General features: G+C 50.6%; 1 protein-coding gene across 1 annotated transcript; it reads right to left on the bottom strand.

The window, feature by feature from the left end:
- Window positions 1-15,654: 15,654 nt before the first annotated feature.
- Window positions 15,655-45,615, bottom strand: fgfr3 (fibroblast growth factor receptor 3). Its single transcript, XM_084673655.1, has 17 exons — window positions 45,479-45,615; window positions 37,180-37,455; window positions 34,856-34,909; window positions 32,474-32,643; window positions 28,782-28,905; window positions 28,378-28,568; window positions 25,408-25,552; window positions 24,034-24,215; window positions 22,783-22,931; window positions 22,440-22,561; window positions 22,184-22,294; window positions 21,797-21,993; window positions 21,530-21,652; window positions 21,281-21,351; window positions 19,467-19,604; window positions 18,973-19,078; window positions 15,655-18,759 (listed from the first exon to the last, which is right to left on the bottom strand). Exons 1-17 carry the CDS (start codon window positions 45,612-45,614, stop codon window positions 18,592-18,594), a joined length of 2,463 nt encoding a protein of 820 aa, XP_084529781.1. The 5' UTR covers window position 45,615; the 3' UTR covers window positions 15,655-18,591.
- Window positions 45,616-55,580: the final 9,965 nt, after the last annotated feature.

Here is a 55,580-nt window from a genome sequence, read left to right as displayed (position 1 = left end):
ATAATATCAAAATAATACGTTAGGACTTTGAGATGACGTATTTGAGATGACCCCCCCCCCCCCCCCCCGTGGGTAGACATGGAGCTGTTTCCGTTGCAACAGCTGCTTTTGTTTGAGTCAGGAGTTGTCAGAGGCGTAAGAAAGTGGACGCCACCGGGAGATCAGCACTGAACCCAGCGCTGCCGAGGGCTCCCTCTGTCTCGCTCAGACCAGTGTTCTCTGCGGTCGTGACCATGACACCATACTTTGGTGAGAAGCTTGTATTGTAGAAGTGTCGAGTTGCAAGACACGTTGCTGTCAAATTGATTTGCTCAGAATGTATACGTGTTCTCAGGACCCTGCAGCTAATGCCAGATATATATAATAGTAGAATGTATTTTCTGTTATTTATGCTTTTGAACTGAATGGAGCAGTATTGCAAAGACGAGCTTCAAGTAATATGAGATATGGACATTAAGTAACTGAATCAATATGTTTATTTTGCTGACTTGACTTGAAATCTGCACAGACAAAAGTATATTGGACATAAATCAAGCATTTATGTAACTAATTAACCTTTACCAAAAATAGCACACCAGTGTTTTTAATTAAATGTTTTTGATCTCTGAATGTTTGCGTTGCATTTTTGTTTTAGTTTTTGATGTTTTCATGCTGCATGTCTCGATCCTCCTGCCATCCATCATCCCTCCCCACGCTGTCACACCCCTAGCTCACCCCCTCCCCACGCCGTCACACCCCTCTCCCCCCCCCGGCCCCTCGCTCACCCCCCTCCCCACGCCGTCACACCCCTCGCTCACCCCCTCCCCATGCGTCTCATCCCCCTCCCCACGCTGTCACACCCCTCGCTCACCCCCTCCCCATGCGTCTCACCCCCCTCCCCACGCCGTCACACCCCTCGCTCACCCCCTCCCCATGCGTCTCATCCCCCTCCCCACGCTGTCACACCCCTCGCTCACCCCCTCCCCATGCTCTCACCCCCCCTCCCCACGCTGTCACACCCCTCGCTCACCCCCTCCCCATGCTCTCACCCCCCCTCCCCACGCCGTCACACCCCTCGCTCACCCCCTCCCCATGCGTCTCACCCCCTCCCCACGCCGTCACACCCCTCGCTCACCCCCTCCCCATGCGTCTCACCCCCTCCCCGCGCCGTCACGCCCCTCGCTCACCCCCTCCCCATGCGTCTCACCCCCTCCCCGCGCCGTCACGCCCCTCGCTCACCCCCTCCCCACGCCGTCACACCCCTCGCTCACCCCATCCCCACGCAGTCACACCCCTCGCTCACCCCCTCCCCGCACCGTCACACCCCTCGCTCACCCCCCTCCCCGCTCCACACGGCCACACCTGCACAGTGGTTCTGGGGATTCAAACCCGGGTCAGAGCTACACAGGATGGCTGGCTCTGTCCCAGCACAGACCCAGAGAAACCAAGTCACAGTGTAGTAGAGAGATCGCCGTACTCTGATCTCAGACCAGCCCGTAGCGAGGGCTTGTCTAGCCTTGGAACGCAGAAGCACTTTGTACGTTAGAGGTTTGCCTAACATGTTTTCAGGAAGGTACAGTTTGTCACTGCACTATTGAGGTGTTTAAAAAGCCTTGGGAGTTTTTTAGAGTTTTCGACTTTATTGAGGGTGTGTAGATATTTATAACGTGCGTGTGTGTGGGGGGGAGTATCAAATAGGTTGAGGTCTATTGGATTTCAGTTGTTGGTTGATTTGAATAGTCAAATCTATAAAAAGTGTCTTAAACTCAATTGAAGATAAGTAGACCTGAAATATGGATGTGTGCTGTGTATGTGGAGTTAATAAGCTGAGGTGATGGTACACCGGCATGAATGCGAGGGGGCTGCAGGAATGTTCCAGAAGGCCTTAGTGAGTGCACAGGACATAGAGCACAGCATCTGATCTGGTCATGTGTAGAGCACTTGTACACAAAATACCCCAGACGGCTTCACAGGGCCACAGATCTGCCACTGTGACCCACCTGAACCCCCACCTGAACCCCCACCTGAACCCCCACCTGAACTCCCCACCTGAACCCCCACCTGAACCCCCACCTGAACCCCCACCTGAACTCCCCACCTGAACTCCCCACCTGAACCCCCACCTGAACCCCCACCTGAACTCCCCCCTGAACCCCCACCTGAACCCCCACCTGAACCCCCACCTGAACCCCCACCTGAACCCCCACCTGAACCCCCACCTGAACTCCCCACCTGAACCCCCACCTGAACCCCCAGAGAAGATGGGGAACTCCCAAAGACGAAACACAATGGAAGGTCTTATGAGAAATGTCAGTGAGGGATCGCTGCCTCCAGAGAAGGCATCTATGGTAAAACCATAAGTGTTATCAAAGCTCAAATATGTATATATATATATATATATATACACACACAAACACACACACACATTGTCCAACTTCCCCTTCTTGTTCCCCTTCTTGTTTGACCTCCCTCCGTGCTACAGGTCAAAATTGAGTCAGTGTAACAGGAGATCGAAGCACATTTTGCACAAACAGTACCAAATCATACAGGAACAGCTTGTGGATCTTGTCTGGAACCTCAGCCAACCGGGTTTATATTCTTGGATATCATTTGAGGCTCTTTCTGATGTAGGCCCACTGAGACCTGATATGCTCACACATGCAGTTTTATACATACAGTGCACATGCAGTAGTACACCAACAGTAGTATTTAGTATGTATACTCGGCTGTCCTGCACACACTTTAGAGCCTGTTAATTGTAGACTAGACTGCTTTAATGGAGGATCTCCACAGCCACAGAAATGTCTGTCTTGCTGTGAATATTTAGGATGTTAGCACACAGTTTATTATGTAAATGACTTGTGGGTAATAATTTATATTAAGTTTACATGAACTACCATGCAGCTACACAAACATTTCCCATTAAAGTTACATGAACTACCATGTCATCACAAAGCAATACTTAACAAGAATGTATGCATGTTGCTGCTATGTAGTAGCACTTAATTACAGTTTAGAGGTAAAAGTAATGACACAGGTGAAACCTGGTATGGGGGAGGTTGAGCTATGCAGGGGTAAGTGGATGTCAACATTGATCTTGTTTGGTAACAACATTCAACTGCCAGTTTCCAACATCCACTCACCCCTTACGCCCCTCCTCATTACTGCACTTCTTACACTTAACCTTCACCGCTAACACTTTCAGTTTTTCACAATTGCTAAAACACTAAACCCTATTCTCTGAATCAAATGGTCAGTGAACTAAACCAATTTGTCAAATCAGACACTTTTGGCAAAACTCTAAACACATTCTCATTCACTAAACACATTTTGCACTGTGATGCACTTGTGCTGCAAAATGGTAAACAAAGGGGGCAAACAGTAAACACAACTACAACACAGTTGTCATCTGTAAAACACAATGACTCCAAATTGTTCACACTTGTTTCTATTGGTGGTTTGGGACAATGTCAGCTTTCACCGTGGTGTCCAAATACAAGAATAGTTCAACATCAACCAGCATTTTTTACTTTACGTAAATGTTTACCTTCCACCATACAGCCCTTTTCTCAACCCAATTGAAGAGTTTTTCTCTGTGTGGCAGTGAAAGGTCTATGACCAAAACCCATATACCAGGGTAAATCTCCTACAGGCAATGGAATTGGCCTGTGGTGACATAGGTGTGGAGTGTTTTCAAGGCTGGTTCCAGCACACCTTATTCTTTGTTGACAGTACCACTGTAAGTTGTGATGGTTACTGTAATATTTTCAAACCAAATAAAATGCACAGTATTTGTATAGCCCTTTTTACAAGCAACGTCACAGAGGGCTTCACATACGCTGATAGAACTGCCACCCAGCCAACCTCAACCCTCATGAAGACAGGGAAAAACTATCAGAAAAACTAGAGGAGAAAAAATTGAAGAAACCTTGGGAAGAGCAATTCAGTGAGAGATCCCCTCCTCCAGAGACGGGTGGCCAAACAGAGGTGCAGAACACACGCTAAACATAGTCATACATCAGGAAAGTGTCAATGGGTGTTGAAACACCAAAATCCAGTGTTTCAAAATCCAAAAACAATTTTCTTTATTGCTACGTAAATGCATTTACTGTGTATACATAAACAAATTTGTCTTTACATGGAACTACATGGCCTGGATGTTGTGTTCTCCATTTTTATGTGCTGTGTCTAATGATTGCTCCATGGTGCTTATTTATTGATTTGCTGTGTTTATGATCTGACAGCATTGTTTGATTTTGAGCACAGGTTACATGGTTTAGGGGCGAGTGTTTGATTTTGCCAGAAGAGTCAGAGGTTTTAGAAATTGAGTTTGAATATTTGGTTTTGTGTTTACAGTTTTGAGAAAATGGTTGACTGTTTCAAAAAATGTTTAAGCAATCGTGAAAAACTGTAATACCATTGAATGACTTAATATTTTAGATACATAGGAAATGCTATTACAATGCAGTTACAAGGTATTTCATGTAACCTTAATGTAAAGTGTTGCCGATTTGTAAATACGATTTCATCCCAAAAAACCTGACTTGTAAAAGGTGAAGCAGGGCATGTTTGGCCCTCTCTGCTGTGTGGCTTCAGTGTCGTCATGACTACCTGCCGTTGTTGTGAAATATCAGACGGGACCGGCTGAGCAGGCTCCGCGCAGTAGAATCAAACACGCCCGGCTCACAGGACTGTCTTCAGGAGATCGCCTGTCAGACTGGAACCTTTCACCTCCCCTAATCACACTAACACCCATCACTGGGCGACGTCTATTTACAACGGGAATGTACTTGACGACAAACATCTTGTGACAGAATGTTTCATAGTGCAGCTCTAGCATTAGAGCTTTAAGATTGCTGCTGTCATGCAAAACTCATCCCACTGGGCCCCTGACAAGATCTCCATGATGGCCTGTTTCTCTGAGGAGAATCAAGTAGTCGACACAACTGTTCAGACGTCAGAGACGCCAGAGGGTCTTGCTTTTACTTTCTGCTTTGTTCGACGGATTCTAGATTTAAACTTGTTTTGCTTCACGGTGGACTGAAGACATGAACACATTAAGACATCTGGATTGTTATGTTTTGGTCATAATCATGCTGTAACTCATAGCAGGTGTTAAACGCAATAAAAGGATCCACAAACCTGTCCGCTTCCTCCTTCACTGTGATGTCCTTCCTCCCCACCAGGGGGCAGTGTGGTACTGCTGCTCATACAGCACCAGGCGTCTTTTTCTCCCTTGGCTAACGGGGGGCTCGACCTGGGGAACTAAGACAACGGTCGATATTTAGGACTTCAGAGTTATGAGGTTCTTGTTTTTTCAATAAAAGCAGACATACCACACAGCCCATTCAATGTAGGCATTAATGTAGTTTTTACATTTAATTTGGCCACATAATATTCAACAAAATAGCAATAGTGATAAATACAAATGACCACAAGGTGATGACAAACGTCTTTCACGCACCAAGGTGAAATACTTCAGTCTCGGACAGCGCTCCGGCATCACTGCCGCTGTGGACGCTGGACATGACGATTCCGTCTTCATAACACAAAGCAACAGAGGCTAAGTGCTCCATGAGTGAAATTCGGAGGTTCCTCCACGACGTCCTCATAGTAGGAAGACTATCATGTGCGAGCGCACGCACCAGGTCCGCCATCCTCCCTCACCAACAGGCCCAGCCGGTTCTTTGCACACGGCACCTTATTTCATCACCGTCTCTGTACCCACGGGTGGTGAACTCTGTAATTGTCAACTTGTTATGGTTGAAAGGAATTGGTCGAATTGGGCATTGCAGTACGGGCGGATAATCAGATGATGCAAAGCCACGGAAATAAAGGATTACAGGGGAAGCAGGGTGACTTACAGGGACGGCGAAGTAATTCTGTAAGTGGCTGGTTCCATGTTGGCAGACTCCGGGCTCTCGCTGGTTGCCCCAGTGTGGGAGAGGAGCTGGGGGCGGGGCTGTAGGGAGGACTATGTGTGTCCGGCTAGGGGGACTGTTATTGGCTGATGCTGAGGAGAAAGAACAGCCATCCTTTCAGCAGGGGATTGAGAGCCTGTGATCTGATGGCGCCCTGTGGACGAGGCTTGTTCTTTAAGAGCTCCCCGCTCTGTGGCCGCGTCCCCCACAGGCCGCACCTTCGGCGCTCTCACCATGTTTGCGACATCGCAACAGATGGTCGAAGAGGGAGAGTTTATCACCGCTGCAGCCTCCACAGCCATCTCTCCCAGCCTCCACTCCACTCTGAAGGCCCTGTTCCACTCTCAGCCGCTCCCCCCACCTACCTCCTCCTCTTTGGGCTCAGGGTATGATCTCATGCCTCATCGACAATAGAAGCCTGTGAACTCACAAAGCACAGGTCCACATGATGCCACTGGGCTCATTGTGAAAGTGGATAAATGTTTACCCAGCAGCCCTGCCTCTCCCTCGCTGTGCTTGATAGCTTTGTGCTCCTGTGTGTCAGAGTAGCTTATCTCCTTACTGGGGCTCTCTCAATCAATACGCTGTCAGGACCTGGCTGTAGGAAGCACTGGCAGACTGTCTTCATTCAGCTGAAGCCTGTCAGGATTACTGACACTCAGTAATACTGACAGTAGAACTGTTAGGGAGTCATTTCTGATGTGCATGTAGCTGGTGCTAGGGAACAAGCTGAGAGGCGGGGGAGAGGGTGGGAGTGTTGGGGTTATTAGGAGGAGAAGAGGAGAGAGAGAAGAGGGAAGGAGGAGGGTGAAGGTGAAGGTGGTTTATTGGATGCTTCCAGGCAGCTGTGTGCTTGCACTCCAGTATTTCAACCTGCACTTGTATCTTCAGTGTTAAACAGTTTTATTTGTAATTACTGTTCTTATTTTGTTTGTTTATTCTATGTGAAACTCTGTTGTATGTGTCTTATTGCTATATTGTATCTTGGCCAGGTCACAGTTGTAAATGAGAACTTGTTCTCAACTAGCCTACCTGGTTAAATAAAGGTGAAATAAAATAAAAAATAAATTCTGGCAGCTCAAAAGACCTTGCAGGGTTTAACAAAAATGTAAAGGACCGTGTAAAGCAATGGGAAACTGCCATATAACTATCACCCTTCAGTGAAACGAATAGAAGAACAGAACGGACACACACACATACAAACACACACACAAACACAAGGACAGCTGACAACTGAGTCTCTCCGGCAGCAGAGCAGATGATTAAGCTGTTCTACATCTCTCTCTGGGTACTGTAGTTTCCTGCTTCATCCTCACTAGAGCTCTCAGCTGCCAGCCTCTCCAGAGCTCCCAGCCTCTCCAGAGCTGCCAGCCTCTCCAGAGCTGCCAGCCGCTCCAGGCTGGAAGATGATTATGAGCTGTGATGATCGTTGTAGACAAGACAACAAGAGGTCCCGTGTGAGATATTGTAATAGAGGCAAGATGATACAATCATGGATGATACAGTCTGGGTCACCTGGGAGAGGAGAGAAGAGTTCTACAGATGCCATGCTGTAGCTTTCAAATTATATATTTTCAAAATCACACAATTAGTATTTGTGAGAAGGATGTCACTTTTATCCTCTTAAAGTTGTTTTTGGGGGGGAAGATCTGGAAAATCTTTATTTCCAAAATGATGATAATTTGAGTGAGATCAGACAGGCAGGCAGGCACGCAGGCAGGCAAAACCTCTCTTTCTCCGTTCTCTCTACCTCTAGAGAGAGCGGTGGAAGGGGGATGGTAGTGGGAATCGGGGGGGATTGGGAGGGACAGCCCGTCCTCTTCCAGTCTCTCTCTGTTCCTGTGCCAGGGTGCCAGCAGGTCGTCCAGGAGAGCCGGGTCTCTCTCCCTCTCTCATCTCCTCTCTTTATCCTCTTCTCTCTTTCTCTCCTGTCTCTCTTCTCTCACTCTCTCTCTCTCTCCCCCCCCCCTCTCGTCTTTCTCTTTACATGCCTCTACCAGTACCCACACTGGACTGGAAAATGACAAGTCACATGGCGTGAGGTAAGATAACAGAATCTGAACCATATAGAGACCCCCCCCCCTCACCCCCCCCCCCCCCCCACCCCCGCTACTGCAGGTTGGCATGGAGTACAGACGGCAGCGAGCCAGGTGGGCTCCTGCTGTCTCACTACATTTTCATTTAGAATGCTGTTCCCAGCATGTCTGAAGGACATTCCCTCCCCCTGCCTCCCCCTGCATCACCCAGCTTCCCCCTGCCTCTTCCTTCCTCCCCCTGCGTCCCCCAGCTTACGCTGCCCACCCTCTCTACCTCAGCCTCCCCTGCACCCTGTTTACCTGATAGCCTGGAAAACTGCTGGAACGTTCTACCCTTCCGCTCCTGCCAGCAACATGACAGCTGGTGGTGGCCAGCAAGAAATCCCTGCAGAACACATTCATACATGTTAGGTTATTTAGCGTGTTCTTACAGGGCTGTGTGGTGGGTTCAGAAGCTGTGCTAGGTGTTTGTGGAATTGACCAGGACCAGGACCAGGACAAAAACCAGAACCAGTATGAGGATCAGAACTAGAACTAAAACTAGAATCAGGACCAGAATCAGGACCAGGACCAGGACCAGGACTAGGACCAGGAGCTACCTCCTCCAGGCAGTCTGCGGTAGAGCTCCACGAGGAATCTTTAAGACTATGCCTCTGACTTACTTCCCCTGTCCTGCCTCTGTCCCCTGCCTCTTCCCCCATCCATATGTTTCTGTCTAGCTTAGCAGGTTTGCATCCCTCCCCTCCCCCACTCATCACAGCAGACCTGGACACAGGAACAGCAGAGAGACCTGGAGACAGGAACAGCAGACCTGGAGACAGGAACAGCAGACCTGGACACAGGAACAGCAGACCTGGAGACAGGAACAGCAGACCTGGAGACAGGAACAGCAGACCTGGACACAGGAACAGCAGACCTGGAGACAGGAACAGCAGACCTGGAGACACGAACAGCAGACCTGGAGACACGAACAGCAGACCTGGAGACACGAACAGCAGACCTGGAGACACGAACAGCAGACCTGGACACAGGAACAGCAGACCTGGAGACAGGAACAGCAGACCTGGAGACAGGAACAGCAGACCTGGAGACACGAACAGCAGACCTGGACACAGGAACAGCAGACCTGGAGACAGGAACAGCAGACCTGGAGACAGGAACAGCAGACCTGGAGACAGGAACAGCAGACCTGGAGACAGGAACAAAGGAACCTAAAGTAAGATGAACAACATACAACAATGTACAACATAAAATTGTAATAAAATATAAAATATAGTATTGAATTGAACAAACAGAACAATATATACATGTATGGTAGAGCTTTTGACAGGTACAGAGTGAATGTGTCTGATAAACATCCTCTAACCAATGCTTGAAGCACAACAAAGACAAGCTTACTAAGTGTTTCCACAATGCAGAGCTCTGGATGTGGAGCTGATTGGCTTGATTCATTTTCACATCTGGGAAGATGTTTGTGAAATAGGATTGAACAAGTATACTACTGTTGGCTGATTTCCTGGATCCTCAAGACCATCCTTTCTTCCAGTTGAATTTCTCAGGTCAAGATCTCAGGAGAGACTTGAAATGAAATTTCAGATTGTGTTCCAGTTGTTGATCATGGGAAAGGTCACGTGTTCCTCACCCCCCTATCTCCTGTGACCCCCCCCCCTCCCCCCCTCCCCCCCTCCCTCCCCCTGATCCCCCTCCTCCCGTCTGGTCAATACTGACCTGCTGTGGGAGAGAACCCCTCGGTATCTCATTAGCTATATCATTAGACAGACAGCTGTGTGTGTGTGTGTGTGTGTGTGTGTGTGTGGGGGGGGGGGCAGCTGGGAGGGGGGAGTTAGGAGGGGGGTTAGCTGGAAGGGGGAATGGATGAGGGGGGGTCCGCTGGGGGGAGTGGAGTGGGGGGGTGTCAGGTGGCCCTGACTGCTGGTGTAAAAGCGCCTCATTTAGTCAGAGAGCAGTAGCAACATGAAACAGTAATGTACAATATTAGCATGACATACAGTAATATCATGTACAATATTAACATAACTTAATAATATTGTATACTTTGTTAACACGACATAGTAATATCACATACCCATACATAGTAAAACAATATACATTTTTAAATAATAAAATAGTAATACCACACCATCAATAAATAATTAAATTACTATACCAAGAACTATCTATTTTAATGCACATATCAATATCACATGATAAATTAACATTACAATGAATGTCATATACAATATGAAATGATGTGACATAGTCACATCAAAATAATGAATGTAATGTAACGTAAAGTAGACGGTTTTATCCAAAGTGGCAGAGGGAAGGTTAGACCCTGTGCCCTCTAGATCTGCAGCCAAATTCTCTACTATTGAGTTCTGCTGCCTCCCCTCCCTCCTCCTCCCTCCTCCTCCCTCCTCCTCCTCCCTCCTCCCTCCTCCTCCTCCCTCCTCGTCCCTCCTCCTCCCTCCTCGTCCCTCCTCTTCCCCCCCCCCTCACTCCCACCCCCTCCTAACACCTCCCTCCCTCCCTCCCTCCCTCCCTCCCTCCCTCCCTCCCTCCCTCCCTCCCTCCCTCCCTCCCTCCCTCCCTCCCTCCCTCCCTCCCTCCCTCCCTCCCTCCCTCCCTCCCTGTCCTCCTCCCAGAAGAGCGGCGCTTCATAGCGGCTCCGTCTCCACAGGGCTGACCAGGATGACAGCTGCCAACACACAAAACAACAGAGGCCATTTTCTTCTGGACGGATCCATGCTAAATTTGTGGAATGGCCGTGATTGTATTGCGGTTATATAGAGTTACATAATATGAACGTCTCGGGTTCCATCTGCTGCACCTCCCTCTGGTTGTCCTCTCCCGTTAGATCCTCTCTTTATTCCTCTCAGTCTTCCTCTCTGTCTGTCGCAGACACATTGTTCTATCTACACTCTCTCCACTGGAAACAGGACTCAGACGCGGCCAGTCAGTCACTGCACAACTGAGGCACACTGAGGTGATTGTGTTGGTCAAATAGAAAATCGGATTATCTGTAAAATTGACATAGTCCATTCCTGTTAATGCATAGGTTTGTGTTATTGTACTTCCGTCTCAAGCGCTTGAAGAGGGTGTGGTAAGAAGAGCTTTTTAGAGGATGTGTCAAACCTTCAGCTGAACAGCTGTCCAGCTGTGTTACTGCCCCCCCCCCCCTACACAGACACACATGCGTGCACACACACACACATTTTTGACAGTAAAAGCAGAGTGGATGCAGTGCAAAATGTTGTTGCCATTCTGACAGCCCCACTTTTCATCTCCTTGACTTAATTGCTTTCACTCTGTGCTGCTTTCCACATCTCCTCCTGTGGCCTTCTCTCTTTCCGTCTCAAGGAGCTGCACTCTTTCTTTTTAATTCTCTATCCCTCCATCCCTCCCCTCCCCCTACCTCTCTCTCTCTCTCTCTCCCTCCCCTCCCCCTCTCTCTCCCTCCCCCCTCACTCTCTCTCTCCGTCCCCCCTGGGGTGCTAGCTGAAGATGAAAGAAGGAGTCATGGCAGTCAGGATGACCTCAGGCTTCTCTATCCTCTGTTCCACCCTTTACCGTTCACCTGGAGCTCTCTGCCACTCACCCCCCACCCCTCACTCCCCCACCCTGCCCCCTCACTCCCCCACCCTGCCCCCTCACTCCCCCTCTCTCCCCCACCCTGCCCCCTCACTCCCCCACTCCTCCTCACCCCCTTTTACTCCCAACCCTCCTTTCCCCCCGTTTCCAGCCCTCCCCTCGCCCTATCCAGAGTTGTGAGAAGCAGGCTTTGCCCCTCTCCATGAGGGGGGAGGTAGCTGCAATGATTACTCCTCCGCACTCCTTCTCCGTCCTCTTCCCTCCCTCCCCCTCCCTCCATTTTCACAGTGGTGGTGTATTTGGCGGCTGGGCTGTGTTGATGGGATCTGAGATGAGAGGTACTGAGCAAATGGACTTGAGAGACTTCTGATGACTCTGCGTCAAACCTGCTCCCAATGAGTCCGCATGACAGGTGAAGCCTCGTCAGTCATAAACTGCGCCCCACCAAATAACGTGCAAATGAAAAGAAATAGATGTTCAACAGTGTGTTGATTTAACAGATGATTTCTCCCAAAGCGGTACACAGGGACGGATTTAAACCTGTGACCTTTTGATCTGCAGTCACTGAACTAAACCCATCCGACAAATACAGCTCCACATTGTCAGGGGCTTACCTACATTAGCATGCCATCCTTAGCCAGATAGCACTTGATCAGGCACATCCACAGAGTGTAGAATCTTCCTGTGTGCAGTTTAAACCCAGCCTGTCTGGATCAGCGACGGCGAGACAGACAAGCTTCAACTCACCACCACACCTGACAGGCACTCCCCGTTGCTAGGCAACAGCTCCACATCCTCCCCCTATCGCACTGTCTCTTTATACTGCAGCTGTTTTGTTTTAGCATGCGTGCAGAAAAAACGACCCTGGCGTTTCGCTCAGCATGGGACTTGACTGCACATGGGTGTCAGCAGGAGGAGAGAGGTGAGGGAGGCGAGAGAGGAGGAGAGAGGAGAGGGAGAGAGGAGGAGAGGAAGAGAGGGGAGCGTGAGAGGAAGAGGAGAGTGGGGTAGGGAGAAGAGGAGAGGAGCAGGGGGTGAGTCAGGGATCCAGACTGAGACTGAGGACCAGGAAAGACAGGCTGGGCCTGCCTCCAGACCCACACACAGGGAGAGCGGAATCAGCCGTGGAAGCATTCTACGGCAGTTCATTTGAACCGGGAAGCATGCTTTTTCACAGCGTCAGCAGTTTCTGGCAAGCAGAGAACAAACAAGCTGTGGTAATAGCGTGTCAGTGCTGTTCCCTCTCCTCTCCTCCTCTACCCCTCTGCTCCTCTTCCCCCCCCTATCCTCCCCTTCTCCTCCTCCCCCTCTCCATATCTCCCCATTCTTCTCTCCTCCCCTCCGTATCCTCCTCTTCTCCTCTCTTGCTCCAGCCAACAGGAAGAAGGAACTGACTAAGACCATCGATTGGCCCGGCCGGGGTCCACTGACCCGACGACAGTTGTCATGAGAGCAACATCAGCTCCAGACAGACCAGAGATGTTCTAGGTTCTGTGGCGGGTCCTGGTTCTGCTCCCGGACTCAGTCACAGAATACCCAGTCTGGCACCTGGTCGTCTCCATGAGCAGATTATCAGTCATGCTCCCTCTGGTCTCAGAGATGCCCAGAACACGCCTATACCAGGATAACCATGTCAGTCAGAACCCGAGAGAGCCAGAGTGAGACAGAGGGAGAAATAGAGAGAGGGAGAAATAGAGAGAGGGAGAGAGAGAGAGAGGGAGTGGGAGAGGGGAGAGGGAGAGGGAGAGGGAGAGGGAGAGGGAGAGGGAGAGGGAGAGGGAGAGGGAGAGGGAGAGGGAGAGGGAGAGGGAGAGGGAGAGGGAGAGGGAGAGGGAGAGGGAGAGGGGGAAAGAGAGAGAGAGGGGTACAAGAGGGGTTGTAATAGAGGACGTCAGGGGCTGTTTGTTTCTGTCTTATTTGAGAGAAAATGGAGGACTGTGTTTGCATGTGGAACCACTTCCCTCCGACTAACGACTTCTAATTTCACGGCAAATAAAGTCAACAACTGTGCTTTACAAAACTGCTTTGTTCAGCAAAGGACACAACATCAAACAACTTGACTTTCCGCTAAACTAGAGGTGAAGTAGAGCCTGACCTGTGTTTATCTCCCGAAGACTTCAAATGTTGACACATTGGACATTCTGGCTTGATTTTTTAAACCTTGTCAGGGAACTGTTTGTCTCTGTTCTAAACGCTCGTGCGCGGTTCCTGAGGGATGTGCAGTATTGGTACCAATATATACACTCAGTGCAGTATTAGTACCCGCACCCACTACAGTATGAGTATGAATATACACATGCAGTACAGTATGAGTGCAGTAAATATCTCCACCTGCAGTCCTCTCCCCCAGAGGTCCCTCAGCCTGCTGTTCCTCCCAGCTGCTGTGCTCATCACTCCACGGCACGCCTGTCCTGGGCACAGACACGCTAATCCAGAATTCGGCACACTCACTCTGACAACATTCCGAGGTCCGCTTACAGGAACGTAACCCTTCTGCTCAGTGTGCACAGGAACACTCATACTCCCACGCATACATGCATGCTCAGACACACACACACACACACAACTACACCCACACTCAGATACACATACACAGTAGCAAACTGCTGTATGGCACAGTCATGTTACGTAGCTAACTGCAGTCGTGTTCAGTAGCTAACAGCAGTAGGCCATGGCACAGTCATGTTCAGTATCTAACTACGGTCATGTTCAGAAGCTAATTCCAGTCACGTTCAGAAGCTAATTCCAGTATGGTACAGTTAAGTTCAGCAGCTAATGGTAGTCCTATTCAGTAGCTAACTACAGTATGGTACAATCATGTTCAGTAGCTAACTCCAGTCATGTATATACTATAATGTTTAGCACTAATAGCCTAATGTATGTCACTGTATATCACCAAACATGGGGGCTGGGGATGAGAGGGGGATAATTGAGGTAGGAGAGGGGGAGGAGAGAGTTGGAGTTGAGAAGGGGGTAGACATGAAAAGTATTCTCAAGTGCGGTGAACGGGACTGCACCTGACTACATCAAGTCTCTCCTCCAGCCTTACATCCCCACCCGCCACCTAATGTCTTCTTCGGACAACCGTCTGGTGGTCCCACCTCTCAAGAGCGCCCGCTCCCAACCCAAGCTCTTCTCCTGTCTGGCCCCCCAACGGTGGAATTATCTCCCCACCTCCATCAGAGATGCTGACTGTCTCCCCACCTTTAAGAAAAGGCTAAAGACGCACTTGTTCCGGGATTACAACGGACCTAAGAAAGATTTGTTGGATCAGATGTTAGTTTATTTCCGCCAGGAACACAATGACACCTATTCAGGGACTTGTTGGTTAGTTGTGACTGATTTAACTGCTTGTACTTGTTGTGAATCATATTATTGTTGCTTGCTTTCCTCCAGGTACACTCTAGCACTCTCGAGGATCATGTTGTTTAATTGAAATTTGTTTAACTACATGCTCTTCTGGTTCCACCCATTGGCACTTATTTGCTTTTTCACAATGTATGCTCATGTTTTGGCTACCCGCAATGTTTTGGGGGCTATCTCGTTGTATATGATCATTGACCGATGCACTTTTTGTAAAGCTCTCTCTTGTATGTCGCTTTGGATAAAAGCGTCTGCCAAATGACTAAATGTAAATGTAATGTAATGCAAACACCTTCCAAACAGAAACATCAGTTTAGAGGGAGCACAAGCCTCCCTCTCAGGGAGTGAATGGAACGCTTCAGCACAGGAAGTTCCACTGAGGGCAGGATGCTGGCCCAGGACGCACTGCAGACAGGAGGACAGAGAGCTGGGTGAGGGTGGGGGGGCTGGTGCGAGGGGGTAGAGTGTGTGCGTAGTTGGGGGCTGGGGTAAGGGGGTAGTGGGTAGGGTAGGGGGGAGGGGATGCGGGGCGTTACGGTGAGGGGTTGGGGGAGCAGAATGGAGTAGTCTGTGGGGCGTGTGCGGGGACAGTCAGTCAATACTAGGGTCATCTATGGGGTCACTTCTGGAGTCTACTGCTATACAACTATACATCTTTACTACTATACATTTCTACTACTATACTAATATGCATCCACTCAGAGTGCTGTGAGAGGCTGGTCTATTACAGTGCTGCAGCATAAGAGAAATGCACTGACACAGGAAACCTGTAACATGTTTATTGGAACCCAGTGACAGCATTCTGTTGTTTGTCAGAGCAGATCTGCAAGTAAGGAAGTAAGGAATCCCTGGGGGGGATTCTACTTGTATAGAATTGTTATGCAAATGGACAAAAAAAAACAGTTTAACCAAACAGTAGTTAGTTCCACCTTTCCACATAATTATGTTAAAGACAGGAAAAAAGAAGGAAACAATTATTTTGGTAGCTAGTCATTAGTTCAATGAAACTATTTGAGAATGTGATTTAGTTATTTCATTGTTGTAACCCCCTAAGTGGAATGCACATATGAGCCATAAGTAAGAAGACACTTTCAAGAAAGGTTTTCCTTCCAAAGGCTCTTTAAGACAGAGGAAGTCACACAGCTATATAAACTCTCCTCATGTATATACAACTATAAATTAAGGTGTAATATCTCATGGTGTCAAAGCTGCAGTGAATTGACATTGCAACAGGCCACACCTCCAAACAAACAGCCTATCATACACAGCTTACGTTTCAGAGACAAAAACCATGTTCTCTATCTCAGACCTGCAGTGTACCAAGCAGAACTGAGCTGAAAAGGTTTGACTACTGCAAGTGAATGCCGCCCAACAGCAATCAGCAAATGGCAGCCTAAAGCAGAGTTGCTGAGAGGTGGTCAGTTGTGGGAGTGAGTCAGTGGGGCCAGAGTTGGAGAGGGGGAGTCATGAAGTGAGGGAGGTAGTGATACTGATGAGCTACGCAGTGATACCTGTTAGATACCAGCCTAGATCTGTTTAAACTTTCACCTTAGGCTCAGTTTGTAAACTTTCACCTGAGGCTCAGCTTTATAAATACAACAATAATTAAGCAGTGGGAGCAGCTGGAGGCCCATTAGAACACAATGTTCCTGTTATACTGCTGTAACTTCCTGTTATACTGCTGTAACTTCCTGTTATACTGCTGTAACTTCCTGTTATACTGCTGTAACTTCCTAGTATGAAGCTTGGCCTCAGCACACAGGCAGGAACAGACCAGAGCAGACAGACAGACAGCTGATCAGATTGATGTTCTTTTACCATAGGGACAGCTTTTACCCACTGGGGAAGAATACAAATCAACCTCACCAGCTTCATCAGATCCAGCGTTCTGTCCGCTCAAACATTCAAACGTGATTGAATCTAATAAATGTATCCTCTCAAAGATTCCAGGCACTTATAGAATGGAACCATGGCAGGTCTGTGAAAAGGAAGCACATGGATATGGGATCTGCTGTGGTTCCCAGCAGGAGCCAGTAGGTAGTATCGGGTGACTGCACCTTCAGAGGGCTGTCTGGGGTCAGCTATAGGGCTGTCTGGGGTCAGCTGGAGGGCTGTCTGGGGTCAGCTGGAGGGCTGTCTGGGGTCAGCTGGAGGGCTGTCTGGGGTCAGCTATAGGGCTGTCTGGGGTCAGCTGGAGGGCTGTCTGGGGTCAGCTATAGGGCTGTCTGGGGTCAGCTGGAGGGCTGTCTGGGGTCAGCTATAGGGCTGTCTGGGGTCAGCTGGAGGGCTGTCTGGGGTCAGCTATAGGGCTGTCTGGGGTCAGCTATAGGGCTGTCTGGGGTCAGCTGGAGGGCTGTCTGGGGTCAGCTAGAGGGCTGCATATTCAGGGCATCTGCCAATCCCATAATCCTCTCCTGCCCTCCCAGCCCCACATGACTCTGCTTCCACCACAGAGCAGGATGGCTTCACATAACACCACTCCTGGATAAATACAATTAAGACTGATTTGGCACATTCTTGATTAACTATGCTCTAGCATCATTTAGCACTTTTTCAACATTTTGTTCTCAAAATCGTCACCCTGTGTTGGCACATGACTTACAGACAAACAGATAGACAGACAGACAGACAGGCAGACAAGCAGACAGACACATGATGAACAATATAATCACGATGCAGTTACTGCTTTAGCAGAGATTTGCTACGTGAAGGTCCACCTGGAAGGTCTTCATTCAACCCCTCAGAGGGACATTAACTGCACATGAACTTTTTAAACAAGGTGAACACTCAATTGCATCCTTTACTTTCATGACATAAATCTGGGTTTTTGCTTGTCTGCATGTTCCCTACATTCTCTTGACTGTAAACAAAATATGGATTAAAAACCAGAGAAGTGAAATCAGCCAGATGTGAAAACCATAATGCTGTTCTGCTGTAAAATAAGTTACAAAATTGAAATAAAAATCTTTGCATACATTACAAAACTTCTAAACTGTGTTTCTCAAACTTTAGAAACACATGTTAAGTCTATAAATATCTTTACAAATATACATGTTAATCAATCAAATAAACCCTTTCTATCAATTTAAATGAATAAATGTTTACATGATCAAGACAGTGTATTCTAGATTGCAATGCTTTGATTCTAAAACGTTTACATTTGTTTTCATTTTAAGCACATGGCTGTTTTGCCAGCAATATGATACATATTTGCATTTATATATTTACAAATAAAAACATTTTAGATGCATATAAAAACCCCAATGCTAAGTGTCACTCCTATCAACAACCTTGACTAAAACACTGGTCTCTGTTCCAGGAAGACAGAAGCTTCGGCTGTGCTGGGGAGGGGGTGAGATCAGAGTGCCATCGGAAGAACGTCCTGGCTCTGCTGGTACATTGCACGTTAGCAGTGTTGTCCAGTGCCCATGGTCTGGTCCTCTGTTCTCTATAGGCACAGATGGTTTCTCCCTATCCTCTGTCAATACCAAAACACTGGCCAAGTACAAAAATATAATCTTTGATGAAGACAAAAAAAAAAAAAAAAAAAAAAAAAAGAACATCCTTCAAATGATCAGACTCTTCTTCCGCCCAGTTGGCAGGGCTGGCAGGAGGAGGAGACTTGGGAGTATTGCTGCCATGTGGCGAGGAGGAAGTGGGGGAGCACATCCTGACCACCACCTACCCCCCACTCCTGGAGTTTAAGTCCGGACGACCCCGTTAGTCTGGTGCTGCTTGGGGAGGCAGGGGTGGTCAGGGAGGGGGTCGGGGGCAAACACAGAGTCATCCCCTGAGGAGGAGCAGGTGCTGCTGGAGTCCTGGCAGGCTGGGGAGTACTGCTCAAACGGCACAGACAAGTCCAGGTACTCCTGCAGGGGGGGGGGGGGGGGAGGGGTTAGTACACGTGGTAGCATCACCTGGTAGCATCCTCTTATCACCATACCTGGTAGCTTCACCTTATGGTCAGGGTGAAGACGAAGGGGTACAAGTGAGGTTGAGAGTGGGGGGTGAGGGTGAGGAGGTGAGGGGTACGGGGGAGAGTAGGGGGGTGAGGGTGAGGTTCAGGGGGAAGGAGAGCTCACGTCTGTGGTGGTCATGGTGAGCACACGGTCCTGGTCCTCCACGAGGTGTCTGAAGGTGGGTCTCTGGGAGGGGACGGCGTGCCAGCACTCCCTCATGATCATGTACCTACGCAGGGCACACAGCATTCACAAGAATACACTTGATTTACGGCGCCTTTCTCAACATCCAAGGACACCGTACGGGGGTACACGGGACATTAAAAGCAGCAAAATAAAGAACAACGTCATTACTACTGCTGCACAGCATTACTACTGCTGTACAGCATTACTACAAGTAAATATACTGTATAGTTTTGCTATTGCTATGTAGCACTGCCACAACTATACAGTATTACTATAAATAATTAGAAAGTACCTGTAGTACAGTACTACTACAACAAGTCTGCTAAATTAATACATGTAAATGTAAACTAGTAGTGTTACTATTATTTATTAATTATACAGTATATGACTGTATATGACTGTACTGTATATTACTACTGTATTTGACGTACAGTTCGTGGGTGCAGTTGGCAGGCTTGTCCATGCGATGCCCCTCCTTCAGTAGCTTGAAGAGCTCCTCCACTGGGATGCCTGGGTAGGGAGATCCCCCCAGGGTGAAGATCTCCCACAGCAGCACTCCATACGACCACCTGGGGATCAGCCGCACTGTTAGCACACTGCTAGGCTAGCTCACACCAGCCACACTGTTAGCACACTGCTAGGCTAGCTCACACCAGCCACACTGTTAGCACACTGCTAGGCTAGCTCACACCAGCAACACTGTTAGCACACTGCTAGACTAGCTCACACCAGCAACACTGTTAGCACACTGATAGGCTAGCTAACAATTGGCCGCTTATGTGGTGTGGTGAGTGTGCACACATCCATGGTGTACTGGGCTCTGCTCAGCTCTCTCTCTCTCTCTCTCTCTCTCTCTCTCTCTCTCTCTCTCTCTCTCTCTCTCTCTCTCTCTCTCTCTCTCTCTCTCTCTCTCTCTCTCTCTCTCTCTCTCTCTCTCTCTCTCTCTCTCTCTCTCTCTCTCTGTCCAGCAGAACATTCCAGCAGTGTGCTGGTGATTTTTGCTAAGTAGTTGAGTAAACAGATGAGGGCTGTTAAACTGGCCTGCTATTGTTTGGCCCTCCACAATCTGCCACCCCCCTCAACTCCCCTCAGCAAGAATAATCTAATTATCCATGCTCCTGTCCAGAGGGTGAAAACCTGGCGCTACTTATACACACACACACACACACACACACGCACACACGCAAGCACACACGTGCACGGACACACAAACGTACACACATGCACGGACACACAGACGAATGTGTATTGGTATGTTATCTCAGTAGCAGTTCATCATGGTTGAGAGTGAGTAGATGGTGAGCAGTTCAACTCTACCTCTACTCTGCTGCCTTAGTGTGCTCTGTCTCTGCCTCCACTCTGTTGCCCCATTATGCCCTGCCTCTATATCCTGGTCTGCCTCAGCATGCTCTACCTCCTGGTCTAGACTATACATACTTTTCCACTGCATGGTACTGTACCAATTCGACTCAACTTTTTCTGGTTTTCCATCAGGCAAATCTGGTACCTTGTTCCTGGTACTTGGTACCTCCATCTATGTTTCAAACTGCCTGAGGCAATACCCAACCAACAAACCGGCAGTTTCAAGCAGCTTTGCAATGACGACTAGCTACATTTTTCAGGAGTTACTATCTGCAGTGCAAAACAAAATACCTGAAACGAGTCATGCATTGGAAAAGCAGCTTGAGTCTGATGCCTGAGAGCTATTTCTCCCTTTCTCTGTCATGCCGCTTGACATTTCTACCGGTATAAACCCCTGCTTTCTCCCCGTCTCCCCTACCTCTCTCATCCCTAACCCAAACTCCTCACCCCGAACCTCACCCTCAACCTCGACCCCTCACCTACAGTTTATCCAGACAAACATGGGAGCAATCACATAAGAATGGAGCTTGGAAAAAGCTCGTTTGAGCCTTTGAAATATTCTCGAAATGTCTTTTGGGATAAAGACTGGGAGTAATGGTACAGCAGGGATTCACTGATAGCACAAGGAGGGGACGGAGGCCTGCAAGCCATCTCTCTCTCTCTCTGTTGTCACGCACAAAGATTAAAGTACAAACAGCGTCTGGAATGTGGTGCTGATATACAAAGGGCCCAGGATTATCATCCAGCACAGATGAGAGCCAGCGGAGATAACCAGGGACTAGGGAGGGAATGTGATAAATCCATATTCACACGCGCAGCTCCGCGTTTGACGCTAACGTGTTCTGCCTGCGTGGCTGCGAAGCGCAGGGGGGAGGGAACTCACACGTCGCTCTGGTGGGTGTACACCCTGTCGAACAGAGCCTCGGGGGCCATCCACTTCACAGGCAGACGACCCTGCGGAAACACAACAGCAGCGTCAGCACAACCTGCCCAAGAGACCAGGCCACGCCAGACCAGGCCAGGCCAGGCCAGGCCAGGCCAGGCCAGGCCAGACCAGGCCAGGTACTGAGATTCAAGGTAGTGAGGTGGTCTGTGTCTGTCAGTGGAGGTTGGGGAGCAGGTGGAGACTTACGTTGGTGGTCTTCTTGTAGTAGTCTATGTTATGCACGTCTCTGGCCAAGCCGAAGTCAGCAATTTTCATGATGTTGTCCTCCGTCACCAGAACATTCCTGGCCGCCAGGTCTCTATGGATACACTGATGACACCCAACACAGACGTCTCAACCGACTTGTCTAACGAGTGGTGTCCAGGTGAGTGTTCAGTTACTCTCTTACACGTGTGTGTTGGTGCATGTGTGTGTGCAAGTAACTGGTTGGCGCATGTGTGTGTGTGTGTGTACCTTCTGCGAGGCCAGGTATTCCATTCCCCGGGCCACCTGGTAGGCGCAGGAGACCAGGTCCTTGAAGGTGAGCTGCTCCTCGGGAATCTTGCAGGTATCGAAGGAGTAGGAGTAGTCCATACCAGGGGGGCGGCGGGCACGCAGGTACTCCCTCAGGTTCCCCTTGGAGGCGTACTCCACCAGCACATACAGGGGTCCTGCACACACACACACACACACAAACCAACGCACAGGCATACACTGGTCACACACTGATATACACACACCAGTTTCACACTGGTACCTACAGGGCCCTGCACACCTACACACACCCACATCCCCCCCCCCCCACACACACACACACACACACACACACACACACACACACACTTCAGCCCGTCAGCTCACCGTCCTGTGTGCATGCCCCCAGCAGGTTGATGATATTCTTGTGCTTCCCAATCATCTTCATCATCTCCATCTCCGATACCAGATCGGACAGGTCCTTATCACTGGCATCATCTGGAGAGAGCGGCCGAATGTGAAAGAGAGAGAAGAACAGGCTATATTGAAGAATGCTCTGACATTGAAGATCTTTAACCATTGCTACAGTAAATAGTTAGCCTGGACTCCTGGCCCGGCCCTGACTCTAGGCGTCCTGACAAACCTTTCAGCATCTTCACAGCAACAGTGAGCGGCTTGTTGGGTTTCTCCTTGTCGATGCCGATGGCCTCGGCCATCACCACCTGGCCAAAGCAGCCCTCCCCCAGGGGCTTGCCCAGGGTCAGCCTGCAACACAGCAGCTCAGGCTCGCTCAACACACTCACTGCTTATTTATTGAGCTGACACTTTTACCCAAAGTGTCATGCAAATCCCAAACGCTGCGTCAATCACCAAGTCGTTCAACACACCAACACCCAGCCATGCTCTCTGCTGCATCGAAGGACATCTCCAAGCTCTCCGACTGCAGCAGAGTGGTTCTGGAGGGGTTGTGCAGCAGACATTCTCACCTGCTTCTGGAGAACTCCCACTTTGGGTCGGAGGGAAGCTCCAGCTCTGAGACGTGGGCCAGCATTGGTCCATCACTGGAAGACAGGCGGGCGATGCGGACCAATGGGGTGTTGGAATTCATGGAGGAGTTGGACTCCAAGGACACCTGCTTGGGTGCAAAACATAGACTGTTCTAGTTCCTGAAGAGAACTCAGACTGTTCTAGTTCCTGAAGAGAACTCAGACTGTTCTAGTTCCTGAAGAGAACTCAGACTGTTCTAGTTCCTGAAGAGAACATGTACAGAGACGGGGACAGAGAGAGGGGTGAGAGAGGAACAAAGAGAGGGAGGGAGTGAGGGATGAGAGACAGCAGGCTACTGGTATACTGTCTGGTTATTTCCATTGGCATAAAGTCCATGAAGAATGGACCACTTAGTCCACAACAGCAGAGTGTTTCTCTTAGAGCTGGGGTGTCGCTAGGGGCAGGAGAGTGACACCTCAACAGGGAGTGATAAGGGAGGAGGCTGGCAAGGGGAAGGAGGTGCAGGTGGGGGGGGGGGGCTGGGGGAGGTTGAGAAGATGCAGCTATTCATCAGTGAACTCTGTCTCTACTAGTCAGTTCTGGAGGCATCTACAACTCTGACTCCATTAATCATCCAGCTGGGGGGGCGGGGGGGGGTGTCCAACATGATGAAGAGCTTGCTCTGTTGTTGTCAACCAGGTCTCCATCTTCTATGTCCAGAAGGTTCTGGAAACGGACGTGTCCACTCGCACCCCCTGATGTATGCTACCCCCCCTCCCCGTCTTCTCTACTGGGGCGACAGGAAAACGCAGGAGAAAAACTCCAGATGGGATTTCAGAGAGATGAAAGTCAGACATACCAACTGCTTTTATGCTAGATTTAGTCAGAGTTATGAAAACCTTCCCAAGGCACAAAGGAATTAGGAGAAACAAGGACCTGGGTAGGAAGTGTTACGGCCATACAAGTCATGAAACACGTTTCACACTGACCTCAGCATAGGGTGCAGGCTGAGCATGAGTGTGCATCTCTCCTTGTGTATCTCTCAGTGTGTATAACTCAGTGTGTAAACGCATACTATTGCTGAATTATAAATGATGATTGCATCAAATAAGTTATTACATCACTGCATAGGAGGCAGAGAGGGAGAGAGGAAGAGAGAGAAAGAGAGAGAGAGAGAGAGAGAGAGAGAGGAAGAGAGAGAGAGGAAGGAAGATAGTGTTTGAAGGAACCTTGTATCTACTTTCTGTTACCTGTCTCTTGAGGGGGAACTTGGAGAGCTTCTGTACAGGCGGGGTGGGCGGGGTCTTCTGGGTGGCCATCCTCATGCGACACAGGATGATGATGACCACGGCCAGGATGAAGAGCACGCAGCCCGTCACGTAGATCAGGATGTCGGCGTAGTCATCCTCCCTGTCTGGATCCTCATCCGGGGCTGGGGGGAGGAGAGGGGGGCATGAGGGGAGGAGAGGGGGAGGAGGGGGGAGGAGAGGGGGGCAGGGGGGAGGAGGGGGGAGGAGGGAGGAGGGGGGAGGAGAGGGGGGCAGGGGACAGGAGGGGGGAGGAGAGGGGAGGAGGGGGGAGGAGAGGGGAGGAGAGGGGGGCAGGGGGGAGGAGGGGGGAGGAGGGGGGAGGAGAGGGGGGCAGGAGGGGATTAGGGGGGGGGAGGAGAGGGGGGCAGGGGGGCAGGGGGAGGGAAGAACAGGTTTGGCTCACACGCTATCATCACTGTTCTGAGCTCGATCAGATTAGCCAGAGGGCCGTGTGGATTGAAACCATGATAAAGAGTGGAAAAGTTACATTTGGCTGAGTCAGTCGGTACCGTAGGAGGACTGACTGTTCTGAGAGGCTTCCCTCACTGCAAACAATAATAAGGTACACTGGAGTTGGCAAAGCCTGTGCTTTCAGTTGGAAAGTCTTCAATTATGTAATCACTGCTTTCTCCTGTAGGTAAATATACCGAAACTGTAGTGCACCTCTCTCTAGAGAGACACACGAAACCTCAACAGATTTAAAGCTTTCTTCTGAGCTGGTCTGAACAGACTTACAAATAAAGAACAATGGCGTGCTAACAGCTAACAACACTGGCTCGGAGGCTGACTGGCAGGGAGTAGTAACCCAGTCTGACAGACAGAACTGCTGTTCAGGACAGTCCAGCAGATTGTGTAAAATACAAATCCTACAGTATTTTGTTAATATATGATTCTATTTTGGGTTTATGCATGGTTTCAATACACCTTGATCCAATGGCACGACAATCAGAAGGACTAGATGAGTGATTATAGAGCCCAGAGAAGCAGAGGAGAGATGTGTGTACCTGGCACCAGAGTGAGAAGGAGAGAGAGTGAGAGAGAGGTGTGTACCTGGAAGCAGAGATAGAAGGAAAGAGAGAGACAGCGAGCAAGAGAGAGAGAAAGAGAGAGCGTGAGAGAGAGGTGTGTACCTGGAAGCAGAGATAGGAGGAGAGAGAAACAGAGAGAGAGAGAGAGGTGTGTTCTTGGAAGCAGAGATAGAAGGAGAGAGAGAAACAGAGAGAGAGAGAGAGAGAGAGAGAGAGAGAGAGAGAGAGAGAGAGAGAGAGAGAGAGAGAGAGACAGCGAGAGAGAGAGAGAGAGAGAGGTGTGTACCTGGCAGCACAGTCAGCCAGGCAGAATGGTGAGTAAAGCCTATTGAGTTGCCCGCTAGACAGGTGTACTGGCCTGCGTCCTCGAGGGACACATTGGTCAGGAAGAGAACCTCTAGCTCCTTATCAGTAGTGTTGATACCAGCAGTCTGTAGAGAGAGGGGCAGGAGACATGGGGGAGACGGGGGAGAGACACAGGGGAGAGACAGGGGAGAGATTTCATATACCCAAAGGTCCAGTCGGAATCACCACCACCACCACCTGGAGTAGGAGAGGAAGGGGGGCAGGGCACGTGGATGGCGCTCCATGTGCCCCCCCCCCCCCCTTATGTGACATCACCACCACCTGAGAAGTGACACCGAAACAGAGAGGTCCCTCCACCAGAACGACTGTCACCAGATCACCACTGTCACCACACTGGGAGGGGGGGAGGGGCTGGGGCTGGGGCTGGGGCTGGGGCTGGGGCTGGGGCTGGGGCTGGGGCTGGGGCTGGGGCTGGGGCTGGAGCTGGGGCTGGGGCTGGAGCTGGGGTGAGGTCTCTGTGGTCTGGGAGGGGAGGGGGGTGGGGGCTGAAGGACATCCATGGCTGGTTCTCACAGCTCAGTAATGAACAGTGACATCCAGCCACAGCCATGAATCGAATGCTGCAGTCCTTCCTGTAGAGGTAGACTAATATGGCTGCACAAGGGGAGAAATCAATACCACTCTGTGTGTCCCCGTGTATCTGTGTGTGTGTATCTGTGTGTATGTGTGTGTGTGGCTGTGTATCTGGTGTATGTGTGCGTGTGTGTTTTTGAGGGCAGACTTTGGAAGTTCCTGCAGTAATTAGAGGCGTTATATTGTGTTTTGTATTGATCTGACAAGAAGGCAGGGGAAGGTAAATGGATGGGACATGCTAAACAACTGAGACACTTCTAGTCTCAGGCACTGTCCAAAATAGGACTTATCTAGCCAGCCAACCAGCCAGCCAGCCAGCCAGCCAGCCAGCCAGGCAGCCAGTCAACCTGTTAGCCAGTCAGCCAACCAGATATGGCAACCTGCCAGCCAAAAAGCTAGCCTACCAGCTAGCCAGCCAACCTGCAGTCAGCCAGCCAGTCAGCCAGTCATCCAGTCAGCCAGCCAGCCAGCCAGCCAGCCTGGGAACACAGGGCACTGTGAGCAGTGCAGGACAACAGAGGAGGGATCTGAGACAGGACGTTTTACCTGGTTGGTAGATCTTTAGCCAGAAGGCATTTTCTGACTTTCCTACAAAATTAGATGCTCGACACCAGTACTTCCCAGCGTCTCTCTCAGTCACATTGTACAGAGTCAACTGATCATGAGCCTCAGTCTCCTCACTCACTAGACTCTGCAAAGAAGGTTAAATAGCACAGTGAGCTGTGCTACGGACTGGTAGCACGCATGCTGTAGTCACACACACACTCACACCAACACACAATATACAAGCACACACACACACACAGACCCACAGACACACACCATGTACAAACGCTCACACACAGACACACACACACACACACGTTACAGAGCATAATGATCCCACGCAAGGAGGAAACATGACAGGAATGGTGATCAGAATCTAAAACCAGTTAAATAATGAAGCATGTACAGAGGTGGCCAGGTACAGTCTGCAGCACATTGAGGAGGAGAGGAGGGGCGAGCGAGCATCGTCCTGCAGGGGAACTGCAGCCTCTCTCTGCTCTCTGGCCTCGACACACATGCTTCACACTTTCCATTCATCTACATGTTATTCATACATTTCTTCAAAAAACATCCCCCCCAAACATTTTGTTCCACTCACTCACCCCCCGCTCCCGTCTCCCTGTTCCTCCCCCCTCCCCTCCCCCCTCCCCTCCCGTCTCCCTCTACCCACCCCCACTCCCCTCCTCTCTCGCTCTACCCACTCCTTCTGCCCGCTCCTCCCCTACTCCTATACCACACACGAGACAGGGCCTCAGAGGGCTGTGGTGAAGCATCTCACTAAATACTGTTTCAATTATGTGGGAGTTCGAAAATAGTGTGGAGCCGCGGTCTGGGCACCCGACGCTCTCTTCTCCTCTCTCCTCTCTCTCCCTCTCTTCTCCTCTCTCTTTTCTCTCTCTCTCTCATTCTGTCTCTCTCTTCACGCTCACTCTCTACTCTCTGCCTTTGTCTCTGTCTCTCTCCTCTCTCTTCTCCCCCCCCCTCTCTCTCTCTCTCTCTCTCTTGCCCTGCTGACTCTGCCCTTCCCTGCGTTCTTTCACTCCCCTCAGTTTTTCCATGGTTTTTCTCCGGTGCCTCGTCCCTCCTCCCCTCGCCTCCCCTCCTCCCTCCTCCGTCTTCAGACGGCGGCAGCAGCAGATGAGAGGCGGCGAGGCTGAGGAGGCGCTTAGCAAGCCGTCCCTGCCGCCACCACAGCAGTTAACTTAGCCCAAACCAGATGTTTACTGTTACTCCCTCGCTCCACAAAGAAAGACCAAATAAAAAAGCAAGACTTCTTTATTTCGATGGGAGTCTTCCTTGCTCAAATGAAATGTTTTTTTTTTTTTTTTACGTGTGGCTGGGTTAGGGGGTGTAGTCCCCGCAGAGGAATGCTTTCTAGGTTGATCTGTTCTAAAACACCAATCTGCTCTGTTCTCAAACACCCAGTCTGTTCTGTTCTCGAACACCAATCTGCTCAGTTCTAGAACACCAGTCTGCTGTGTTCTCGAACACCAGTCTGCTGTGTTCTAGAACACCAGTCTGCTGTGTTCTAGAACACCAGTCTGCTGTGGTCTAGAACACCAGTCCTCTGTACCAGCCCCTCACAGTCTCAGTTCTCAGCAACAGAACAACATAGACTGACTGTCTCAGTCCTCGTCCATCCTGGAGCGCAGGGTGACAGACATCCCCAATGGCCACTGCCCTAACCAGGCAGAGAGAGTGGACAGGTCTGGCGTTTCTGAGCATTGTGGGACTGAAGAGGCTTTTGGCCGGAGGTTGTGGCCACACCCACCTTGATGACGTTGACGTAGGGTGCTCCGTTGAGCCCAAAGCGACTGCCGTTCACCTCGATGTGCTTCAGCCACTGGATGTGGGGCTGGGCGTCGCTGTACACCTTGCAGTGGAACTCCACATCCCTGCCCAGAAACACCGTCTGATTGGCTGGCAGGCCTGCCTGGAGGATGGGCCTGTGGGGGGCACGTTCTGATTGGGCCAGAAGAAAAAGTTCATATCAATGGTTGAATCATTGCTTCATTCATATTTGATAAGCCTCTCTCTGTCTGTGCATATTTCGGAGCTCCAGAGCTGTTCCAACTACCCCCTCCTTCCCAGCAACCCCCTTCCCCCTCTCCCCTCCAGCCCCCCTCCTCACCCAGCAACCCCCTTCCCCCTCTCCCCTCCAGCCACCCTCCTCACCCAGGACATCCAGCTGGTAGGTGTAGTTGATGCTGCCCAGCTTGTTGTGCACCACGCAGGTGTAGTTGCCCGTGTCGGAGGGAACGGCACTCTCCATCACCAGACTCCACTGCTGGTGCCTCAGCTGCAGGGGGGGACGGGACAGGAAGGAGGGTTAGAACGGGCGTGATGCTCAATGCGTGCGTGGGTGGAGATGAAAGGGAGGAGAGAGAGAGAGAGAATCAGGGAAGGAGAGGGCAGAGGGAAGCAGAGAGGGAGGGAAGGGGAGACTTTAGGGAGAGAGGAAAGGAGAGAGGGATGGTACAGTCAGGGTGTGGGGTGTGGGGGTGTGGTCATGACCTAACAGAAAGTTCATGACCCCTAGGTGCTGCTCAACCGCAACAGACAGAATCCCCCGAGCACAGGTTAGCCTCTTCCTGAAAGATGCTGATTGGCTAGGTCAGTGGAGAGGTGGGGGCTGCTGCCACCTTCCAGCTGCTGACCCCTGCTGTGAAGGTCACATATTTGGGGACAGGAAGTGATGTCAGCAAGCTTTCAGGATGGAACAGTTCACCTCACCAACTCTGGAAACGGACCAGGAGCTCCTGGTGTTTTTACAAACTTTTAACATTTACCTCAAGTCACTGGCCAGTCACCCTTAATAATGTGTGTCATTGTGGGGAAAGAGGAACACTCTCTCTTTCTCTCTCTCTCTGTTTCTCCCGCTCACACACGTTCTGTCTCCACCTCTGTCTTACGCTCACTCTCTTGGATGCCCAAGTGGAAAATAATGGACCAATGTAAATATTATGCCTCAGTGTTTTTTTTTGTTGCAGTTGCATGGTAACATAGGCCAGGCTCAGCACATGCCTCAGCCTGCTGGCAAACCTCCCCCCCCCGTTCCCTCCTCCTCCTCCTCTCTTCCTCTTCTCTGCCCCTCCTTTTACCCCCCCCCCCGCCCCACACTTCTTCTCCTCTCCCCACAGACCCCCTCCCCCGGAGCCCCCCAACCCCCCGCACACGAGTCAAACTGGAGTCAGAGACCGTTCTCAGCAGCAACAGGAGGGCCTTGTGCTGTGGTAATGCTTCCCAGTGTGGGCGCGCGTGGGTGTGTGTGTGTCTGCGGACATGTGTATGTGCTGGAGAACCTGCGTGCGTGTGTGTGTGTGTGACTGAGTGTGTGTATGTGAAGCCAAAAATCTGAAAGGAGGCAATATTCTGGGAGTCTTTGTAGTGCACAGCCCATAACTCACCATGAGCACCGTATAACTAGGACACATAACTAAAGTAGAGACCTGAGGGTAACTCGGCAATGTTTTCATCCTAAATCTCCAGTCCATGGATGTCACTCGCGTCCACCTCTACAAACCCTTGTGGAATCAGCAGCCCACGTCTCTGAACGTGATAATCCCGGCCCCTCCGATCCTGACAGATTCCAAACAGCATTAACTTATTAAGGAGCTTACTCTCCCGCAGGGGGGTGGGGGTGTGGGGGGTGTGGGGGGTGTGGGGGGGGGGGGAGAACAGGGAGCGAGGCCAGGGGACCCCAGCCCCCCTCTAGACACAGGCAGCTCTGTTCTCTGGCTGAGGCAGGACCTCTCCAGCCAGCTCGCCAGATCCAGCCTGACCCATACCAGGATGTATGCACTTCAGCAAGCACTTTCATCCAAAGTGGCAAACAAGGGGGGATGTGAACCCGCAATTTCTTTACCTGCAGATAAATGATCTATCTAATGCTCTACCACTGAGCTATACCCATCCACGTGCTCTGCCACTGAGCTATTCTGACTAATGGTGACCTCCATGGAGACAGGAAACAGGTCGAGATCACCTTCTCATTAAGTCTTTCTCTCCTCTACTGATTCTCTACAGTATTTTCTATAAACACTATTTGTTGCTTTGAATAAAAGTGTCTACTAACGAATAAGATAACAAATGTGATTATACTTACTGTGCATATGGCGTATTATAAATACGCGTAAATATGGATTAAACATATGTATGGATTCAACTGTAAATGGAAACAGGGAGGTTGAACTGTGGAGAACGTGATATACAAATTGTGAAATGTGAAAATAATAAACTTCTAAAGTGAAACTGTGCCTACAGAAAGTCACAACTAATCAGGCAATCCACAAAGAGAATGCAGCGTCGAAAAAGTGCTTAAAGTATTAGAACATAACAGTTTTTAATCCAGTTTAAGCTTGACTTGGAAACCGAAGTGAAAAGTCAGTGAAACGTCTGAGACAGTGCTGACAGCATGGATTGTCTAACTGGTTCCGCCGCAGTTTAGCATGAAGACAAAACAGCCCTCGTGAGAGACAGGGCCGGTCTGAGACAGGCTGGGACCTCAGGGGCTGGGGACACTCCCTCCCCCCCGCCTCCCCCCACGCCCCCCCCATCCTCCCCCAGACTCCCTCCTCCTCCCCCCTCTCCCCCTCTCCCCACCTCACCCCCCTCATCCTCCCCCAGACTCTCTCCTCTTCCCCAGTCTCCCCACATCCTCCCTCTCCCCACCTCCCCCGGACTCCCTCCTCCTCCCCGCTACCAACTCCCCCCGTGAGATGCTAGATGCCCTGGGGTGCAGTGCTGACTCCCCCCAGCTAACTCCAGTAAACTGAACCATGAATCTGAAACCGCTCTGTGGGACCACACTGAGCCGAGGAGTGAACAATCAGGGCGGCGGGGGAGGAACACAGCAGTCACACCATCAACAAGGGAGAGTCACAAACGATTCCGTCACAGAGCACAGAATCAGCCCTTTTCAGGCACGGTGATAGAGACTTTAAAAGGCCATTGTGAAGCTGTCAGGGGGCAGACACACTCCTCCAGGGCCGCTGCCCCACCCTCCACCCCGCTGTGGAGGGTGGGGCAGAGGCATGTCAGAGGCCAGACAACCCCCACCCCCCCACACACACCTCACCCTCACCCCAAGGTCAACAGTGGGTGTGGGGATAGGATATTTTTTTTAACTGAGCCGTAGAGAGAGAGAGACAGAGAGAGAGAGAGAGAGAGAGAGAGAGAGAGAGAGAGAGAGAGAGAGAGAGAGAGAGAGAGAGAGAGAGAGAGAGAGAGAGAGAGGGTGGGTGGGGGGGTAACTTTACAGGCAGCTCCACATTCTGGGAGATGTCTTTATAAAGCTTCAGCACTACGGAGACACAGAGTCGGAGACGGACAGAAAGAGAGAGGGCGTAGAAAGAGGGGGGAGGCAGAGGGAGAGAGAGGCATAGAGAGAGAGAGAGAGAGAGAGAGAGAGAGAGAGAGAGAGAGAGAGAGAGAGAGAGAGAGAGAGAGAGAAGGAGGCAGAGGGAGGCAGAGGGAGACAAAAGAGATAGAGAGGGATAGGGTTTAAGAGGTTAAGAGACAAAGAGAGAGAGAGAGCGAGGCAGAGGGAGACAGAGAGGTAGAGAGGGAGAGACGGGGGAAAGAGAGAGAGACAGAGAGAGATAGAAAAGAGCTTGGTGTGCAATAAACAAACATTTCCAAAGTTCTATCACAAAGATCATTAACATGTCATTTTATTGTCACTTTGGCAATGTTTGCAACCTCATTTCATGCCTTATCAAGCCGTTTCTGGACCGCACCGAGAGAAAGAGAAAGAAAGGGGGAGGCAGGGGGAGACGGTGAGAGAGAAAGGGGACGAGGGAGAGCGACAGAGAGGAAGCAGAGAGCGAGCCGAGCGACAGCAAGCCGGTGGGGTGGTCAGGACCCACCTTGATGCCTCCCATCCGCAGCTCCCCTCTGAACTCCCGCCCGTTCTTCAGCCAGTGGATGTCGGGCGTGGGGTTCCCCGCCGCCGCACAGCGGAACTTGACCGTGTTGGCCGCGGGGATGGCCAGCAGCTTCTTCTCCATGCGTTCTGGTTTGGTCCAGTAGGGCGCCTCTGCTGAAGGGGCAGAGCAGAGCGGTCAGTGCTGCTGGTGCTAACTTCATGGAGACATGTTCCATTAAAGCTACAGTAGCGACGACGTAACGACATTGCAACACTTTACATCAAGGTTAACCATGCCACTACAAAGCAATACCAAGAGAAACAACATAGAAACAGTTTGGAGCTGCAGAGAGAGGGGGTTGACTGGACGTCATTGTTCTCTCTGGGGGCGTGGAGGGTTGAAGTGAGGCTCGGCATGGGAGTCAGAAACTGGAGGTGTGTGTGTGTGTTCAAAAAGTGAACTGACTCTATCTTGTCAGTGACAGAAACACAGCACATGTTGCAGAGGAGCAGCTGAGGGCTTGTCTGGGACTCCCCTGTTAGCTAAGAAGAACCAGCTGACACATAAACTCACCCCCCCCTCCACACACACACAAACTCTCTCTCTCACACACACACACACACACACCCCAACAACAGATTGACCAAATGTGTGGTCTTCCTTCGCTTGATTCAAAATAGCCCCCCACCCCCATCTCCACTGACACCTCTTTTCAGTCTCCCAGTTCTGCAGGCCCTGCCCCCTCCCCAAAGGCCCCACCCCCCTCCCCACAGTTCCCGCCCCCATCTCTACAGACACCCCCCACAGGAACTACCTCTGCAGATATCCCCCCTCTAATATAGCTATATTACCCCTCACCAAGGAAGTTAGTTGGATTACTCCTGCTTCCCTGGGGCAGTTAACTGTATTACCCCTTATTGGGGCAGTTAGCAGCATTACCCCTTATTAGGGCAGTTAGCAGTATTACTCCTCCTTCACTGGGGCAGTTAGCTCCATCTGGGCAGGGGAGTGGGGGCAGGACATCCCTCTGCTCAGCTGCCAGGGTAAACATACTTGCATAGCTCAGGAGCACAGCACAGATTACAGCCTGTTAACATTCCTGCCCCTGCTCTCAGACAAGTCCTGCAGACATCTGAAGACCCACTAGACCCCTAGAGATGCCCCTCCCAGACCCCCTACGAACCCCTACAGTCCCCCCCCCCGACCCCCCAGACCTCCTAGACCACTACAGACCCCCCCAGACCCCCAGACCACTGCACACACTCTCTGAACCCCCTAGACTACTACAACCCCCTTCTCCTGGCGAAGGAGTCTGGGAACCATCACCTGGCTGTGTTCTTATATTACACATGTCACACACATACACACGCAAGAGAGAGGGAGAGGGAAAGCGAGACAGATAGAAAGAGAGGGAGAGGCAGAGGGTGAAGAAAGGGGGAGAGAAAGAGAGGGAAAGGGAGAGGAAGAGAGAGAGAGAGCAGGAGAGAGAGAGAAAGAGAGAGAGAAATAGGAAGAGAGAGAAATAGGGAGCGAGAGAAATGGGGAGAGGAATAGAGAGAGAGGGAGATAGAGAAAAGGGGGAGAGAGAGAGAGAGAGAGAGAGAGAGAGAGAGAGAGAGAGGGAATGAAAAGCAGGGGGGGGTCGGACACCCAGAGGTATGAGCTCATGTGAGCAGCAGTCTGTCCCACTGAGGGCTTCATTAACCCGCTGACTAACCCCTGCACGACTCTCCTGCGGAAACTCTCCTCCTCCTCTCCTCCTCCCTCCTCTTCCCCCCTCCCCTCCCTATGTCCATCTCCTCCATAATCTCCCTCTCCTCCTCCGGTCCGCTCCCTTTCCCTCACCCTCTCTCCTCCTAGCACCCTCACCCTCTCCTCCACTCCACCTCACATCTTTCTCTCCCCCGCTCCCTCCCTGTCTCTCCCTCCTCCGTGCCTGCGGTGTGAGACCGTCCCAGGGTGTATGTGGAGTCGTTAGCCCAGGATTAGCAGACATAAGCAGCCGAGAGGTTTCGAATATGTGGTCTAATCCCTCTTCTCAGCTGGGAAGTAGAAGCTTAGTCATGAGGTAGACGTTCGTCCACACATAAACCCTCTGTCCCGGAGGCCGGCCTCCACAGCCTCCACGCTGCCCCACAGACCAAACACTCCACCTGGTTCAAAGACTCTGTTTGTATTCCATGAGAAGTAAGACGAGCCCTGTTCCTTGAGAATGAGACTGAACGCGAGTCACAGAGTCGAAGAGAGAACCCCTCCTTCAGAGCAGGAAGGCAGCCTGCTCGCGCAGCTGCGCCGCGAGGCCCGGCGAGCTGTCTCACAATGACGCGTAATGACGACATGAGAAATGAAGGAATGAAATGAAGGACACACCGTTTCCAGTACCTGCGTCTTCTGTGTCCCCGTCGTAGTCTTCATCGTCTCCAGACGCCAGAGAATCTGGAGAGAGGCAAGCAGAGCTTTAGTGCAGGAACACGGACAGCTACCGCAGCACTACAGCTCAGACAAACAGCTACCACAGCACTGTTAGGTACACAAACAGCTACCACAGCACTGTTAGGTACACAGACAGCTACCACAGCACTGTTAGGTACACAGACAGCTACCACAGCACTGTCAGGTACACAGACAGCTACCACAGCACTGTCAGGTACACAGACAGCTACCACAGCACTGTCAGGTACACAAACAGCTACCACAGCACTGTTAGGTACATAGACAGCTACCACAGCACTGTCAGGTACATAGACAGCTACCACAGCACTGTTAGGTACATAGACAGCTACCACAGCACTGTTAGGTACATAGACAGCTACCACAGCACTGTTAGGTACATAGACAGCTACCACAGCACTGTCAGGTACACAAACAGCTACCACAGCACTGTTAGGTACATAGACAGCTACCACAGCACTGTCAGGTACATAGACAGCTACCACAGCACTGTTAGGTACATAGACAGCTACCACAGCACTGTCAGGTACACAAACAGCTACCACAGCACTGTTAGGTACATAGACATCTACCACAGCACTGCAGCACAGTGATGGACGAGAACGAGCATACACAGATGTTTACTTTTAAAAAGCTGATTTAGAATGAGGGCGTCTTTCAGGAACTGCCTCAACATAACAACAACTGCAGCAGGATCTTTGAACACGACAACTAACAGAGGATCAAATGGGGTGTTCACGAGCAAGCAAGCACGCACACACGCAAACACACACACCCGCAAACACACGCACCCGCCCCCCCCCCAAGTCGGTTCACATTGACTGCGACCACTGAAAGCCCATGAATGACTCTACAGTTCTCCTCAACATTGCAGTGGCTAAATTGTTACACAAACATTTCCACAGCCGTTAGAAACCTTATTACCGCTGAAGCATTCCCAAAATGCACCTCTCCACATACACCCGCCCTCCACCCTTGACCACCTCCATCTTGTTTGCAGACGGGCAGTATGCTGCTGCATCACACAGTTGCTTCACAATGACAGGACCTTGTTTCAGGTTTAGTCCAGGAGGCTTGGTTAAGGCTCCCTCCCCACTCAGCTGCACCACCGTGGGTCTCCCAGCAGCCCTGTCCACCCTACAAGGTCCACATGCAGGAGGGAGCTCCCTGCTTCACTGGGAACCGTGTGTCAACACCAAGGGGCACAGACAGAAAGACTTTGTGACATGATTCTATTGCAATCTCACTAAACAAAATGGAATACCACACTCTAAGCTATTTATATAGCCTACTATACTCTAAAACTTAACATTTTGCATTTTAATCATTTATCTTAAGCAACAAACCTATTGATACCTATGCTGTATTTGGATACTATTTACTAAACTCAAACTTGAAGCCCTGTACTGTGTTCTAGACTCTCAAATCCACTGGATCCTTCAACACCACACATTGACTAAACCACTTCACAATTCGCAGTGTGTGTTTGTGTGTGTCCAGCTCTGTTCTGACGCGCAGCAAACACACGTGTGCTCCAGAGAACTCTCTCGTTCCCGGCCACCCATCTGTTTCCAATGACGGAGCGTTTCAAGATAATTGCTTTGTAATTAGTTGTCAATAACAAGCTCAGCTGGTGTCCATGAGTCAGACCCAAGCTACCGTTTACACCCCTGTGACCCCCAGGCCCCCCTCTCCCAGTCTCTAACCCCTTCCCCCCAACCCCCAGCCCCCAGAACCCAGCCCACTAACCAAGCTTAAGTTTAAGCTTTCTCGGAACAAATAGACCTTCTGTCAGAAGACGGTGGAGTGTTCACGTCAACACATCTCCTCTGGGTCTCTGACCAGCAGGACCAGACAAGCCTCTCTGAGAACGCTCCCGAGGCCAAACTTATCACAGCTGTGAGACAGTGACGCGGAGAGAGAGGCAGAGAGAGAGGCAGGGAGAGAGGCAGAGAGAAAGGCAGAGAGAGATAGGGGTACAGAGAGGCAGAGAGAGAGGCAGAGAGATAGGGGTACAGAGATGCAGAGAGAGAGGCAGAGAGAGAGGCAGAGAGAGAGAGGCAGAGAGAAAAGCAGAGAGAGAGGCAGAGAGAGAGGCAGAGAGAGAGGCAGAGAGAGAGGCAGAGAGAGATATTGGTACAGAGAGGCAGAGAGAGAAACCGAAAGACATGTGGACCAGGGGACGGACAGAGAGGAGGAATGGAGAGATGGAGTGAACAGACAGAGTTGCCATGGGAACCGCTGTTGTACCTCACCTGTCACTCTGAGGGTGTAGTTGCTGAGTAAGACGTTGCCGTGGGCGTTGCCGTGGGCGAGCCTGCATGAGTACACGCCAGCGTCCGCGTACGAGACGTTGATGATGCGCAACACGCGCTGGCGCAGACTTGTGCGGTTGCTAGGCAACACCACGGCGCCGTCCTTGAACCAGACAATTGGCTGCGTGGGGCTGTCAGGGTCACATGACAGCTCCAGGACTTCCCCCAGCGCCCCAACCACGTCCTCCAGGAAGGCCGTTTCACTGGACACAGAGTCTGCACAAACAGAACAAAGAAGGAGCTGAAACATGTTCACCTGGACACAAACAGACTGTCTTTTTACTCCCTACATTCCTCCCTCCTCTCTTCCTGCCTCTCCCCTCCTCTGTCCATGGAGAGAGAAGGGGAGAGGAGATGAGAGGAACTGAGAGGAGAGGAGTGGAAGAGATGAGAGGAGAGCAGAACAGAAGTGAGGAGCTGAGAGGAGAAGTTGGAGTCAGATCTCTGTCAGACACTCCAGACAAGACAATCTTGGAGGGGAATGCATTATAAGTGGTATGAATTATAGATAGGCTTCTTTCAGTGAGCCTGCTACTCGGGGCAACAATGACATACACACACACACACACACACTCCACTACACAGACACGCAGTCACAACACACACAGAGCAAAGAGCAAAGACAGAACTGCATAGTATTCTCACACACAACATCAATTCCAAACAGATCTTTGAAATACAATCCCGATGTTAAATATGCCGTCAACATGGCCACCTGGCCTCCTACTAACCCGCCATGTGCCTCAGATATTTATAGTCTACGTTCACAGAAAGCCCATTCAGGAAAACCCAGCAGCCGAGTGTTCAAACCTGTATGAGTTACCATGCCTCTCCATGCTCTCAGAGAGAGAGAAAGAGAGAGAGAGAGAGAAACAGCTCTTAGAATACCCTGAAACATGTCACATGTGGGGGAGCTTGACTTTATAGAGCTGATGTAGGGATCTCCAGAGGGCTGTTTCCCTCCCTCAACCCACTGCCCTGAACACCAGCATTCAGACTGGCGATTTGTTGATGTAAGACGTGTGTTTCCTCAGGACTCCACGCTGTTCCCTCCTGACTGTTGGAGGAGACAAGGAAAGGAGTGCTGGATTACACATTCTAACAGAGAATTAGGAGCAAATCCTTTTTGTGAATGAAGTTACTCCTGGAGTTTTTCTACTGAGATGTTAGTATTGTTCACTGTGCCTAAGTAGCTGAGATGTAGTTACTTTCCTCTGTCCCTGGTAAACACAGACCAATCTGTGATTCTGACCACCGGAATACTGTTAGACCTATGCACTCCTGATCCTTGATGATCTGATGTACTTTCTATAAGCACTATTTGTGTGTAGCTCCGGATAATGAAGAATCTTCAAATCATCTTTGAAATGAACGAGAATGTGAAACTGTGGTAACGGCAGCAGAGACACATCTCGATGACGGAGGAGAGAGGGGCGTCCCAGAGCAGCTGAGACCCAGAGCCACGCTCACTCTCCACGTCAATCAGCCTGAGGACACGAGGCAGGGAGATCAATCCCGTTGTCTCGTCTGTGACTTGTTGACAATGTTTGATGTCTGGTTCAAATCCAATTCTGCCCATTCTCCTTGATGTCCTCCTTCACCTCTTTACCTCCTCTCCTCCTCCCTCCTCCACCTCCACCTCCTCCTCCCTCTCCTCCTCCTCCATCTCTACCAATCCTACTTTTTGGTTGATATCGATGTTTTTACAGTCAAAACTCCAGCATCACGCGGGAGCCTTCAGACACTACAGGGGCCAGCAGCAAGTAATGTTCTCCTTTATGTGTGTGTCAGTATGGATGTGCGTGGGTGTGTTTATGTCAGAGTGTGTGTGTGTGTGTGTGTGTATAGGCCAAGTGTATAGTCTCCATGGCCACTTCATAAATCAGTGAGAGCCCTGACCTCTGAGGCCCTCCCCCTCAGCTCTCTATCAAAACAAACAGCCTTCAGAACACCGTAAGACACGCAGAGCAGTGTTAGGCTGGACGGGAACACATCGCTACACATCCCATCTTCTCAGAGTCAGAGGAGGAGGTTTATTTATCCAATCCACTGCTGAGGATGAAAAGAGCTCTTTATGTGCCCGCCTCCTCTGCCTCGGTCTCTCTGCCTCTGTGTGACTCTCTCTCTCTGCCTCTGTGTGTCTCTCTCTCTCTGCCTCTGTGTGACTCTCTCTCTCTGCCTCTGTGTGACTCTCTCTCTCTGCCTCTGTATGTCTCTCTCTCTCTATGCCTCTGTGTGTGTCTCTCTTTCTCTGCCTCTGTGTGTCTCTCTCTCTCTGCCTCTCTTTCTCCTCTTCATCCTTTGTCTGCTCTGCCTTCCTCTACCTGCCTGCCTGCCTGCCTGCCTGCCTGCCTGCCTGCCTGCCTGCCTGCCTGCCTGTCTGCCTGTCTGTCTGCCTGTCTGCCTGTCTGTCTGTCTGTCTGTCATCCTGTGTGAGTCAGCAGAGTTGCTGTGCTGTGTCCTGGCTGTGTGGGCGTGTTGTGCCTCCCAGGTGTGACCCACCCAGCCTCACCAGTGCTGCTCCATTGACTTGTATTCTGCCAGGACGGACAGACAGCCTGTGTGGCAGATCTGGAGGGGTTTGTCTTCACTAACACCAGGTGTCCTTAAGAAACATTTCAGTGTTTCAGAGTTTGCCAGCCGCCCACCGCTGTGCTGAAGCAGTATTATGTGCTTGTTAGTGTCAGCTGTGATGCAACGCCAGCGCAGGTTCAAACAAGTTGCCAGGCGGAACCAGCCGGAAAAACCAGCTATCACTTGGAGTGTACCAGAGGGAGAAACACACGTGCAAGCACAGGACTCTGCAGAGGCATGTGGGGGGTGTGTGTGTGGGGTGTCTGTGTGTGTGTGGGGGGGTGTGTGTGTGGGGCGGGGGGCTTATTGATAGAGTGTGTGTGTGGGGGGGGGGGTAATTGAGTGTGTATGTGTGTGGGGGAGGGGCTTATTGAGAGTGTGTGTGTGTGTGTGTGTGTTTTGGGTGCTTATTGAGAGTGTGTGTGTTTGGGTGGGCTTATTGAGAGTGTGTGTGTGTGGGGAGGGGGTACATTTGTCTTCATCACGCTCCCCCTCCCTCTCTGCTCTGCTGAGGTAGTGATCCTGTCCTGCAGCCTCCAGCCGGCACCAGGACAGCTGACACGCCCACAGACTACTGGATATCTCTTCTGGTGACTACCTGGCTGGTGAGGCGTTTTCACCTCTGTCATGGGCCATTTGAGTTGGGTGGTTTTACACCTCACAGCTGGCATCCACCTCATTAAGAAGAGACTTTTCTTCAAAGCAACAGACCCACGGTGCGTAAAGAAACCTAGAGCCCTCTTAACTGTGCATATCTCCGATTTCGAACATTTACGAATGCACGTCGTCAACAAGGATCGCATTGGAAGGTCAGTAAACGCACACAGTAGAGACACTGGAAGGTCGGTGGGGACGTGCTGGATATGCGGTGTTGACGATGTGATGTTTGTCTGCAACCTGCAGCAGGGTGAGAGCAGCAGTGAGCAGGGGGCTAGCAGCCATGGCTACGTGCTGGCAGTAACTCAGCAACAGAGACAGAGAGGAGCTGTCTCCAGTCCTCCGCTGTCCGGACGCCCGCCCCCCCCTTCCTCCCCCCCCCCCTCCCCCCCCCCCCTCCCCCCTCCCCCCTCCCTCCCGACCCTCCATCCTATTCCTCCTCTTCTGTTTCCTCTCTGACAGGGTCCTGCTGCCAGCCGCTTGGCACACTCTACACCCCCCGCCCCCTCGCCACCACCCCTACCATCCCCCCAACTCCCCCGCACGCCCGCAACACCCCCGACTCTCTGCACCCCCACCATACCCCCACAGCCCCCCCTTCCCACTCGCCAACACTCCGCACCCACCCTCCTCCCCCTTCTAAGCAGCCCCTCCCCCCCTTCAGTGCCAAACCCCCCCCCCCCCCCCTCACAACACCGCCGGGTCATGTGACCTTCAAACAGGATCCGCCACCCCCACCTTAAGAGCACATTAGTGTCTCTCCAGTTCACAGCTCTGCTGGTTGTAAATCCTGGTCTCCCTGGAAAGGCTCTCCTCTTTTTACTCCTTCTCTCTTTGAAACTCGGCAGAAAAACCCTAATCTCTGTTTAATATGGCCGGATGCAAGCGCTCTGGACAATGTGGCTAATCTGGGCCGGGCTGACAACCGCACACCAACCCTGTTTGCCAGAAGGAGAGGGAGAAGAGGGAGGAGAGGGAGGAGAGGGAGGGGGAGTGGAGAGGAGAGGAGAAAGAAGGGGAGATGGAGGAGAGGAAAAGGAGGAGGAGACGGAGGAGGGAGGAGAGAGAGAAGAACAGGAGTTGGAAGGAGGGGCAGAGGGAGGAAAGGATGAGGAGGATGGGGGGCTGAAAGGAGTGACAGCTCAGCACAGATCAAGGGAGAGTTGGAGGGAGTGAGGTTGTGTGCTTGTTGGCTCTGTTCTTTATTGCGTTAAGCCGCACTTCATCAAAAGGCCCCCAAAATGTAGTAAGAGATAGAGGTTGGCTTCAAACACCCCACTGTGCCCCCCCTCCGCACCATGCCCCCCCCCCCCTTCGCACCCTGCCCCCCCTCACTCCTTTCCTCTGCTTGGCTGCGCTAACAAGCATCGGAAGCTACTGTACATTCAGAGCAGTTTGGCAGAGGTACATGGCTCTCCCACACACTTCCCCTCTCCCCCCCCCACACACTCCCCCCCCCCCCCACACACACACACACACTCCAAGTGTCGGAAGGGGCCGGGTTTAGTCCATGGTAATTGTCATTCCAAAGACGAACTGGCCTAGTTTCAATTCAAGACACAAGTGTAAGAGAGGGTCTCACAAAGACAGGGCTGTAAAGTGTGTGAGTCTGACATCATCACTCGTCCACGACAATACACCGTCATGAAGGAGAGGGTGCTGTGTCGTAGGAGGGAGGGAGAAGTGGAGGTGTAGGAGGGAGGGAGGAGAGGAGGGGAGGAGGGAGGGAGGAATGGAGGTGTGGGAGGGAGGGAGGAGAAGAGGGGAGGTGTAGGAGGGAGGGAGGAGTGGAGGTGTAGGAGGGAGGGAGGGAGGAAAGGAAGTGGATGAGGGAGGGAGGAGAGGAGGTGTAGGAGGGAGGGAGGGAGGAAAGGAAGTGGATGAGGGAGGGAGGAGAGGAGGTGGAGGAGGGAGGGAGGGAGGGAGGGAGGGAGGGAGGGAGGGAGGGAGGGAGGGAGGGAGGGAGGGAGGGAGGAGATGGAGGAGGGAGGGAGGAGAGGAGGCATAGGAGGGAGGAGAGGAGGTGGAGGAGGGAGGGAGGGAGGAGAGGAGGTGGAGGAGGGAGGGATGAGTCTCAGAAAAATGTTGCCGTTTGACCTCCCCCGACCCCTCTGACCTTGCACTGACCTGTGGGTGGGACTAGCCCCCCACCTCCACCCACCCTGCCCCCCCGCCAGGGGGGACACTGTTGAACAGAGACATCAAAGTCCCAGGCCCTTCCAGTCCGGCTCCATTCCCTCCCAGCTACTGAGACAACAACATCAGCTCTCGTGATCAGGGGATGTGACCGTTTCCAACCACGCCACTAGACTCCCCCCGTACAACAACTGCAGAGACAAAAGCTGATTGTGTGTTTTTGTAGACTCTTTCATTAGTGACAATATTTGATCAAACTCTTTGTTCTACTTGATAAATATACTGTATGTTCTATTCTTTGTTGGTGGACACGGGGTAAAAGAAAAGAGATAAGAAAAGCTGCCAATAAAAAGGATTTAAATCCCAATGTGACCGAGACACAGCAGAGACACTGCTCTAATTCAAAAATAACATTCCACGGGAATTTCCTACAGGGTGACGTTAATATTTTGGGCGGACTCTGACTCAGTCAGGGCTGGCTGCAGGGTCTCTGTCCAGGAGCAGACTTCCATTACATCCATTACATCCAACACCAGAGTTTATTATCATAGCTCTCCTGGAAGAATAACACTGAAAGAGAGATGAAGGGGAGATGGAGGAGAGAGAGTAGGGAGATGGAGGAGAGATGGAGGAGAGATGGAGGAGAGATGGAGGATGTGTCAGCCTGCAAGAGAGAGAGAGAAAGTGGAAGAGAGGCAGAGGTAGAGTGAGGGAGAGAGCGACGGAGAGAAAGAGAGAGAGAAAGAGAGAGAGAGAGAGAGAGAGAGAGGGAGAGGGAGAGGGAGAGAGAGAGAGGAAGAGAGAGGAAGAAAGAGGAAGAGAGAGGAAGAGAGATGGCATCTGTTACCAATGGCAATGGAATGGAGACGTGCAACTTTCAATAAAAGCGCGTCACCCCAGTCGCTCACTGAGCAAATATTTATCCAGGTTAAACTGCCGCCTGCACACGTCTCTCTGACAGAACAGCAGCAGCCTTGTTCCCCTATCTGGAGGTGTCTGTTTGGTTCTGGAGGACCTGGAGTCAAGGTTCCCCAGCCAGCCAGCACACTCTCCCCCAGGTCTCCATCAACACTCACAGCTCAGGGGGGAACGTGTGCACGCATCTGTGTGTGTGCGTGTAGGTAAGTGTGCACGTGTGTGTGTGTGTGTGTAGGTAAGTGTGCACGCATCTGTGTGTGTGTAGGTAAGTGTGCACGTGGGTGTGAGTTGACGTTGAAGTGAGCATGCGTTTTTGTGCGTGCTGTATGTGCGTGTATGAGTGTGCGTATGTGTGTGTGCGCGTGTGTGTGTGTGTAAAGCAATACGCTGATTAAGTGAGATAGATAACTACCTCCACATAGTGTGTGTTGGGATCAAACACACAGACTGGCTGGAGGCTCCTCAGATGAGGGTGTGACAGACAACATGAAAGAGAAAAATAGAGATGTGTGTGTGTGTGTGAACACTGGAGGGAAAGAGCGGAGAAAAATCTGGAAACAAAGGAAGAGAGAGAGAGGGAACGCGAGAGAGAGAGAGAGAGAGAGAGAGAGAGAGAGAGAGAGAGAGAGAGAGAGAGAGAGAGAGGGAGAGAGAGAGAGAGAGAGTGGAGAGACAGAGGGTTGAGGGCAGATGACCAGGTGGTCCAGGGGAGTTAGAACAGAGCATCTATCTCTGTTTTAATCCATAATTCATAAAGTGACATGCAGTCTGTTTTCAAAGAGCAGTAATGAAGATTAGCTCCACAAGCCCTAGTCCTTCCATTCCAAATTCCTCCAGGCTCCCAGTCCTCCCAGTCCCAGGACCAGTCCCAGGACCAGAACACCCATGTGTATGAGTGTGTGTGTGTAAAGTTCTTCAATGTGTGTGTGTCCACGTCTGAGTGTGTGAGGAAGGTGGAGTCAGGGTGTCATCTGAACAGAGTGTGATTTAACCCCCCTCTTCACGGCACAACAAACTCTGCTGACATTTACACTGAGATAAGTGGATACCTTGGCCATAAATCACATACACACACAGACATACAAATGCACACTCACTTAAACGACCTACACACCACACACACACCTACACCCACACACCTGCACGCACACACACCCACACACACACCTACACACACACAACCTTCTGGAGCAGCATGGGTTCGGTTCACAGATTGGGATGGCATCTGTCAGTAAACGAGTCATTTCATCCCTGCTGTCCTCCATCTACACACATCCCAGCCCGGCCCCTCTAAACACAGTCCTGCTGGGGGCTTTGGGGAGAGACTGGCTACAGTTCCTATCACAGGGCCTCCACCACCATGAAGAGCAACAGGAGTCATACAAAAAAAACGAACATAATTCATATCAAGAAAACGTTTTTTGGAAGTGAGAATCCTAAGAGACAGCATTCAGCTCAAGATAACAACCAAACAGCACAAGACAAGAAGAAGACTGAAAGACACATGAAACAATGGATTTCAAAAAGGTTTGTACAGGTTTTGATAAAGCGAGAGGAAAAGAGAAAGAGAGAGAGAGGCAAAGGAAGGAGGAAGAGAGAGAGAGGAGAGGGGGGAGAGAGATGCAATGAGAGGCAGAGGGAGAGACAGAGAGAGACAGAGACAGAGACAGAGAGAGAGAGAGAGAGAGAGAGAGAGAGAGAGAGAGAGAGAGAGAGAGAGAGAGAGAGAGAGAGAGAGAGAGAGAGAGAGAGAGAGAGAGAGAGAGAGAGAGCAGAGCCTTCAGCTTCCACACATCCCTCAGTCACCAGCCTCTGACCACACAGCCTCCCTCTCTCTGTCACGTTCCACACACTTTTAATTGAGCAAAAGATTCAGTTTGGCGCGTATTTTGTGATTTATAGATAGATAGATAGATAGAGAGAGAGAGAAGCAGAGGGGCGTCGGGCGTCTTACCTGTGGGCAGGGTGGCGGGGATCCTGGCAGGAGAGACGGCGAGGGGGAGGATGAGGAGGAGGAGGGAGAGAGACAGACAGGTCATCACGGTAGACCTGCCAGGCTGAAGCAGAGCGACCCGGCCCGCCTCAAACATCGTCCGCACTCATGCCGTCCAGGAGAACAGCTCTGCTGGTACCAGAAGCTCCGATCCAGCCAACCGCTGGGCTGCCGAGTCCCAGGGACCTGAGACCCAGAGGGGAAGACACACGTCAGGAGGCCAGGTCTATAACAGCTGGGGACGGAGGCGGGGGGAAAACGAGAGCGCTCAACCTGATGTGTTCATCGAGCAGACGCTTTGAACCAAAGTGACGTGCGAGGGGATTTGAACCCACGAACTCTTGATCTGCTGTCACATGCTCTAGCGCTGAGCTATACCCAGTTTGATCCCTCTCGTCCTAGAGACGGGAGGGAGACCTGAGGGAATCTCAGCCGAGCGCTCAGCCCCCTCAGGATCTAGAACGTTCTGCAGAGCAGGCTGGTCGGCTTGATCTAGGAGGGACTGTTCTCTAAACTCGCCCCTTGCAGAAAATACTGGAGTGTGTGTGCTTCAGGATTCTAGGATTTCTGTAGCAGTGTTGGAGTATAATTGGAGTATTTCTATTGTATTCCTGCTTTGTTGAAGTCATATTTCTGGTTGTTTCAGACGTATTTCAGCGGTATCTGTGTATTAATTCTGTATTATCTGTGTAGTATTTCTGCTGGACTTCCGTAGGATCTCTGTAATTTTTTTGCTTTCTTTCTGTAGTATTTCAATCATTTGTTTCTGAGTATCTCTTGAGTATTTCTGCTGTATTTCTGCAGTATTTCTGCAGTATCTCTGTAGTGTTGCCTGGTGTCTGTAGACTGGTGCTGAGGCGCCATGTTCTGTGTTTGTTTAAGTCATAGGAGCTGGAATGCACAGAGGTGCAGAGCTGGGAGAAAAGAGCCCAGCAAAGCAGACAGTCAGCCACATACAGCCCCCCCACCCCGCACCCCTCTGTACCCCCCATCCCCCCCCCACATCCCACACACACTCACACCACTGAAACTACCACTGGGAACTTCAATTTTAGCAGCTCTATGCGTCTTTAGAAATAGCCTTGGTAGTCTCCCACACACACACACGCACTGTCACACAGAGTGTGCGTAATGTACACACACACACTTGAAGAGCTGGATACACAGAGAGCAGTATTGTGCACACGCACTCCTGAGAGGCCATGTTGTCTTAGCTCTCTGCAGCTCTGTTGATCTTTCCTCTGAGGACCCAGGACCAACTCCTGCCTGCCCATACCCAGCCCAGCCCTGCCACATCTAGCCCATACACAGCTCAGCCCAGCCTAGCCCATACCTAGCCCTGTCTAGCCTAGCCCATACCTAGCCCTGTCTAGCCTAGCCCATACCCCGCCCAGCCCGGCCCTGCCTAGCCTAGCACATAGTCCTGACTCAAGCCATACCAAGCACATACCCAGCACCTCATCTTAGCCTTGCACCGCTCAGCCCAGCCCAGCCCAGCCCAGCAGGGTTTGACACATTATCACCACTCAACACAGAGAAGACTCCCCGCTGACTGAAGACACTTGAAAGACACACATGTAACATAAACAACACCACCACAGCTTCCATGCTGTAATATCTCCTTTTATGTTCACTACCTCTCAGCCCCCCTCCTCAACAATACCCCCCACCGCACCCACACCACCCACCCCCGATATCCCTCTATCTCCTCTTGTGAAAGACAGCCAGTCTCCATTGTGGTTTGTTTACACAGCCAGATAAGGGCTCCGTGCGCCAGGAGAGAGGGAGCTGGTTACAGACTTGCCGTTCGACACGGAGGAACTCTTGTTTTCTCTGGCAGGTGGAGCTGGACTCGAGGAGGCCATGAGCAGATAGTGTATCTGAGCAAACCGCCTTAGAGGTGTTTCGCGAAGTTTCACTCCGACAGTGAAACCCAGTCGGCTCTGCCTCAGCTCTGCCTGAACCCAGGTCCACTACCAGGCTGACAACACCCTCTTCCAGCTCTGTGGGGAAAACAATCAATACTCGACTGACTGGTCGGATGAGTCTCAGGAGTATGAGACATTGCTGTGTCTATACGAGGTGTGACACTTTGGAGGGGATCTGTACACGAGTTGTGACACTGTGTCTCTCCCAAAATGTATGAAGGGGTGATTATCTGGGACAGATTCAGGCGTGAGGTCACCACAGGGCTGTCTGGGGTCAACACACTCACACACACACACGCTGAGCCCTGATCACACAGCATCCTTAATGCTGCTGCGAAATGATATCGACCTTCGTACCTGGAGTCCTTTGTAAAAGCACCATCACAGAGAGCCTCACACAAGCCCTCAGACCAGAAGCCTTAACCAGTCTTGAGAGACGACAAAGGTAAAAAAGAGCCTTGTTTTGGTCCTGTTTTCAGGGAAGGTCCAGATGTGTTCATCAGGATTCCCTTTCATGTTTCACTGTGGGACAGCCAAGGAGAGGCCATCACATGGCAGTGTCAGCATGCTGAGAGCCAAGACACAAAAACGTTTTAATAAATAATCTCCCATATAATGCTGCACCTAGACCGACTTTGTCATTTAGAGAGAGGATTAAGAGAGAGAGACAGAGACAGAGAGAGACAGAGAGCGAGACAGAGAGAGAGAGAGAGAGAGAGAGAGAGAGAGAGAGACAGACAAACAGAGGAATAGAGAGAGAGAGAGAGAGAGAGACTGGGGTAATCTCTCGCTCTCTCTCTCCCTGTCCTCCGGTTCTTAATCTGTCTCACTGTCTCAGTCGGTGTCTCTTATACTCTCTAATTCTGCATCATTCTCCCTCTACAGCAGACCTAAGGGTCCTACAGAAAGCTTCATGTTGCTGAGAGAACACTGCTGTCCAAACACCATTTGGACGGAAGACAATCAGGCCTGTAACCAGTAAAACAACATGGATGATCGTATGGGGGAGGGTTACGGCTCTGGGGTAGAGCGTCTTACTGCAGATCAAGAGGTCCCATGTTCAAAGTCTCCTTGGTATGTGGCATTGCTGAATTAAGACATTATGATATCAATGATTACATGATGTTTCTGTGAATTGTGTTCTAACTTCCTTATGATCATCGATCAGGGCCATCCTTGCTTTTTTTTATGGAAGTTGCAGGAGTTTAGAACTAAGATGCCCTGGAATCTCAACACCTGGTGAATAGTGATGAATAATGCCAGAAAACTTTGATAATAATATGCGTATATTCGTTTTTAGAGTTGTAATATATTTTACAGCATTGCTCTGATAGCACTAATATACATGGATAAAATTGATACATTTGTTAATAGTTTATAATGTAATCCACTCACAGATTGAGTCTTAAACTAATTAAAGATAAAGATGGTAGCCTACATATTATTCAGAATAGGGAATTCAATTATTCTAATTAATTTCTATAATTTAAAACCATAAAACAGGAGAAAGTAACAGATCACACGGCAAACGTGCAATTAATCCATCCATCTATTCATGTAAGTCAATAAACTATACAGGCGTCACTAAACGGATTCATAGGATCGCGTGGTTAAAGTAATTTGATTCGTAATTCATAGTTTTGGCTCACAACTGCGTCATACGGGGTTACTATTACAACTTTACAGAAGCTCACTTTGAAGCTTTAGTGCGTTTTTACCACACAAGGAGGATTTTTTTTTTTTTCAAGTTGTGTTTTGGGGAAAATATCTAAATAAATGATAACCTATTAAAATGTGTTGGTAAAATATTATTTACGTAGAAAAAAATTCTTAAGTCATTTAGAATGACTGAAGTCGTTTTAAATTGAAGTAGGCGTAGTGTGTAATACACAGGGCAGTACGTGGAACCTATAGACGGAGCAGGAGAGCTCTCGATATACGATTTGTAAATCATATATCGATAATATAAGTTAACACAATGATTAATCACACGAGTACTTACGAATGTACACGACAACGTATAGGGCTATAAGTAGCTATATGTAATAATTCATAAAAAAATAAATAAGCAGAGTGGCTTCCAGACGGGTGAATTTACAAAGCGTGGGCCCCAATTGCTCGCGCCCACTGCGACACCTGTCCGGTTCAACTGACACCGGGGACCTGGAGCAGAGTAATGGCTCGTATCATTACAGTTTCCATACGCCCACAGAAGGCCCATACAAGTGGTGTACATGATTAGCACTATCGCTGAAGCAGAACGAGTTTCTTGCCAGTGGTCGAACCTGTATCAAACTCACCGTTCAATAAGGAAGTAAAGGCGAGGTATAGTGGAGCGAGCGCACCATGCCTTCCTTCTCCGTTGCCAAGCTTTACGCGAATCTATATGATCCAATTTTATGTTTTGCTCGTCATATTAATAAGTAATAACTATACTTTTAACATGTAACCAGCAACAATCATTACCATGCATTTAGAATGAATGAATTAGTCCACAGTCATCTGTTGGAAATTGCTTGAATTAATTCCTCCACACCTAGACAATAGCAGTAAAACCACGCTGTAAAGTAATGAAATCAAAAACCTACAAGCAGACAGCGCGAGCGATTCCTCCGGGACACGGGACCCACCGAAACGGACAACTCAAGAGTCTATATCCTTTCTCCGCCGCGTGGTGTCCTGGTGTTGTAATTGTCCAAGGCGACAGTCCACGACTTTATCATCCAAAGGACTTCATGTTGTCCTTTACCTTGTCTCAGTACCGTAGGTAAGGAAGGGAGAGATGGACCGGCACAGCTCGGCTCCCGTGCTTTCGCGCAGCCACTCACACTGGTGGTGTTTCTCGGTTCGCTGCCTATGAAGTCCCAACGCTACGGTCCCAAGCGTATACGCTGCCGCGTGGACCTCCGCTCCGTGATGTGCACTGACGATGTGGAGCTGTGGGCGACTGGAAAAAAAAGAAGATCAGATTTCAAGCTGTACAGCCTGCTTGAGTGCTTCGCGCTTCGCCTGCTCGCTCCGGGGTTTGGACTGCCGTGGGGAGGATCTGGGCGGAGGAGGCACAAGGCGCCTCCCACTAAGCACTTCAGAAATTCAATCAACTAGTCATTATTGCAGCGTCCCGAACAAATGAACTAGACTGCGCAATTGGATACCCCACGGTTAGGTATATCCAAACGCGATGGCTCTCTGGTAATGTTGTAGCCCGCTTGTTAAAGGAGGCAACTCTTGAAACTGCAATAACGATATCCACACAAAGAAACAAAAGAGGAAATGTGACATAATTGGTTCAAGCCTTGCGTCATGTGTTTCATTCAAACTTGAGTTTGTTCCCTTGTGTCACTCCAAATATAATTATCTGCTGTAATGTAGTAGCCTAACCATGACACGAGTATTTGAAGCGACAGGTATCTGGGTCTGTCAATCAGGAGACTGCGTAACTCTCCACAAGACCCGCAGTGTGTCCCAGCGTGTTTAGAGACGCGCTAGTAGCTAATTAATCTGCAGTATAGGCTACTGTAGCCCTTAAAGACCAATTAGCTGCACGAGCCAGAAGCGACGACAGCAATGATGCTGTAGAAGAAGCTTTAACAACATGTTAATTGGTGTCTTCTCTTTAACGATGTTTTGAGAGGGCAATTTTATGACGCCATAAAGTTTAAGAAGCTTCTGGGGTCTCCTGCGTGTGTGAGGGTGAGATATCCATCCGTGTTTGTAGGGAGAGGTGTCCCGGAGACCGGGAGGTGTGAAAATCCTCGCCAGCGTGCTGTAAATCTGGAGAGGGGAAGCAAACACACCAGGGCCTGCACCTTGAGACAGGCACATCTATCTATCTATCTATCTATCTATCTATCTATCTATCTATCTATCTATCTATCTATCTATCTATCTATCTATCTATCTATCTATAAATCACAAAATACGCGCCAAACTGAATCTTCTGCTCAATTGAAAGTGTGTGGAACGTGACAGAGAGAGGGAGGCTGTGTGGTCAGAGCCTGGTGACTGAGGGATGTGTGGAAGCTGAAGGCTCTGCTCTCTCTCTCTCTCTCTCTCTCTCTCTCTCTCTCTCTCTCTCTCTCTCTCTCTCTCTCTCTCTCTCTCTCTCTCTCTCTCTCTCTCTCTCTCTCTCTCTCTCTCTCTCTCTCTCTCTCTCTCTCTCTCTCTCTCTCTCTCTCTCTCTCTCTCTCTCTTTCTGTATCTATGTGTCTCTCTCTCTATCTGTAGAGAGTTGTGGTTATCTTATCTGGTTCTTCATGCAGGTTTTACATGCTAAAACCTTCCCCTGACAAACAGATAGATAGAGGGAGGTAGGCCACAGTGTTAGATAATGGTGGGAGTGAGATGTTTTCACACACAGTGTCGTGGTATGTGTGAGAACCGCCAGTCAGCCAGTTAGAGGACTGATGAGCTAACTGACCGAATAACCTTTCCCCCCCTCCCCCTGCACCTCGCACCCTGACCCCCTGCCACCCGCAGACCCCCCCTCCCCTACTCACAGACCCCCTGCCCCCTGAACAACCCCCCCCCCTCCCTACACACCCACAACTACCGATGCTAGGAGTGGGAGAGCTCCCCTCCCTCCTCCTCCTCCCTCCACACATTCCTTCTCCGGCCCCCCCAGAGACCACGAGATGAGAGGTGAGCCTCTTTTTTAATTTAAAATGGGGTTAAAAATTAAACAACAACAAGAGGAGGGAGACCCCGAGTTCAGAGATGTGCCAAGGCAGCAGCAGTGCTCCCTGGTCTCCTCTCAGCTCTCCCCCTGCTCGGCGGCTGGCTGACGTGCCCAGCAGCACAGCTCTACTGATGACCCTGAGGTAAGGAGGACTCCATGTCGTCCTTCTGGGTTGGGCGTTCTCTCTGCATAGGGACGGCAGGGTCATGGCTTATTGACTCAATGACTTGTCTCAAAGACCTTTTCTCCAGAGGTGGACAAAAGCCACTGAACGATCATTGACAGTATTTGTATTCTGTTCGACAGAGAAACAACACAGAGGGCAGAGATGGATCTATCTATATATCTATGTATCTCTCTATGTATCTCTCTATGTATCTCTCTATCTCTTTCTTTCTTTCTGTCTTTACCCATTCAGACACATTCCTCTCATTATAGCAGATGTTACTGTAATGTAAAGTATATTTGGTATTCTGTATCCAGATTTGGTGACAGCTGTGATGTCACACACACACACACACATACACACACACACACACACACACACACAAGCATACTCATACGCACAAACATACTCTCTCGCACACACACACAGTTCCACCAGAGAGATGTAGGAGTGCGTGGGGGGATTTCCCATGAGGCTTTGCAGCGCCATGAAACCCACAGCTCAAAGGAACACGAGTGGTTCCCGGGGTATGACTCCTCTGATGAGGAACAGTGAGCCTGTCTCTCCCTCCGGGCGCTCTGGAGCTGCTGCTGCTGTTGTTTTGGGAGTTCTTGTTGTTGTTTGGGGACTCCTTGTTGTTGTCCACCCTTGTGGGTGTAATTACCTCAGTAATGGAGGTCTCTCACGGGAGAGAGAGGAGCAGTCAGGCCTGTCGACATCTCTCAGACCTGAGACCCTCTCCTCCCCTCCCCCCTCCCTTCCCACCCCGGCCCTCTTACCCCACCACAGAACACAGAGAACCTCACCTGTCCTCGTCAGATCTTCTGAGAGGCAGCAGCGTCACCTCTCTGCTGTCTGAGACGTCTGGATCCCACAGCGGCACAGTGCCTGGTGTGTTGTGGAGGAGTAGAAGAAGAACAAGAAAGACGAATACTGTGGAAGAGAAGACAAAGAGATGGGGAGGGAGAGACAGAGGGAGAGAGCGCAAGGGAGAGCAAAACTGAGAGAAACGGGCAGAGAATGGGAAGATAGAGAACGAGAGAAAGGTCAAATACAGAGCAGGAAATGTTATGAGACAAAAGTAAAGAAGCTAGATTTGATTTCTCCTCCCAGCTGTTTCTTGTATTCCGTGGCACGTCTGAGTTCTGCTGTTCTATCAAACTCAACATGGTTATCTAATCGCTAGCTCTGAACCATGAGTGATATCTTGGTCAAACAGGAGTTGGCTCTGCAGTTACCTGGCCGCTGTCGGACTACCTGACCTGAAGCTTTATTGGAACAAGGTGGAGACAGACGCCTGCTGAGATAACTGCTGCACATTTATATTGCACCTGAAGTATGTTGAATAGGCTTCAGACAACAAAATGCATTTTTCAGGAGATATTATTCTACTTTCCTCACAGCTGCCTGGATTATAAGCACACTGTCATCTATGGAGAGCTCACTGTAACACATCATGTCCTCTATGGAGGGCTCACTGTAACACATCATGTCCTCTATGGAGGGCTCACTGTAACACATCATGTCATCTATGGAGAGCTCACTGTAACACATCATGTCCTCTATGGAGGGCTCACTGTAACACATCATGTCCTCTATGGAGGGCTCACTGTAACACATCATGTCCTCTATGGAGGGCTCACTGTAACACATCATGTCCTCTATGGAGGGCTCACTGTAACACATCATGTCCTCTATGGAGGGCTCACTGTAACACATCATGTCCTCTATGGAGGGCTCACTGTAACACATCATGTCCTCTATGGAGGGCTCACTGTAACACATCATGTCCTCTATGGAGGGCTCACTGTAACACATCATGTCCTCTATGGAGGGCTCACTGTAACACATCATGTCCTCTATGGAGGGCTCACTGTAACACATCATGTCCTCTATGGAGGGCTCACTGTAACACATCATGTCCTCTATGGAGGGCTCACTGTAACACATCATGTCCTCTATGGAGGGCTCACTGTAACACATCATGTCCTCTATGGAAGGCTCCCTGTAACACAGCAGATTCAGCCTCTGATCTAGATTGTGAGAGGAGAGGTGGGAGAGGAGAGAAAGAGATGGAGAAAAGGCGAGAAACCGGGAGAGAACGGCCAGTTTATCCAGATGAAAGGCTATTTTCTGCCTGCTATTTTTAGCCCTGTATTTTTTCCTCCTCTGCTCATCTGAACATCAAACAACCTCAACCCCAGCCTCACCCAGCCTCACCTAGCCTCACCCAGCTTCACCCAGCCTTACCCAGCCTCACCCAGCCTCACCTAGCCTCACCCAGCGTCACCCAGCCTCACCTAGCCTCACCCAGCGTCACCCAGCCTCACCCAGCCTCACCCAGCCCCAGCCTCACCCAGCCTCACCTAGCCTCACCCAGCCTCACCTAGCCTCACCCAGCCCCAGCCTCACCCAGCCTCACCTAGCCTCACCCACCCTCACCTAGCCTCACCCAGCCCCAGCCTCTCCCAGCCTCAGCCCCTCCCAGCCTCAGCCCCAGAAACATCAGTTTCTCTCAGAAAGAACAGAATACAGTATGAGTGTGTGGGTGAGAGAGTGTGTTTATGAGAGAGAATATGTGTATGAGAGAGGGTGTACGTGTGTGTGTGAGAGACGGTGTGTGTGTGTGTGTGTGAGAGAGAGATGGTGTGTGTGTGTGTGAGACAGAGAGAGGTTGTGTGTGTGTCCAAGCCAAGACACTGCTTTTCAACAGCAGCTGAGAGAGCAGCAGCTGTATACAGTGCTGGTGGACACTCCACACAGACCCAACACTGCTGCAGCCCTCGGAGTGGAAGGATGTGTGTGTGGCACTGTACCCCTCAATGTGTGTGTGTGTGAATGAGTGGTGTGTGTGTGGTATGTGTGGCGTGGTGTGCGCGTGATGATGATCTGGATGGATCAGGAGAACCCAGATTGTAGATGCTCCTGTTCTTATACTGTGCTGAGACCTGCTACTCTGCTGCACTGGGCTGAGTTATAATGAGAGCGTGGGAGAAGAGAGTGACTGATCTCTGCCCTCTCAGGACCCTGCATCCCTGGATCACAGGCTGCTTTGCGGAGGGAGGGATGGAGTAGGGGGAAGGAGGAGGGAGGAGGGTGGAGGAGGAGGGGGAGGAGGGGGAGGGAGGATGGGGAGGAGGGGGAGGGGGAGGAGGGGGAGGAGGGAGGAGGGGGAGGAGGGAGGAGGGGGAGGGAGGAGGGGGAGGGATGAGGGAAAGGGAACAGGGGGAGGAGGGAGGAGGGAGGAGGGGGAGCTGGGGGAGGGAGGAGGGAGGAGGGGGGACAGAATCA

This window comes from Hypomesus nipponensis, chromosome 3, assembly GCF_054491055.1.
Source record: "Hypomesus nipponensis isolate SF chromosome 3, ASM5449105v1, whole genome shotgun sequence".
Lineage (NCBI taxonomy): Eukaryota > Metazoa > Chordata > Actinopteri > Osmeriformes > Osmeridae > Hypomesus > Hypomesus nipponensis.
Note: the sequence above shows the minus strand (reverse complement) of the source record. Positions and strands in the feature narration are given on the sequence as shown.

What these genes read in the sequence shown, in the direction of transcription:
- fgfr3 (XM_084673655.1), bottom strand. Translation starts at nt 45,614, where the DNA reads ATGTTTGAGGCGGGCCGGGTCGCTCTGCTTCAGCCTGGCAGGTCTACC. An exon ending in CTACCAGCTGGATGTCCTGG is followed by an intron (nt 28,569 to 28,781) that starts GTGAGGAGGGTG and finishes TGGCCCAATCAG; the next exon opens with AACGTGCCCCCCACAGGCCC. An exon ending in GGGGGCATGCACACAGGACG is followed by an intron (nt 21,994 to 22,183) that starts GTGAGCTGACGG and finishes GTGTGTGTGCAG; the next exon opens with GACCCCTGTATGTGCTGGTG.